The sequence below is a fragment of the Rhipicephalus sanguineus genome, chromosome 8, assembly GCF_013339695.2.
Source record: "Rhipicephalus sanguineus isolate Rsan-2018 chromosome 8, BIME_Rsan_1.4, whole genome shotgun sequence".
Taxonomy (NCBI): Eukaryota; Metazoa; Arthropoda; class Arachnida; order Ixodida; family Ixodidae; genus Rhipicephalus; species Rhipicephalus sanguineus.
In genome coordinates, this window is record NC_051183.1 from 143,241,093 (window position 1) to 143,313,181 (window position 72,089).

Genomic DNA, 72,089 nt, shown 5'->3' on the forward strand with positions numbered 1-72,089 from the left:
GTTAGCTACCAGCCTCACTTCGTGTAACACTACAATTTCTTGCTATCGCATTCATTTCTTCGCCCTTGCGAATCAATGAATGCGATAGCAACAATGCGATATCAACAAACTGACATTTTTCAGTCATAGTATTTATTTTCTCAAAAGGCAAATTCAAATTTTTTTCAGTGGGCTCAATACTTTGTGTCAAGGGAGTGAGCACGATCTCAGCAGCAGCACGTCATTGAGTTTACTCTGTGATGTGCGAGGCCGCTGTTCTGATAAAAAGATCGCCTGGCTTGTACCGAACACGCAGCACAGTCACAGCGAAAGCAGGAAGAGCGGAATTCGTAGTGCCCGTTGTAGAGTCTCTTGGGGCAACTAATACAAGTATGCATGCAAGGTTACATGATGGGGTATATATGATTTCCTTTGCTGAATAAAGCCTTCAGTTGATATTAGCGCTGCTGTCGTTCCCTATCTTTGTCCGCGTGTTACTCTGCGCTAGAAAAGTTATTACGATGTATATGTACCAACTAGATCGCCTTTCAGTATTACTCCAAGGTAGCCACTACGCCATAAATCATCGTAATTTTTCTGAAGTACCGAAGTTCCCACTATGCCATTTTTCGCCATTCTTCGGAGAATCGTGGCACCCGCTACACATCTGTCAGGCATTATGCGCATTTTGTGCTGTGGTTGATGCTGATGAAGAATTATGGCTGAGCACATTGCAGTGAGTGGGGCCGGAAGCAGTGTTGCGCAATGGGCGCCGCCATTTCATTCCAATTCCATTCCGGGGAATCAGAATTTACCGCAATTTCTTTCCTTTCAATTCGTCGGAATGAAAAAATTTAGCCCATTCCCACTCCGGGAATGGCCGGGCAGTTCTATTTCATTCCTGTAGTTCCTCAACGTAGGAAATGCATCTTGGTAGTGTTATCGAGTGAAGAATGAACGCCCCATAAAGATCATGTCATCAGATACATTAAGAACTGCAAAAGGACGCAAAACACGTTACCAGTGTCGAGGGATAGTAGCTTGGTGACATATCTCGTGCAGTACAACCACCCTACGAATTCCCATAGGGGCAGTTCTCCCGCTACCTATGGTAGTGGCATGGTTAGCATGCTTGAACTAATGGTGATGTTTTAATATTGTTTAAGCCTAAATGTGTTAATGCTAAAATGACGACATAACATATTTTTATGCTGACAAAAGTAGTATTCAAGAAGACTAAGCAGTTTTGCCACGCGTCTGGAGCGGTCGTGAATACGGAGCAAACTATGATTTGGTTAATGTGGAGCAAAACACCTTAGGTCTGCTCGTATTAGTTGGAGCAATGCGCCGCTTGGACAGCTTGTGCCTTTGCATGGAATACGGAACACTGGGCCGCACTACTCGTCAGCACTCACGCTTGCCAAGCACGGCTCGCAAGCACGCATGGAGTGAGGAGAACTTTCTGTCTTCGCCTGTGCGCATGTATGCAATGTCTTCCTTGTCGCAAAGGTTATTTACGTGTATCAGGTACTAACCTGCTCGTGAGATAAAGATCAGGCTGTGCATATAGTATTTACCACTTTCTTGGGGGATGGCGGGGTATCAATGACAACCAACGCGCAGGGGTAATTTGTTTCTCCCTTCAATATCTGCTGAGATAATACATTTGTTTGTACACTAACTGATGCCTTGTAGCAGGCGCGTTGCTTATAAATGTACCGTGCTTGTAATCAGCCAAGCCATTTTAAAAATACTGCTTTATTGTTAATTTCGAGGATCTGACTTTCTAATCTTTGAAGCTTGAAAAACTGCAAGTAGACGAAAACGTGCTCTGTTTTCGAAAAAAGAGGTAATTCCATTCCCATTCCATTCCACGCAAAAGGTGCTTAATTTCATTCCCATTCCATTCCTCCAAGCGTTGTCCCCACTCCATTCCGGGGTCGCGAAAATATGGAATGATTCCGGAGTCATTCCTGTTCTGGAGGGGCAACGCCTCAACACTGGTGGGAAGCATTAAGCCACGTACACTTTGCGTTGTTAGCATTGTTTGATGACTCGTTGTTATTTTACTATTTTTCCACACTATATTACATATGTTAACACGATTCCTTGCCCGACATGACGACAGTTTAGAGTATTTTTGCGAAAGAGTTACAAGCACCAGCGCGGCACCGTGGTGGAGGACCCGACTTCCACGCAGATGGCGCGGGTTAAAATCCCGTCCGCTCCTAGAAATTTGTTTCTCATTTAATTTTTGCCTCATTTCGCGCGATAGTGGTCACGGACACCGGCGGCGGCACACAATTATGGCGCCAGAATCAGCTGTTGTGATCTTATAACAGTTTTCGCTGTGACAAAGTTTAGCACCGACAATGCCCTCTCCACTTTGGCCTGCGTGACAGGCGCTCAAAAGTCCACTTGCGTTAATGTAAACATCTCTGGTTGCCACTGTTTTCGTTTTTCGCACAATTTCAACACATCTTTGCTTCGGAATCCTTGCCTGAGGTACGCGCTAATACTGTACCCTCAGATATGCTCAGACTGCATGAGCTCAGCTGTTCCGGATTGCGAAGTTTTCTCGTGAACCGAAAAACGAAAAAAATTCGGTTTCACTGCGGAACGAAATAATAGATAAAGGTTCGGTTACGTTTTTGTTCCGGTCAAAAATACCGTTTTTTTTTTCGTTTTTCGTTTTCGAATTTCGTTCAGTTCCGACACACTGGTTCTGACGAATATATATAATTGTTGAGGATCTGACGTCCCGAAACCACGATACGATTACGAGGGAAGTCGTAGTGGAGAGCTACGGAAATTTTGAACGAGGTTGCTCTGCCATAGCTTCGGTTATAGGAAGAGCGAGTGTGAATACATAGACTGTCCTTTGGCCATCGCTGGCCCTTGCGCCATAAAGCACCACATATCATCATCGTCAATACGGAGATTGCCACTTACCTTCCTGCTTATCGTATCCGCGGTGTCATAAGTGAATGTTCGTTTAATTTGTTCATTGAAAAGTGCCTTGTCGTCGTAAGACCTGCTCCGCATTATTTGCCACTCTGCTCTAGCGACACTTGGACAGACCTGCGACCACGGGAAAAATACAAATAAATGAATGCTCTTCCCTTCTCGACCCCAGCAACTGGCTATAGCAATTTAAGTTGCTTGTTTGCCCACATGTGTGCTCACGTTTCAGAAACCGAGTGTTTTGGCCGAGAACATGGTAAAGAGTGTCGCGTACCTTGCGCTGTCGTAGATGTACAAATATGTTTCACTACACGGGCGCAAGCGTTCAACCTTTCTTGTATCCTACATTTCGGCTGTAAGATGCTGCCACGACACAAGACCTACTATGATACTCTGAGAAAAAAAGGCTGATATTCTCCCCTTGAGTTTCCCAAATACTTCAAATGAAGTAGCAAAATCTTGGCAGTCTCCTCAGTGAAAGGAATTGATGGCAGCATACGTATGATTTGTCTTTGCGTTAGTGCCCAGCAGAATTAACTGCGCGCAAGTAATTAAATTGAGTCGGATATTAAACTGTGGTGACTGGTTGGTGACATTTGGGATGCTCCTTTAGAATGTGCATAGTCAGGTCAAGCACTTTAATACATGCAGATTTTCGAAGGAAGAGTTTGCCAGCAGAGGTCTATTTTTCACCATTCAATCAGTTAACATCGCGCATAGACGAGTACCAAATGTATGAAAGTGTGCTGCGTGTGTACAAACCAGCCATGACCAATTCGGTGGCGTCACAGTTTGACATTGGCGCCGATCAACCAACATTCCCCAGTTGCCTAAACCAAGGTATGCTACGCATATCGTCCATTAGTGTGACCATTTCAGGCTATGTTCATAGACATCAGACTTATTCTATAGCGAAGTAGGCGCATTTGGTTGTTATTGAAGAAGATATATTAAGCTTTGGTGCTATAGCGTTTCACAACAACTGTGGTATTTCTGTTTGGCCAGTCATTAAAATGCTTCAGTTTTACCTTACTTCGACCTTCGCTAAGTGGAATGGCAAGTTCTTTATTGAAATGAGCGGTATAAGTGGGTCATTCCATACCAACTGTCCCACTCTGGGGCCTCGACAAAAATCAATTTCTCTAAAAAAATCTGAGAAAATTACGCACATATAGGCATTAGTTCTACAGTATTTTCCCAAAATATTTCAAGCGGCAAAAATTTTTCGCGGACGTGAGCGCCATTTGAACTTCTCGATATGGTGGAAAACCAGGTACAAAAGAAAAATTCGCTATAAATGGACCGTTTCACGGATTCATTCGAAACTTGCTTTTTTGTGTTTGTAGAGCATCTCGCTTTTATTATAGGACAGTTGCTTCCAGTAGCTTTATATTTTTCACTCCTTAGCGCGCAGGTAAAATTGAGTAAATTGCAGCGTTTTCGGGAATTTTTTTTACGAAAGACGATGGTAGACCAAATACATCAATAATTTTTATAGAACTCTTCATAAAACGTGCTATCTCTTAAAATTTTTGTTTTGCCTGTGTGCGGCGCACACGCTCTGAAATCAAATTCTGAACTTGAAAAAAAAAAAAAAACGCTACATTGGCCTATGTGCTGCTGCTCCACTTTGCAAAAGACTCACTTTTGCCGGATCGTCGTAACGGGCACCCGAGAAGTCTATGCAGTCCTCGAAGGGGCGATAGCGTTCGGGAGTATCCACCAGCTTCGGTGCGTAGTATCGCCCGCTGAGTCCCACCGAGATGGACAGAGGCAACTGTGGGAGCGATTTCCCCACCGACCGAAGTATCGGCAAGGTATCGAACTTTCCACGTGAAAAAGCAAAGAAATGCGTCAACATTTAAACTCACCAGGCGAAGGTTTTGGTTCAATGCCTCTTGAAAATTTCGTTCTTTGAGCAGTATACATATATTCTAACACGAAGCATTGACTTATGGCCAATACCACAGTTCCGCCCTGCTTCACTTTTTATAAATTACAGTCTTCGAAACACAGCCTTCCATTGATTGGCAATCGATCCAAAGTTATAGAGAAGTCCGGTAAACACTGTGGCGTCTGCTAGAGCTGTGCACGGGCTCCGGTTAGCCCGAAAGCCCGAGCGCGGCCCGGCTCGCGGGCCGGACTCGGGTAGGCTGAGGTCCTCTTATCTCGGGCCCCGACAGGCATGAGGCTACATTGCATTTTTATCGGGCGGGCAGGGCCAGCTGCAAAGTCCGAATCAATCTCAAAATATAGACGCTGTGCCGGAATTCGTTTCCAGCACGTAGCGATGAGCACGCAAGATGAGCCTTGTGATTATCTATCCATCGAGTTATCCGCCTGTCCTGCATTAGAGGTACTAAACTTCCGGAAGAACAAGCGGTCTAAATATCCCAAGCTTGCTATGCCCGAGAAAAAGATATTGGCGATTCCGGCCACCAGTGCGAGCAGCGAACGGAACTTCAGAGCGGCGGAATATGTGAAGCAGGAACGCCGCACTTCAGTGAAGCCTGAATCGTTGGACAGCTTCTTATTTTGACACGACATCTTGTAATCTGAGTATAGTGTCTGTCACGTGTCGTTTGCTTATGTTTCACTTTGACATGTTGAACAAAATGCCACATTGTCGGAAAAGGATATCTTGTCTCCGCAGCAAACCTACGTAATGTCGGGCCGCACCGGGCCGGGCCCAGGCTTCTGATATTGTACGTCGGGCCAGGCAGGGCGGGCTCGCAACCCTATAGCGTCGGGCTCGGGTGGGCCTTCGATGCAGTCGGTGGGCCCGGGCCGGGCTCGGGAATGCGGCCCGTGAACAGCTCTAGCGTCTACTATGCATGACAACGTAAATGAATACTGTTTCATTAGGCTACAATTACTAATAAATACTTGTGAAATACATTAATTCTGGCATAAATTCTGTAGCAAACTCACGGTGCGTGTATTCCTTCCGGGGTATATACAGGGTGTCCCAGCTATATATAGCCAAGGGTTAAAAAATACAATATTTGAAGCAGGCGTGTGAAATCAGTTGCAAATCGCTGACAGCAACCTTGCGCACTACAGACAATATTTTTGTTTTCTAATTAACTAATTTGTTAATTACGATTATTTATCTAAATTGCTAAATATTGACTTTAGGCAAGAAATGCGACTTGCAAAGTTCGAGGGCGTCTTCAGAATCCCCAGCTGCATTATCTGCGATAAGGAAAGTCTCACGTATACCATTTTTTCCAAGTTGCAAAGAAAGCCCGCGAAATACAAAAATAACCACGTGATTAGCGCATTCGCGCGCAGCGAAAATGCTGCCCTCCGCCGTAGTTCGAGCGAACGAAATCATCCTCGGCCGCGAGTCGCCGTCTCCGTTGCAGTGGTAGGCCGATAAGTTAACGGTGGTTTCTTGGCCCGCGCTCGCTACAACTTGCACCGTCACGCGCGCCAACTGGCCGGCTCGGGCCAAGAAACCACCGCCCACTTACCGGCCTACCGATGCATAGGAGCCGGCGAGTCCCGGCCGCAGCTGATTTCGTTCGCTCAAACCACGGCTCAGGGCAGCATTTTTGCTGCGAGCGAATGCACTAGGCACGTGGTTCTTTTTGTATTTCGCGGGCTTTCGTTGCAGCTTGAAAAAATAGTATACGTGAGACTTTCTTTATCGCAAATAATGCAGCTGGGGATTCTGAAGACGCCCTCGAACTTTGCAAGTCGCATTTCTTGCCTAAAGTCAATATTTAGCAATTTAGTTAAATAATCGTAATTAACAAATTAGTTCATTACCAAACAAAAATTGTCTGTAGTCCGCAAGGTGACTGTCAGTATGTTGCAACTTATTTCACTCGCCTGCCTCTAATACTGTATTTTTTAACCCTTGGCTAAAGATAGGTGGAACAGCCGGTATATATATATATATATATATATATATATATATATATATATATATATGACAGTCTTTCAACTGTCATTTATTTTAAGTCACCATTGAATACAGACGCATAAACAGACATGCGCAAGCATAGTTCACATTATCACAATGTGACCAAGTTTGTTTGCACATGTCTGTTTGTGCTTATACGGGGAAAATTCGATAATCAGGAAAATGCGATATTTGCTAGATGCCTTCAGATTTCTTTCTTCTGTAGCCGCAGCCGTCTTTAGATGGCTGGATACATCACTTGGGGCAGTAATTAAGAAAGCCAAGGTAAATAACTTTCTAATTAGTTGAGTTAAGCGTTTATGTTAAATGGGACAGTTGAAGTCCTTCATGCGAAGAAGTCATTGCAACTTCGAGATTGGGCAAAAGCGGTTTCTAATATTAATTGCGATGTAATGAATTTCAGTGAAATTCAGCGGCGAAACCGAAAGTGCAAGAGCGCCGCTGCCGTATCTTTCTGAGACGCCCAGAATGAGTAAGCGTTGTTACATTAACCATCAACCGACATCGTTGTGTGGGTGGGCGGGCTGCGCTTGCAATTATAGCACGCATGGCGCACATGCCTTAACGAACGCGGAAGAGATACACCTCTGTATTCGCTGTCTTGAACAGTGGTATCATTTTGGTCCTCTGCTTATTGCGCTCATTGGTGCTTCGCTTTCGTTTTTGCCGTTGAATCTGGTTGAAGTTCATTGCGCCACAATAATTACTAGAGACCGCTTTTTCTATATCTTCAAGCTGCGATGGTTACTTCGCACGAATAACTTCGATTCTCCCATTTGACATAACCGCCTAACTTCATTAACTAAGAAGATAATTATTTTAACTTTCCTAATTACTGTTCCAAATGACGTCTAACATATTAAGGTGACTGCGGCTACAGAAGGAGTAATTCTGAAGGCGTTGAGCAAATATCGCATTTCGCTAATTTTTTAGGGATTTGGACACGTTTCTTGAAACACCCCGTATATTGAATTTCAAAACACGGCAGGAAGGAGAAGATGGAAGTTTGCGATGAAAAAATCCCAAAAGAGGGGGCGGGAGCTGGAGCCGACGTTTCGACAAGTGAGCTTGTCTTCTTGAAGGTTGCAACTTGAAGCTGCAGTCTTGAAGAAGACAAGTCCACTTGTCGAAACGTCGGCTGGAGCACCCACCCCCTGTTTAGGGATTTTCTCCCCGTATGTTGAAGCGAGACGAAAAATAATTGCCCGTTGAAAGCTCGCGCTCATCCGAGTTTGTCTTTATGCGTCCCTCTTTATGATTTCGCACACAGCAGTATTCCCTGAAGTAGGAACCAACTCGCCCAGCAACAAGTTTTATTGCAACTGCTTTTCGCTTTCCATTTGTTTAATTTTGCTTCTCTATGCAAAAACATTTTGTCTCCGTTTTTTACCACCCTCTTTAGTATTGCAACACGTTTCCTGCATTTTCCTGTGAAATCAATTCTCCTTACCTTTTTTCAGTATTTAGCATTTAATATAACCCTTTTACTGTATTATCTGTGACATCGTTCGGACTAAACGTTTTGTGCAAAACATTACATTAATCTTGTTTCTCACGATCTGTTATTTCAGTGTTGTGTTATCTACTGATATGTTTCTCTTCATTATTTGGAATGTCGAGTGCTCACCAAATTAAACGCCACAGCAAAATCTTCAGTACAACGAGCTGTCTTTGCAATTGCTAGAGATAGCCGCGTCATGTCGCTACAAATCTAGACGCTAAAGGTAATGTTGGCTCTTATGGTAGTGTTCGATTCGAAATTACGTAGATGTGACAGGAACCGAAGGCGGTGGTAACGAAAGCACGTCGGCTGCGTGGCTCCGCACAAATTCTGCATATTGACCGGCTGGCCGCAGTCACGCTACGCTATCTTGCCAGGAATCAGCAAGCACCTCATACCATTGTGCTGCGTTGTCTTCCCCATTGTTTGCGTTGAAGCGAAAGGCAACCCGAAGGCCGTTTAGCTCGCTGCAGGAGCCACGTTTCCATACGAGAGCGTTTATTTGAGTAACTCTAGGTGGGATGCTTAAAGAGTTAGCATGCTGCTGCCTCTAGTTTGTATTGCATTGCAATCCTTTGCTATTACTATCAATGCGGCGCCCTTCCAGCTGAGCTGTGAATTTTTCGAAGTACCGGCTGAGTTTCGGCAAGTTTTATTTTACGACGTCTACATGTTCCTTCTCTCCAACTCGTACGCATTTACAGCACTTAGTCCGGAGTACTCCGCTGGTTCTTTGAGTAATGACGTAAACAAACGCCACTTATTTCACGTTTACATGCGACAAATGAAACTTTTATGCGAAGATCTGATCAGAGAACGACGCAAGAAATTGTCGACGGTCGTTTCGCTTTAATATTTCCGGGTGTCTTAATCTTACTGCGTGGGAAAAAACCGGCACTGTTGCGGTTTATTCCGAAGCGCGGATTCGAAGCGAAGCGATATCCGAAGCGCGGATTCGAACTTCCGACCAGTCGTTCCGTAGCGCGCGGCGTCCGACAGCTTCGCCACGGAGTGTTTGTCCTCCAACATGCTAACGGCGGCCTATTTATATACGCCATTTACAGCTGGCGATACGCAGACCTCGGGGGCATTTCAGCGTTTTTTCTGCATTGCCAGTGAGATGGCGCGAAAGGCGCGCTTTAGAGGTCGTCGCCCCGCTCGTTGCGATGCACGCGCTACTTCTGTACTTTGCCCTACAGGGCGTGGTCATCCAGGCGCGCGCGCTTATCTCGTGATGGGGGCCATTCGTACGTCTTGTGCTTTCACCGGTATGTTTGCGTTAATGAGTAAGGTCACTACTTCGCTAGCTGCAGCCGCCCCGTTTGCGAAAGCGACGCGCTGCTCAAACGCAAAAGTAACAACAGTGACAGTTGTTAGTTCACGCTCGTCCTGTGTATACCTGTGTGTACGTTTCGTGCGTCCTTCCTTGTGTTTGAGCAGCCTGCTTTAAGTGTCGAGCTGTCAGCGTTGTTAGTTCGCGCTCGTCCGGTGTCTGTTCTTTTTGTGCGTCCTTTGTGATTGAGCAGCACGCTGCACGTTTCGAGCTGCTTGCCGTTCTTCGCGTGACATTTCAATTTGGTGCTATAGTATTCATTCCTAAGCTCTTGCGGCGAAACTGTGACTTTTATTTCAAAGAACTCCGGGCGGTCAAACAGAGAATGTGAGTGCACATAGATAATATTCCCGCGCTTTATTTGATACTTTCAAGGAGATTTATTCTTATTTATAGTGTCAGGGATTTGTCCTTTCGCTAGTTGATTGAAGCCATCTCAGTGAACACAACGTGAAAACAATGCAGTATAATCAATGCGTGCTATATCGGACCCCGTCACTTCAGCAGTGTATCTGCGTGGTGCATATCTTGTCCACTGTATCGTATCGTCATTTTACGCGGTTCTGGAATGTCCACGATATGTATTCGTCATATAACGCTCTACAGAGTGCGTGGTCGCTGCAAATGCCGTTACGCTAAACCAAGGTTAACAAACAGAGACCATTTTATTTAAGCGACGGTTGTTACCGTTCTGCTTGTCAGTGACCCAAGAAAGCGTGCGGCCACGTTCCTTGAGGTGTATACACTTCCATTGACGCTGAAATCATTTATCATGAGTGGGCTATATTCAGGTGCCCTCTTCGTCCATTGCCTCAGTACAACATCTTCGAAATAATATGCTGTCGTTCTTTTGGCTTTTGCTTAGGTTCCTTGATTCATTTTAGAGATCACTCACTGTGAAAATACTAGACTACATATTTTGATGCGCTGAGCTTCATTAATATTACTGATACGTGGTCATCTTGACTTTAAAGGGCTTCTAACCCACAATCCGGGCTTGGTCATGATACACATTCTACGAACAGCAAACACTGCTGTGAATATTTCCGCGAAATTTTGTTGTCTTGAGTGGCACGTAGTCTTTACAAACGGAGCGTGAAGTTGTACTTTGGTAAGTGACCTCTCTTTATAGAGGCGCCCCGTTCTCGCACATGCCGGTGGGCGGGGCGCCAGCTGCTGTATGCCATCAAACAACATATCGCTGGTATTGGCTGATAGCTGATAGAAATACGGAGTGGCGTTTGATTAAGGTACATTTCTTGGTACGAGGTGTCGCCACATGTCGGCGTAGCAACACTAGCGCGCATTGAAATTGCAACGGGAGGGAGCGAATGCGTTTCATGACGCGCTCTCAAAGTGATGATGCCGGCTGCCGTAGCTCCTTTTTCCCGTGCCATCGCTCCCTGCGTAGCTTCCAGCGAGCTCGTCGGGACGAGAGAAGTGGGAAAACGCTTGAAGCGTGCGACAATTTGCTCCTACTGCGTTCGTGTTTCACGGATTCTATATATTTTTGCGGCAATAGATTCTTTAGGCAAGAAACTCCGACACTGAGGTCATTTGATGATTACTTGGAAGTGTGGTTCACGACCCCTTTCAAAGCACAGAATTCAAGATTACTAATTGAACAGCTTTCTCACCCAGATTTATTTCGAGAACACTCGAATAGCGTGTGTAGCAGTCGGTAAGGGTCCTTACCACAGTGTGCCCATAAGTCCTGTTACGACCGCTGTGTAAATCTGGAAACTCATAGACATTGGGAGGCAGTATAGTACAGTGAGGAAAACTTGCGTCTGAATAAGAGATGTGTCCAATTGCGACGAACATGGACGGCACGAATACAGTTCTGCAACAGCACAAAAGCGACATGAAAAAAGATGGTAAGTTGTTTGCACTACATAATACTGTCAGCAACGCGCTTCCCGTCAAAGAAAACTTCAACTGCACGACCACAGTTGAATTACAGCCTTCTTGTAAGAACATCATAACAAACGTGAAGTATTTGAAAAGGAAGTGGACGAAGGATGCAAGCACTAAGCGGGTGCTAACTATTAACAAATGGCTGGCCCAATTACATTAAATGAAGCGCGCATGTCATAACAAATGGGCATCTTTTAGACAAGCTGGCTATAAACGTGACTGCGTCACTGAAGTCAATATTGCAAGTAGTGCTCAAGATCTGGAAAGAAAAGCTCTTTCGCCGTATTTGCAGAGCCTTCCGTACATCCTGAAACGGATACCAGTATTAGGGTAGCTTTCCAAACGGAATGCACACTAAAGTCAGTCAGGAATATCACCAAGCCAGCACTCTAGCATATGAAAATAACGATATAACCCGCACTGTTACACATCCACAGCAGCAGTTTTGTATCAGATACCTCTATTCTGCGACAACAGGAATGTCCACCGCCACTGCTTCAATGGCTGATTGAGAGAGCACTGTCGCCATGTGACAACACGAGGAGATGCGGTTGCTAGACATCGCAAAATGTGCGGGTTCGAACCGTGATTTGAAAACACCCAGCTTTGACAAAGTATACAGCAATTTAGAAAAATAACAATAACAAAACCCACAAAAATTGCAGAATTTGCACATAGTGAATACCAACTCCGTTCCACTCTCTGTCAGAAAAGAAGTCAATTTCATAGGTCTTAGTGTCCAATTTCGTAGTAAGTCTTGTTTTTTTTTTTCTCAAAATGTGGATAAAGTAAAACGACCATGCTTTAGATCATGGCGTGGCATAGAAACACAGGGCTTTCATGAAATTTACGTATTTACAATTGTTCCTTATAAATGTACGTCACTCAGTTGTTTTAAGTGGAATTCTTGTCCTGACTAGCTTCCTCCAAGCCCTCTCCAATTTTTTGCACCTGTTACTTTACCTACTGGTACAGTCCAACACAACGACGGTTTAGACACGTTCAGGGATGGATAGTTCTTGCGCGTTTAACCTACTTCAGCTATTGGATATGGTTTTCCATTCCCATCCTATTTTTTTATGGGAGTATTGTGTATTTCAACTCATTCGTTTCCGCTTCAAGCCTCTCTTTTTGCAGTTCACCTTATAATCAGTGGTCCAAATTATGACCAGCGCCTAACAAAGGAAAAGCAAGTGAAACCTCACTATTTCCTCACTATTTCTTGTTGTATGAACTTATTCATATCATTCAACCATTTCAATGACTACTGTACACTAGTCTACAGTCTTGACTTTTCGGAAAATGAAATTACAGGAATACGTGAAGTACGGATGGAGACGGCATCATTGTTTAAATCCCTACATTTACAGGCAGGTATTAGTGCGCCTTTGTGGATTGTTATCGGCGTATGTGTAAAAGATTATGATGAAAAAAACTACAACGTTTACTGTCAGCTCTCTGCGTACATTCAAAATCCTCAGTGAGCAATTGAGACCTTCAGCAAGCATTATCAAGGCGTAAAATTTGGCCTTTATAGTGAAAACGTTGAACAGAAACTCCAATATCAGAACTGAGCCTGCGTTCGTTTCTTCTATGGTGAGGCCTTCATTTCGGTTATGAAGGTGGACTGAGGGTCTCAAATTACAGTTTTGACATCGCAATCTTGTAATTGCTTCCCGACACGCAAATGGGAATTTCAACAGACTAACTCCACAAGTATAATTAACCTTCATAACACCGACCAATAATTAAACACCGTGGCAAATAAACGATCAAGCTCCCCATCAACAATTCAGCATCGTGCAGTTATAAATATCCTAGTACAAAAAATAAGCAATATACTCACAATGCAAGCAGACTGTGAGAGCTACGCATGCCGGTGATTCGTAGCTGAGGGTACATGGGAGCTATAAATGCACAAAAGCGAACTGTCCTTGGCATTATTGTCTGTTAGTTCTCATTAATATTGTGTGTAACAAAGAAAAACGAGCCCTTAAAAAGCTATCTTCTTTCCGTCATTCAAAGCGAAATGAAGTATGTCAGCTTAGCTTCGTAGCGTACTCCGCCTAAGCTGCAATAAAATTTGTAGTGCTATGATGATTCGAAGTAGAAGTAGTCAATCACTTTAACCTGATAGCATATTGCCGATAAACAAGGAGCGCATCATCTATTAGACGCATGCTTTGAGAATCAGCGCGAAGATAACGGAGACTCGAGACGAGGCCCCAGTACGAGGCTGTCTAGCAACCGAAGTTCCTCTATTGAAGCGAAAACGAACGCACGAAAAACCAACACCATGCGTGCACGGGAATTTGAGGTCACGTGAAAGAAATTGCTAAGCGTGCGTACCTCGCAGTCTAGCAAACAAATAGAAGTTTCTGTATATCATCACCCATCATTTTTATGACGAAGGTTCCGCGACGTACGCAGGCTTAGCAATTTCTTTCACGTGACCTAAAATTCCTGTACACTCATGGTGTTGGTTTTTAGTGCATTCGTTTTTGTTTCATTAAACTTCAGTTGCTAGACAGCGCTCGAGCTGTGTCCTTCTTGTCTTCTGTTTTTGGGTCGTGTTCACACTGATTTTCCAACTATGCATCGTTTCCAACTCGCCCACCTATCTACACCTTACGGCACCTGTTAGATAATCTTGTCATATAGTCTGAATAGACAAAGATAGAATCAGTCACGTAAGAGTGACGATGAATTCTGCCTAAGCTACAAGAACATGTGACGATTGTAGCCTTGTCTCGAATACAGGATCAAGGATCCTACTCTGAAAGCATATTCTCCCTAAGCTATGAGCAGATATTGTTGTTAATGGCTCAGACGAAATAGACGCAATCAGCCACCTTAGCCTGATAGCGTACTCCATCTAAGCTATATGCAAAATATTCTGAAGTTAGGGTAATTCAAAAGGGATACAATACAATGGCCTCATCCTGATCTTGGGGTGCTAGGCTGATTCGATGTCATGACAATCAGATACCTTAGACTTATAGGGTATACCGCCTGAGCAAAAAGGAAATATCGGCGTGTGAGTCTGGTCAGAAACAGATACAATCAGTAATCTTAGAGAAATAGCGTATTCCGCATAAACTGTAAAAATCTTTACTGTGTAAAAATCTTGACTGCTAAGCTTTTAGAAAATGTTCTGTAGGATAGGCTGATTGGACAGAGACAGGGTCACCTCACATAGCCTGAAAGCATGTTCAGGCTAACGTGAAGAAGGCTTCACGTGAAAGAATCCGTAAATGTCGATAAAATTAAACACCATAACGTGACGGCGTATTTCAGCAAAGTTAAAAAATAATTTTCCTGGTTCCAATGCCTAATATTATGGAACATATTTTTTTTTGTGGCTCCAAAAATATCTCCCTATGACTGTGATATCATTCGATCTAACGCCAATTTTTTTTTAACTTTAGGCTTCACGTCTCAAATCGGGTGTTTGCAACAAGCTAAGCGGTTTTAAAATTCAGCTGTTTTAAAATAGAAAGCGGGGTATCTTCAACGGTCAAATTGGAGTTTCTGTCAGCGATGATGCTCCCAGCCTGGTTCTATGCTAGCTGGGCAGATCAATTTCTTTTGTCTCCTCTACTAGAGAAGCTATTCTAACCCTTTGCGACACACATTATTATCGACTGTATACAAACGCATGAATTTTACATAATTTGAAGCCAAGTTACGGATGGCTGATCTGAATTAAATAGATGCGTTAGAAGTACAATAGTGGATTTTTCAGCAGGTAATTGGTTTTTACAACGTAAGAAGTTATCTGTGATAACACAGTTGGTCATGCTATATTTCTTCATAAACCGAATTCAACGACCCACTCAAATAGACCTTTTTCAAGGACACGAGCGCCACCAACGGGCGCGCAAGCGCTGATGGGAAATGTGTGTACACGCCGCAGCAGCCGCCGCGAAGAGCGCGCGGGCATCGCGCTGTAGCTGTCCGCTTGCGCCGTGCCAGGATTTCTTAGACACAGTGAATTTGGCAAGGTGCAACATGTTACTGCGCAATTCAATCACGAACTTCAGTGTTTAGCTGCTACGGCCTCTCGACGATTTCCATCTGTCCCACTGTTGGACCAGTTGAGCGGCTCAGAAGCGTCGCCTTTTATTTATTTATTTTGGCGCCAGTGCGCCTTACGGCATAAATAAAAAAAATACAACTCGGTTGCCTATGAAGTGCAGGAGCGGTCTATGATTGGCGGATGCATTTGGAATCAACGTCCATCGACACTGTCGACGAGTACAGTGTGAGTTTCTGATATTTAAAGAGTACACTAGAAAGTGTAGTCGGCATTTGGGGAAATGAGATACATTCATTACGTCGCTCGCACCATATATGTAACGAACGATAAGTGCCTACTAACCTTAGTTGGTGCTATAACTACAGGTTGGAATAATACTTAGAGCGAAAAAAGAAAGGAGCAGTGCAAAGAAGGAAATGCACAAACCAGCGCTCACACACAACTGAAAGTTTATAGCACGCGTGAAAAAAAGCATATATACAAAAATGGGAGTGCGTCGCGCATGTCATAAAGAGGCACAAAAAGTCAAATAACCAAGGCGCGTGCTTACAGTCGATTAATAAAGTCGAATTCCTTGTCTTGTAACGACTGAGAAGGTTGATCAACCTTCTCAGTCGCCACACTTTGTGTCAGTCGACTGACACAAAGTGTGGCGTTATTTGTGATACGACATGCCCCCGCAATTTCTCCCGTTGTCTGATTAGGTTGATGGTACAAAATTACTGTGCTTTCGAAGATGGGATTACATCTTCATCACTGACAAAGCGATGCGAGATGAGACGGCTCCATTCAATGAATTTCGATGCTCGCTGAGGCGCATATTAATACATCGACCAGTCTGGCCGATGTATGTACATGTGGACACATGAAAGAGAAATTTGCGGTTAACTCCTACACAATTTACAAAACAATTGGCATGCCTCTGACCGCATTTTTCTTTGCCCACCGCAGACCCCTGCGACCTTAATGCGATTAAGCTTATTTGGGGCGGCAAACACAACCTTCACCCCCACATCGCTTCCCTATGTTCTTCAGGCCATGCGACTTCTTATACATATGTGTAATAACTGCAATATTTCTAGTTCCTTCATTATTTGCGGATGGAGGGCGTCCGCGTTAATCTTTCGTTGCCATGTGAACAGATTTTCGCAAACCAATACAACGATACGCAGGATATCCCGCCTCTTTGCAGCTGGAAACTACTGCTCATCTTATGTGCGCAAGTTTTTTTTCCAATGCCACGTGTAATCATGACATTACAATTCCTCGTTTAACTATATTCGAATGCGCCGACGCAAAATTAAACACCTATTTCGCTGAACGCGGGATATATACTGCCCGCAAACATGCTCCGCAGTGAAACTTAAAAGCATGTATCAAGAAACTGGAAATTATCAGAGCAAGGCATCTCGCAAGTGAATTCTAGTTCCATCCTTTTTTCTTAGGCACGTTTAGAATGCGCTCACTTCTTTGTACAGCGCGTGACTTTTCAATTAAAAGCAAATAATCAGCTGTTTACCTGAACACTGTAACACCTCTCTAGAGTTTGGTTAAACCCGATCACCAGCTGCTATGGCATTAAATGGCATAGTGGCTTGTGAACAAGTAATCATTGAATAAATACGAATTCGGTGTTCCAGCTCACATTGCTCACGATAGCACGTTTTGGCTGCATGTATCGGCACCTGATAACTCGCATGTCGCTTAAATACTACATCCGGTATACATCCGCTCGGTAATACCTACACTGTCTGCATCATTCCTTTCACATTTCATGCGTGGAGATACATGCAGGTGCGTTCAGACCATGTGTAGTATTTAGGATTTAATAATAGTCAACCAGCGGCGATCCGTTTTTTTTCGTTTGGTGCTCCCACGCCGCCAACGAGCAGCGAGCGACGGAACAGCCGGCGGGCTCGCTGTACACACTTTTTCCATAGTGCTTCGCGCGCCCGCGGAGGGTTCTGGGATTGCTTGAGAGAGAACAAAACCTTTTTAATGAAAACCAGTGGTTTCCTCGATTGTGGGAGGCGACGACGGCTAGTCGGCCAGGAGCCCCTGCTCCTTGGCGGCTTGAAAAAGGTCTATTGAAAGCGATAGTTATCTGCTGGCAGCGATCATTCCTAAAAAATTATAGAAATATGGTGAAAGTTCTGCCGAAACGCCCCACCTCCAACGTCTTGTTAAACACGGTACTTCATTCACCAAATAAATCGTGTGCACTGTGATATTTTAACCAGAAGCGATATGAAGGAATATTAGGCAAATATAATGCTTCATTTACCATTACCTCAGTGTTCCCGCTCTCTTCCTTGCCAAATAGCGCACCGAAATGGCAAAACTAAGTCCCCTCTACAAATAAGGATGCCATGTCGCAAAGGGCTGAAACGTTTGCCATGCGAATAGTTTGCCATGCGAGTAGGAATGGGGATAGACAGTCTATTGTGCGTTCACAATAAGTCGAGGTGGCCTTAAATAACTTCATTGTAATACTTGCGAGGAAAACAAAAGGGGACGAAGAAAGGAGACACGCGGACAAGCGCTATCTAACAACTGATTTATTTTTGAAAAAAACGTTTGCTTAAAAGCCCAACGTGATCTGCGTGCTTCCGCCAGAGAGCGCACACCATCCGCGCATATAACAATCACTCTAGACCACTATTCCCCAGATCATCGCGTCCACACAAACAAACACACACACGAAAAAAAAACATCAAAGGCACCTACATCGACAAAATGAAAAGAGAACATCATTAAAGATACGCGGACAGCAGCGAAATCTCCTTATCTAATAAAGCAACAGATGGATGGCTGATGCACTTGTGTGTTAGTCTATCAATCCAAAGCGCCTCAACTATTTCCCTCGCAGTCTTGTTCCGGTGTTTGAACAGAATGCCAGTGCCTCCAGGCTGAGGTATGCACCCACATTCTTTACAGTGCATTGTCATATGCGTACTAGAGCGACCTTTCAGGCTGGACAAATGCTCCTTTAGTCTAGTGTTGCAGAAGCGTCCAGTCTGCCCTACGTACGCAGGACCACACGTCACAGGAATGTTGTACACAGCAATAGTCGCACACTCCATAAACTGGTTCTTGCTCGGATGATTTATATTGCATTCTTTTTTGTTCGTTCCTTGCATTCGAACATCTTTTTCACCTTGGCACACACCTTTCCTATTTTGTTATGGACTGAAAACACCACTTTCACTACGTAGTTTTCGGCTACCTTTTTAAAGGCTCTGATATACTCCAGCGTAACGTCGACGCGCGCGTGCGCGCGTCACGGCGACGTTACGTCAGCAAAAAACAGCCCTCTATAGTCCGGCGTCGGCTGACCGCCAACGCAGCCGACGGCTGCTGGCGCGCTCGGGCGTCGCTCGGCTCCGAATAGATCCTGCTGCATTTCGCGCCAGACAACGCCAGACGCGCCGGACTCGCATGTACAGGAACCTGCTTCGCGGGCTGTTTCGTCGGTTCCCGAAAGGTGGCGCGGCGCGTTCTTCGCTTTACTGCGCATGCGCTCCTCTAGATGCCATCGCACCGGCGCGTTGGAACCGGCTCGACTGTAGCGGAGACCGATTTGCGCCTGGCGTAGCGTCGCCGGCTCGGCGTGACGAAACGCAACGTCCTCGCGCGCGCTCGCGTCGAACGTCGGAGTATAACAGAGCCTTAAGTCTGTGTGACACGCCGTGCATGAAGCCTGCAAAATGGTGTTTGGATACCCGGCTTCCCGCAAGCGATCCACTTGCTGTAAAAACACGGTGTTCGCAGTATGAAAACATGAATTTCTTAACGCTGATATGAAACAAGACATGACAATACCATTCTTAACAATTCTGGAATGATTAGATTTATAATTCAAAAGCGGCTTCCCCGCTCTAGGCGAGAACTGCCAACACACATGCCCCGGTTGAAATTCCAGCTTGATATCAAGAAACTGCAATTTGCTGCCTACAGGTGCTTCAGACGTAAATGTCAAGCCTTTTCCCCGAGAATTGAAGGCATAAACCACCCTATCCTTGAACCCCTCCTTGTCCTCTTGTCTTCCCAATATCAAATAGTCATCAACATACCTGTATATCTTGTATGTTATACCTTCTAAATCATTTCCGAGCTCTCTGCCAATACTTCCTGGAAAAATGCTGCTGAGGATAGGAGCCACCTTAGAACCAATGCACAACCCCTTGGCCTGTATGTAGGATTCTGTGATGGATTTGTTAAAACTAGGCCGGCTAGCAGTTTTGCTTAAATAACCACATGCATTTTTGTGCACCACTTAGAGCGTAACGCATTAGTTCTCGCGCAATATTAGAGCATTTTAGTTTGACGTTATTACGGTCCGCTCCGCTCCGAGTTGGCCCGCTTAGCTGTAGCAGAGCGGCAGTCGACGTTTTGGTTTTAGTTATCCGTTCTCCGCTGCCGAGCGGATCTTTCCCAGTTGCAACGCCCTCTGGCCAAATTCAGCCTCGTTAAAAATGAAAAACAGTTTTGTCACTTTTACAAAGTAACACAAATATGTATTACTCACTTGTTCACGCAGTTCACACGTGCGCATGCGTTACCGGCCCATTTCAGAGAAAAAAAATAAAGCGTCGATTTCAAGATAGTCACGTACAGTCAGCGTTGTAGCATTCCAGATCCACTGCAATCCGTTTGGGCGCCATCACGGCAGCGATGTTTTCGTCATCTGTGCCGTCTTGTCTAGTTCGCGTCACTTTCCTTAATTCGGCGACTCGAAGTAAGCACAAATGTTCGTCTAATCTCAAGCGCTTTCGCGGCTTCCGCTGCGCATACGAACGTGAAGCGGCCGTGCACGTGGGAAGAACGTTGAGCACTGGAGGCAGCCATCTTAGAATATGCGGGAAGTCGACGCACGCGTCTGGGAGGGCGCGCACCTCGACGCCCCTCGCTAGCGGGAACGGCAGCGACGGTCCGCGCTCCGCTTAGGCTCCCTATAAGCGGAGCGTGGATCTCGCTCCGCTAGCCCGATTACGGCTGAGCGGAGGACGCATGCGCACTCGCGCCCCCGCTCCGCTTAGCTGCAGAGCGGAGCGTAAAAACGTCAAACTAAAATGCTCTATTTTGCAATTGTTATTCAAAAGAAAGACGTGAAGCACTTCAGCGCGAAGTTGCCCTATCTTATCACTCGCCTTATCAAATCAACCGTCGTGTAGTTCTCGGCGAAGTCGATGGACAAGCCAAGTACTAGGTAGGCGGGCTGATGCAGGCCGAAGAGCTGAACGCGAAAGTGTATTTCCTGTAACAGTAAATGAGCACTGCGAAAACTGGGCACATTTCTATGTTTTTCGAAGCATTCTAAGAGAAGCCAGCGGTGCGACGTTGTCTGACGTTGAGCCAAGCTTTACAAGGTAGGCCAACGTCTTTGCACAAATCGAGTACAGCAGTCGAACCTCTTTGAAACAAAGCAGTATCAGGATCAGAAGCTAGCTCCTTATATCCGATATTGGCTGTAACAGTAGAAATAAAATATTTAGCGTAGCTTGTACTAGTGCGCAAGGTTAAAGAAGCAGCGGAGCTGATCGGCACCTAACTGGTCCTGGCCTTTACGAGTTATTGCTTGGTTTTGTTAAATTTTGCGAGGTGATGTTTGTTGTTGCTAAGCTTTGCGAGGTGATGCTTGTTTGCAAAGTTTTTTGTGAGGCATTATCAAGTCATTCCTAGATTTACCATTTTGGGCTTGGCTGAGCTGAAAGAAACATTTTGCCGAACTTATCGGCTATTGATAGATTATCGATTAGCCATTGATTCGCCATCGATTGGCCATTAACCGGTATTGACCATGCATTTGAGCTAGGGCGAGCTCAATCAAGTAGTTTCTAGTGTATTTATCGGCTGTTGATTGATTATCGATAAGCACTTTATTGGCTATCGATAGGCTATCACATGGTATCAAATGCTAGACTAAGCTTAACTAAACCTCAATCATGTCCAGCTAAAATTACCCAGGCTTAACTAATCTTGACTTAGAATATCTGGGCTCTGCAAAGCCAAAACAAGTTTTTGCGAACGCCGCAGGGACCAACAGTGAGCTTGAACAGCTATGCTCTTAAAATTGGCTCTAACAATCGATAATCTAACAAGCGCAAAAATATCAGATACAGAAACGCATACACCGCGTAGAACAACGTTCTGCACTGCGTCCGTGCCTGAGATGTCCTTTTCTACTTCAACAGTTTCAGTCATCTGCAGTTTCTCCAACTAGCTTCTCAACCTCCTGGCAGCGTCCGCGGCATTCGCACTGATTAATTCCGCCATTTATTTTGCAAATTCTAGACCATATTTTAAACCAAATTTTTTGTCACAACCACAATTGACAATTTTTTTTGTGAATGTCTTTCAGTATTTATTCTGATTTTTGTGCTACGTTTAAGTCTCTGAGCCTTGCGCGCAGACTGAATATTTCTTTGTTACATCCGATATCGAGGCGGTTCTGGCGTTCTCAGTTTCTTTATAAAAAATGTTACTGAAATCAAGCGTAACCAAACAAAGTTCGTATTTAGTTTGCCATAACCAATAATTCGCTATATCAGTGTTGGTTATAACGAGTTACTTAGTTTAGGCGTGATCGGAGCGTATGGGGCACACAAACTACGCCGTGACTACACTTGATACGTACTTAATAAGGGTACCTACAGCCGTAAGGTGGTTAGGAGCCGAAATGAGTGCGTATCGAAGGTGAAACGCAAAATAGTTGGAGTAATCAAAATTACTGAAGTTATTTACGCGAAGTTAACTGCAGCCGGATATTGCATGTCTAGAACAATGTGCAGTCGGTAATAGGGGCATCCCGTTGAGGAGCGGCGGTCGTAAAGCATAGCAAGAACACACGAAACATATTCGTGATAAGAAATGTCGGCTAACGCCGTACGAAATTAACAGGTGGCTCAATCCGCTCTGGCCAGAAACCAGTTCGCGCATGAGTGGATGCCACAACGTATTTCGGAGTTGACGAAGACAGCAGGTGCCGTAGTTACGCAGAGTATTCTGCTCCAACTCGAAGCATTAACAATGTAGCGCAATACTGGGGACTGCAGTAGATCGTAATCCAGGTAGTGGTGGTCTACCTTGTTCACCAAGGAAGAGACGTCAAGGGCAGAGGCCACGCAAAGTAGTGCATTTCGACCACAGCCTCTCGGCCCGTAGGACAACACTGGGGCCTTCGCCCGACGGTGTTGCTAGTGGTCGCGGTATAGCTGCACGCTTGCCGAATGGATTTGCCGTAGTCTTGATGCCAAGCGAAGCAGGCCGGCTCACAACACCTTTCTTCCGAAAGCTGGCCCATACGTTGCTCACCTCCATATCGACCAAACAATTAACTTGATTCTCTCCCAAATTCGAGTTCCCCCATCCCAATCTTGATTATTTTATTTTCCAGAGAGTTGTATGTACTCTTCTCGGAAAGGTGCCATGCTTTTTGTGTTATAGACACGATTTCGCCACCAAAATTGCTGGCGAACATAGAATGTTGCGCATCAAAACTTTTCATTGCCGTCTCTACAGCTTGTTTTACCCCGCTTTGCAGCTACTTGCTGCAATAACCTCCTTCTTTTGACTGTGACTTCCAGCTCACACAGGTCCTTGTCTACTGTTATCGTTTAGAGAACTAGCAGTGCAGCGAACGTTGTTGCGATATTCGTTCGCCTTCGCGTTGCACGTTGTCACATGTTTTGCCTCGTAGACACGGCAGCCTTCTCACAGCAGTCACGAAGCCTATATTGTCTTTTGCTTTTTTCACGTTTTGATTATATCGATAATGATAAGCTCAGTCGAATGGCAAAGAGAACGTTGAGAATCGTGTTAGCAAAGAAGGCAAGGCGTATGCAAGTAGAGCTGCTCTGGGGGCTAAGTTGGTGCGAATACATGGCTTGTTCGCGCGACCAGGAACTGGACAACTTTGAAACGGAAAAAGACACACACAGGGTGAAGCGCGTAACCTGTGAACGCGCATCACCCTGTGTGTGTCGTTTTCCGTTTCAAAGTCCTCCAGTTCCTGGCAGCGCGGGCAAGCCATGCAAGGCATATGCCCATCTTTATCTCAACCCCAACCAATAAATTTACTGGACCTAACAAAAGAAGAAGCAGGGGACAATAGGTTCCTGAAGGGACTGACAAACGTGGTGTGCGACACCACTTGAATAATAATGATAACAAAACATCTATAAAAATATAAGAAAAAAAATATTCTTGCTGATGGCATGAACAAGTCACCATAGGCACCAATTTCGTGAATTTTTTTAAATAAATTATTTTCGGAAACGCAAGGACGTTTACTTGTGTAGTATATAGATAATATAGCCCATATATGCTGGGGTCAAGCTAGTGCTTAGTTGAAGTTTCACTCGGGTTGGCCTTATTTTTGCAGAGAGACCACTGTAAAAGTGTATGTCGCCTGGATTTCTATCAAGAATCTTCTTTGTGGATATTCCATCACGGCGACCGCGCGCAATGTGTGCCTACTGCACATATTCTGTGAACAGGTAGCGCCTGTAAGGACTCCAGCACTTTCTTTTAGGTAAAAGTTAATATTTTGACTGTAAAACTTCCCTCGTTTCGACAGTATTCACAAAAATGTCTAGTAGGCCTTTCGCGTGTTGTTTATGCAGGTCACCGGCAGCCAAACCTATAAGGAACGCGCTGACATTATCCTACCTAGCACGCAAAAGAGGCGCGTCCGATAGAGGGCGAGTCCGCAACTCCTCTCTCCTATAGGTAGCGGCCGTCCACGGAAAGCTGCTTTCGATAGGAGTCGGCGTTTAGCCTTTCATGTAGTTTCCAGCCTTCGATAGCCTTCAGAACGGCTCAACGTAAGTACCATCACACGATAATGGAAACGCCATAACGAATTTCCTCGAAGTCGGAATTTCCCTGAAATGTGCAATTCCTGATATCGACCTTACGCGTTGTCCAGAAGAAGGCCTTCGGTTCGCCAACAAGACACATTTGAATTAAGCACCCATAGCAAGTGTACTGCTGCCCAATTGCTATCTGCATCGTCCGTAGAACACATTTGTATGCTTCAGTTCAGTTCAAATTGGGCAACCATGACCATGTAGCCTACCAAGGAGGTTAGAAAAATTGCTGGAGTGGAGATTATTGCGCAAGAGTGAAGCCGTGTCCACCAAACGATGGCGGCTGCGCTCGCCATCTTAGTAGAGGCACGATAAACCATCGGCGTTTGGCGAAGGAAAGTGACCAGTTTTCCTCACGCGCCAGACGAGATTAATATGGCAGCTTTTGAGGGTAAGATACTGCTCCAAGTGTGTCTTTGTGTCACTAGTTTTCGTAAATAAGCCTCAAAGTCATATCGAGAATATTGGTAGTGCATGCGAGAGCCAACCGTCGATTAACTTGCATAAACATGAAAATAAAATGCTTTAACAGTGATCTTCCACGTAGACCGCAACGCGTGCCGGATTGGTAGGTTCGCCTGTTGCATGGGCATGCGCTGATAAGTTTTCGTGCCGGCTTTCTTTTCCACGATTGTGCGTCTCTTCAGTTGTTAGTCGGCGTTTGTGGTGTCCTGACTTCCATCTTTTGTTTGCACGCCCTGTCTTTTTAGAATGAATGCTTACCAACTAGCTCAGCTCTCTGTTATTCTAAACTATAGGGCCCCTGGCCCTTTACAGTGGGACCAATTTATTACAACACCAGTTTGTGGATGTGCTGTAGTTGTTCAAGTAGCGAAGATAAGGTTTTAGCTAGCGCTATTCGTTCGTGGCTTTCCTTTTTGCGTCCCCGTTCCTAGCGCTTAAATTTAAGCACATAAGGAACCAGCCGATAGTAAGACCAATGAACCCATAGGGAAGGTGGTTCGTAGTTGTTACCATATTTGCAGCTCGAGACGACACCACAGATACGAAGGCACATCATACACGCGCAGCGCTCCGTCTTTATTGTGTGCCTTTTCTGTGGTGTTCTCTCGCGCTCTAAATATTGCCACGTGCGCTTCTTTTGTTATTTTTATGTAACTAGTGCGTTGCGCGCATATCCGCTGCCTTGCGCAGGCCGCGCCCTAATGTCTGGGAACTCTCCATATTATTTTAGAATCTTCTTACAGACTTGAGTGCGCAAACGCGAAAAGTTGACATTATTCCGGAACTAACGCGGCCACCAGCGATAAGGCTCGAATGTTCGATGCCGCATGTATAAATGCCGGCGCGCCTCAGTACAGATTAGTTTTATCAACCACCGACGCTCTGTTCTCCGCTAACAGTGTACAGCGTGCATTGCTTTCTGTAGTTTAAGTTTCCGTTTCCCGGCCACAAGTTCGGCCAAATAAAGAGTTTGATCTTGGACACGCCGACTGCTGCCTTCGTCAACGTCACGACCCCGAGACAACATGGAAGCTAGAACCCAACTCGCCCAACATATTGCTTCGTAGCTGTTAATTCGATGGCGGTAATTGTTGTATAAATCAATATGACTTGAAGTGCTACAATAATAAGTTGATGTTTTGGGCATCAGCGCGATATCTCCTTCTAGGAACCTCTCTTGTAGCGTCTCTTTCAGCGAGTAAAACTACCAACTCTTCAGATTTCTCAACATGACGACTATCCTATTACCTGGCTCAGAGGAGCCAGAGCGTTGAATGCAATGAAGGCGAAAGAATCGTGGGTGTTACCTGTAGTACAAGAAGGGCTTCCCTAACGAATGTTGGTGCAGAGAATTCTCGATACAGGTTGAGGAAACCGAAGTGGTAGACTCTGTAATGCGAGACTTAGAGACTATTTCGTAGAACTCGTCGGTCATGAAATCATCCATTGAGATCTGGTTCCTGCGAAGAAAAGCAGAGTACGAAGTATATATATATATATATATATATATATATATATATATATATATATATATATATATATATATATATATATATTCCAGCGCTGCGCGACCCATCACTGAAACCAATTATTGATGCGACCAACAGATCTCGACAAGCAACGCAATTTGTGATTCGTGACGGTGTTTTGTACCGCAAGAATTACTCAAGCAATGGTGCCCCACTGCTTGTAGTCGTCCCAGAACGCTTGCGCCTTGCGGTGTTCCGAGCAATGCACGACGACATTACGTCTGGGCACCTTGGATTTGCTCGGACGCTTCATCGCATCCGACAGCGGTTCTACTGGCCTCGACTGTGGAAGACGACGAAGCACTACGTCGCCAGTTGTGATGTATGCCAACGCCACAAGCAACCAACTGCTCTTCCTGCAGGTACACTGCAACAAGTTACGCCACCGACTTCGCCTTTCGAAAAAGTCGGCATAGATTTGCTCGGCCCTTTCCCGAAGTCTTCCACCGGACGCCGCTGGATTATCGTCTGCGTGGATTATCTAACACGTTACACTGAGACGATGGCACTTGCTTCAGCCACCTCATCTGATGTGTCCTGGTTCCTACTGCATTCGATTATCCTCCGTCACGGAGCACCCCGTGTGGTAATAAGTGATCGTGGCCGGCAGTTCACCGCTGACGTTGTCGAAGAACTACTACGGCTCTGTGGGTCCCACTATCGGCATTCCACGCCTTACCACCCGCAAACCAACGGTCTAACTGAGTGCACCAATCGTACCATCATAAACATGCTTTCAACGTATGTCTCAGCGGATCATAAGAACTGGGATGCCGTACTACCTTTCATAACGTATGCCTTTAACACCGCCAAACACGAAATAACAGGTTATACACCTTTCTTTCTGCTCTACGCTCGCCATCCTCAAAGTTTCCTCGACACCGTGCTTCCTTTCTCTACCAACGAAAACGCAAGTGCCGCCCAGACCTTGTGTCGCGCTGAAGAAGCACGTCGACTGGCCCGGCTCAGAACTCTCTCGTCCCATTCCCGTGCTAAGGCCCGTTACGACGCAAGACATTTGCCAGTCACCTTTGCAACAGGTGATCTCGTATGGTTGTGGACACCACTAAGAAAGCAGGGACTTTGCCAAAAGCTTCTCTCTAAGTACACCGGTCCATTTGTCGTCCTTAAAGGTTTGAGCGACGTCACCTACGTCATCGCAAAAGCGACAGCTGGCAACTGTCGTTCACGAAAGACGCAACTTGTCCATGTTGCACGACTGAAGCCCTGCACTCAGCGATCCCTCTGACTTGCTCGGTGAGCTTCGTCTGGCCCCGAGGAAAATGTATCGCTGCGCTGGAAGAGCGCGAAAGACGAACGATGAAGAAGAACGGGCGCGAAGGATTTTGGTGCTCGGCATCATCGGACCGTCCCTTGTCTTTTGCCTGCCGCTTCATTGACCTCATTGTAAATAAATCCATATCATCCGTAACAGTTATATATATATATATATATATATATATCGATGTGAAACCGAAACGTTGAGAAACAGACTTTTAGAAGCGTATGTCGTATGCATGTAAGTATATATATATATATATATATATATATATATATATATATATATATATTATATATATATATATATATATATATATTTGCATACTTACATGCATACGACATACGCTTCTAAAAGTCTGTTTCTCAACGTTTCGATTTGACATCGATCTGTAACAAGACCGCTAAAGGCGCCTCGACACCTCGTAAATTTTGTCTCGATAAAGATCTGCCTCCAATCGAAACGTTTTTTAGGCCTTGTAAAACGAGAAATTTAACCGTCGGCGTCACACGTCTACGGCATCGGGGACGAGTGATGCGCAATACGACGCATCATCATGTGATGACGTCTCGATATGACGTCACAGATCGCCAAAATTAGTGACGACATCATGAGATCATCATTTTGACGTGACGTGACATGATGCCGTGATCACATGAAATCGTAGCTTGGTCAAAAGTGGGCAGATCATGGAGGCAGTGCAGAACGAGGTGATGTGCCTCCGATCCTGGAGGCAATGCAAAACCACGCTAGGTGCACAAAGGTTTCGGTGGGTGGTGGAACTGGATCAACACATCGACTGAGTAGGAGATGACGTTCCCCTTCGAGTCGTCTTAAGTGAATGCATATGGGACACTGAGTTTTTTAGAAGCGTATATCCTTTTGTAGTTTGTCTAACGGCAATCGAATACCGGCTTTTGATTATATATATATATATATATATATATATATATATATATATATATATATATATGTATATATATATATATATATATATATATATATATATATATATATATATATATATGTATATATATATATATATATATATATATATATATATATATATATATATAATCATGTACGCAAAATCACGTTACTTGAATCCAGTGAATACAAAGTAATATAAAGTGCAGGCACACATACAAAAAAAATAACCTTTATTCTGGACGTTCCGACCGAAGACCGGCCTTTTTCAAGAGCGTTGACAGGTACATTTGCTGGGTTTATGTATGTTCGCCCGGGGCAGAAAGAAAAACAAGATATGCAAAACAGCAAAAAAAGATAACAGTAAAAACAGCAAAAAAATATATGAATATTATGCACTAACAGCCATAGGGATGGTGTATAGAAGGGGGGTCAGTACTTGTGCCGTATGAACAACAAACACACACACACACAAAGAAAAAAAGGAAGTCGCGGTCGTTTGAAAACTACCCGTCATTAAGTAGATGTATCACAAAGCACATGTCAGTTTGCAAACGCAGGTGTGGAATTCCAGAGGGTGGAACAGTATGGAATCAGCAGATCAACTGAACTGCTGCTTCCATACTTTCATGAGTTCAACCATGAGCTAAATTCACAATGCAGAGAGAAGTCGAAAGCAAGCTCTCAGTCCTTGATATGCTCATTGAAAGGAAAGGGCCCACTTTGTGGTTTGGCGTGTTGAGGAAGACGACCCACACAGGGCGTTACTTGCATTTTGATAGCATGCAACCTGCTTCTCACAAAAGGCCAGTGGTTCCTACGCTTCTACGACGCACGCAGAAAATCTGCACAAGACCAGAGAAATACGCAGCCGACGTATGCTTGGTGCGGCGGGAATTGTCAGCTTGTGCGTATCCTAATTCCTTATTGAACGCTGTCGAACGACAAATGGCACGTCCGTAATTACCCTGTGCTGCCTCTGGCCAAAAGTGCACGGTGATGCTGTATTGGCCTCGAGGCCCACCACTGGAAACGCCGGCGCCACCGTCGGCGTGACGTGCTTGGCAGGATCACGTGGTCTCAGCTGCCGCGTCGGCTGCTTGTGGCACACTGCCGCGTGCTTTGAAAACGAGTTTCAAGTCCCACATGCGCTGCGGTCTGTTCAAATTCGGAAGTTTTCTCTCATTTTCTACTCAATTAAAACCATTGTAATAGAGTGGCTGCCTCCGAAGGCGACGAACATGGGGCTCTACCGCTCGGTGCCGCAGTGCCGCGCTTACGCAAAGGAGCCCAGTGTCATCCTGCACTGGTAACCGCGAGACAAGAAACAGCGTGAAGCATGGGTTGTATAGCAAAGAACCGGCAAGTAGCCATCCGCTACGAGTCTTGTGTGCAACAAGCACTTCCGCGACGAAGACGTTTGTTACTGCGTCGGGCCTGCGATGTTCGGTGAGTAGCAGACAGCGCGCACTGAGACGATGGCTCGCGCTTGCTTCCCGCCGGCAAATGATGCTTATCTGCCACAGGATGGTAAAAGCGCTACCTTTTACCACGTGCGATGCCATCTCAGAACACTCCAATGCGACCTCTTGATCTTCGGCCCCGTGCTCAGCGTCCACAAAATCGGCTGCAGATGCGCAAGTCATTGTTTAGATATGTTGAACTAAAAAACGCACAGGGTCTCTTATGCATTCGTTAAAGATGACTAGAAGGCGAAAGCCATCTTCTTGTCAGTCAATGCACTAATTCTCCCGCGCCCCCCTCCAAAAGCGTTCTGCACCTAACGCGGTTTTGCACGGCCTCCGTGACCGATCACGGAGGCAATGCAATGCGACCATGACGTGTGAATACGTCATCATGTGACGTCACATTATGTGACGTCATGATGACGTCATATGGTGACACCATCACGTGACGAATATTTTTTGCATCACTCGTGTTGACGCCGCCGACGCGGGACGCCGACGGGCAACCTTCCCATTTGATGAGGCATGCATTGCTTCTTAAGCTACACAAATTTGATGATCGGCCCACCGGCCAACCCCATGTATTTTCTTGGAACCTCATTTATTTACGTGGGAAAGATGCCACCCTGTTGGCGTTAGACACGACACTGCTGCCAAAATTGTTAGGGTACTCGCCAAGTAATTACTATCCTGTTCTGCGGTTGCTGGTTGCTGCAATACCTTCTATTTTATTCACCGCTATTTCAAGTTCATGTGGGTCCTAGTTCACAGCCGACGTTTGCAGAACAAGTCCGGCAAACGTTACTGTATTTTCTTTCTTTTCCTAGGCGTCGCATGCTACTACATGCTCGGTCTCGTAGACTGGTTCTCCTTCCACCAGCAATCTCGAAGTGGTGAAGCTTTGGTCTATGAATACGTTGATGAGAGAGAGCGGCAAGTTCCCTGGAATGCAAACGAAACGATAATTAAGGAGCATTAAAAAAAGGCGTTGCATTTGCTCACGTTTTTTGTGAGCACCAAACGAAACGAATGCGCTGAATAAAAAAACAGAAGCAGCGGCATTTGCCCGCTGAGAAGACCGATCAATACGTGCGAGACAACTTGTCAAATGACATACCCGAAACGTACCCGAATTTAGACCGAAAAAGAAAAACAAAACACTGAATCGTCGGGACGGCAGATCACAAAGTTGACATGCGCACCGAGGCCGCAGTTGTAAGGAAATTGTTTTTGAACTGCTCTGATAGCGTCCGCGCAACAGTAGTTGTTTGTTTACTCACAAATTCTCATATTTTGCGGCCTAAAGTTCACAGCGTGGTGCCAAAACGTGCTCGTAGCAAAAGCGAAACCATCAGTGCGAACATACATGCAGACGCTCATACATGCAGAGACACCGTCAGTCGTCGCGAACCCGTGCGATCACTGGCTTGAGGCTTCTTTCTGTTATGCTCCGTGTGGTTATACAGGCAGTGTACTCTAACGAGATATTTCACATAGTTTGCACTCAGCGAGTGACTACCTTTCACGCAAGAAGCCGGTTCAGGGGTCTCCAACGCGGTAACTGCAGAAAACCGAGCACCCGCTTCACGCTAAGAGACATCGACTGTAGACTATCTCGTGCTTTCAGTTCGTCAAAAATGATTATCTTGTCAGTAAAGAACACAGTTCATTTCGAAAGTACTTACAGAAATGCCCTGAAGGGCTTCCGCGAGGTGTTTTTGTAGAGCGCCGACAGCAAAACCTATGGGGAGCGCGACGGCGGTATCCTGCCGAGCACGCAATCGAGGCGCGTCCGATAGAGGGCGACTCCGTAACTCCTCGCGGCCAATATGCCTTCCATAGTGGCCTATTTACCGCAGTCCGTGAACTGATTAAAGACAATAGAGAGCAGCGCTTTCAGGACCAGACGGGCATTACCAACGACAGGTTTTTATCCCTATTGGAATTTTACTTGACTTCGACATCTGTCGCTTATGATAACAAGTTTTACGTACAACAAGCAAGGATTTGCATCGGCTCTTCGATAGCTCCGGTACTAAGTGATGTGTTCCTGTCCCGAATTGACAAACGAGTTTCCAGCCGGCTCTGTGACGGTCCCGTGAACAAGGTATACTGGTACGTGGACGATTTTATAGTTTTTACGAGTTCGACCATTCAAGAGCTTAGCACAGTAGCGGGTGATGTTTTATGTGTTTTAAAGACGATAGTCTTTCTTGGGATACTTAAACGGAAAAATTTTGGTCTGTCTTTCTGTCTGTCTTTCTGTATGTCGGCACGTCCCTCGATTCAGCCACTCGGCCAAAGTTGAACCACTTGCCCAAGGGCCAGCCTTCTTCAACTGGTACGGCTGTTCATACTTGTGAACGTTGTCGATCAAAAAGTAAATATCATGCATATCTGAGGTGCAACATCATTAGGTAAGTATCAGATGGCGTGTTCCTTTAATAGAAAATGCATACATACGTAATTTTAAGGACCCAAGTTTCTTAAGCTTAGCTGAAATTTGCCTTCCTCCGTGCCCTCCACACGAGCTCATTGTTGTGTTTCGGTATCGGTTGTGTATTACAATGTACGAATGCCATGGGTTGGTGTTGAAAAACTTTAGATTTGAGAAGGCCAAGAAGGTGAAAAAAATATTTAAAAAATGAAAAAGCAGCGTTGTGGGCGGCCTTCAGGCTGCCGGTTGTGGGCGCCGCTCTGGCATTCCTGTTTTACCCAGGCGACGTGTAAATAAAAGAGTGTGTGGAGAGTACTCGTTGAGTGCGGACGTTTCTTCTGCTTCAGTGCTTCGCACCAAACCGCGTGTTCGGGCTGGCTGGCGTCCCCACCGGTCGCGTTGGTCACCGCCGGTCTTCGCCTGCTGCTGCGCCGGGACTACCAGCACGCAACACAGCACTCATGTTTCCCGACGTATTGCCAGATGGCGTCCATATCTCACACAGCGCCTCTTCTATCGTCTTTACACGACATTTGCAGCGAAGCACGCAGATACGCGGCCAATTTTTTCTTCAAGAAGCCGATGGCCTCAAATTCACATCTGAACTTCCGCACGAAGGCGCATTACAATTTTTCGACATCGAAGTTTCGTTCACTCCTGAAGCGCACATATAATGGGCGTACAACCCCCTCAACAAGAAAGGCCTATTACCTTATGAAAGTGCTCATTCAAAGGTTATAAAACGAAGCATTGTAACCACGTGCCTAAAAGCAGCTCTTCAGAAATCGTGCATTCATCAAGCGACAGACAGCGTCGGAGCACAGCTCAACCGGATAAGAAAAGCTGGATACCCTTCAGATTTCATATCCAGTGTTTGTGGGACCACCTTGAAGCATATGTCACGCCCAAAGACGATGCCCTCATCTGATATGCTCATCATCGATGTGCCCATCTTAAAGTATGCGTCACTCTCCCATGAACTGTATTATTTTGTTACCTTGGCCGGCTGCGCTGGTTTCTTGTAATACTTCTAGATATGCCGCTAGGTTTGCTTTGTTTCCCTTTTATGAGAGCTTGTGTGCCGTACGGCTCCATTTGTGCTTGTAAATCTGCAACTGTATAGTTTCCCACCTGCATGGTCTTTAGTGACTGCAGTATACACTAAATAAATAGATAAAATAAATAAAAAAGAAATGAAGAGAAGACAATGGTGCAAGTGATCACATATATTCATGCTATATCTCACAATCTAAAAAAGATAGGATCCCGCCATGGTGTCCTTGTCGCAATGTCGGCGCTGTGTAAACTTTCTGCTATGTACGCTATGATTAGCCGAAAGAGAAAGAAGACGTGTTCTACAAAGCATGCGACCATTTTCACTGAGTGCGCGTCTGGAGTTGTGTACATCATTCGACTGAGGGGCGGGAAAGAATTTTTAGGCCAAACCGGGCAGTGTTTCAACGACAGGGCCAGACAGCATCGTCTTAACGTAAAAAATGATTTTGGAAGCCTGATAGCAGTACATTGCAAGGTGTGTGGATGCTACCCCAAGTTCACGGAAGCGAAGTTCCTAGGCAGAGCAAGGGAAAAAAACTGAGAGAGAAGTAATAGAGGTGTATTACATCAGGCAAAGGGGTGACGCCTGCGTCCGCATGCCTTCGCTATCACTTCAAGATAAAGATATTAGTTTTCTGTGAAACACTTTACGGTTCCCTCGTTGTTAAGAAACAATGTGATGCGCGCACTCATCATGTGGTTTGGCTTGTGCTATAATATCATATTTCCGCTGTGGAATAAAATTAGTTGGAAATTCGGCGCCCGTCCTGTTCTTTTGTGTTATGTGTCCTCGTTCGATTTGCGCCAAAAGTGTCCTCAGTTATGAAACAGTACCAACTAGCCTAAACCAGAATTCTGCTAAAAGAAGCCAACAATGAAAGAAAGAGAAACAGAGGGAAATACGCAGAAAGACGGAAAAAGGAATAGAGGGGCAAAGAAAGAGAGAGACAAAAATAAAGAAAAAGCATAGTCATGTGCAGTATAGTATAGCAAGTGGCGAGAAAGAAAAGTAAGGGTGAGGAGGGTGGAAAGGAGGAGAGGCCACCAGCTGCGCCGTTTCCACAGTCTTCGCCTCACAAGTTCGTAGCTGCCCCTATTTTCATTCTTTTTCTCCGTATGCAACGGTACCTCTTACAAGATACGTTGAGAATTCGTGAAGGAACATTGCGCCACCTATACTGAAGGCCAGAGTCCGCGACCTCCTCGCCACGTTCGCCAGGCTAGCCACAGAAGGAGTGCGGACCACATGTGTGATTGTCGACTGTATCTGTTTTCCTTGTCCACTCGGAGAAGTTGTAGTATTGAGCAGCAGGGGCGTAGACAAGGGGGGGGGGGTTGGGGGGGTCCAAACCCCCCCCCCGAAATTTTTCAGTTTTGCTTGCGTATATATGCACGCAGACATACAAACGCACGCACGAACATACATAAAGTATGGTTGAACCCCCCCCCCCCCAAAAAAAAAAAAAAAATTTCTGGCTACGCCCCTGTTGAGCAGTTTGTGTGCCGAACTGGCGCTCTTGATGGCGGTAATACGGTGTCACCTGCTGCAGTTGACGACCGCAACGACAGAACCATGACTTCTATGTCCCTCGGTGCACTGCCTATTAAGCTTTTCGGCGCTACTGCGTAGTTGCAGTCATAACATTCAGAAATACCACGCTGTTCATGGGGGCACGGCACCGCAGCGAAAACGGTGCACTTACCTATGCTGCTCTTCCAGGCGATGCTCTCCTGTGTCCTGCCCTGCTTCAACTTGGCTTCGACTTCAAATGCTTGGATTAATAGCCGAATGGATCTACTGACGCCTGCAGCATCGGATCTACCCGTGCAGCCAAGTTCATTCGACATCACGAGCCTCGCCAAGCAACCCTGGTCGTACAGTGACGCGTCCATTGGGATGTGCACCGCAGCGAACACATATATACGCCCACCGAGACCAACCTTCCTCGGGCACGGCACCAAGGTTGATCCAAATAGGTCGCGAAGCTTCGGGGTAAAGCGGTTCAGAATATATTGCCAACGACACCAGCAAGGAGAATTATGGGTGCTGAGATTGAAGCGCGACTATGTTTGGAGGGAACAAACACTAATACCGAAAAACCAAGTTTTATTCAAGGGCGAATCAATCTTGATGTTTTAAAAAACATTTATTTTTTGAACAATATTATGTAGGTGCAATGTGCCAAGGATGTAGGATAGTGTTTAATTATTACGAAAAACCTTTTTCTTAGCGCCCCCTGAAGAGAGGCGCACGTCATTGTTATTCAGTGCAGCCCTTGCGGTGCATCGAAAGGCGCGCTCGTAAACTCGTCTACAACGACACGCCCCCTCACGTGTTCTGGTGTTTCGCACTTGCATGCGTTATGTGATTTATTATGGTGAGAATTTGATTTTGGTGTTCGTGAAGTTGCACGGTGCGTTTCATCGTTGGTGAACGTGTTGGCTGCGATGTTCAACGGGCAACGGCACGACGCGGCTAACATTTTACGCCGAACGCTTTCCTCGGTACTCGCGGAAACGATGTGGTGTTGTGTTCCAAGGATGCAATGGCAACACGCGTATGCCTTGCGAGCCTTCTCTTCTAGATAAGACACCGGGGCAACGGTTCAGAGTAGTGTGCTTGCTGGATTTTCATGGATCAGTATTCTTGCTGCCCGGTTTCCTTCGTGAACACGCAGTTCCTACTTTATTTCCTGCTATCGGTGAGCAGATCGCTAAGTTATCTGTCGCGCTACAATTCGCATGTCTTGATACGTTACACGTAAGGTTAATTTATCGGAACCTAAGGCAAAACATAGCGCATGTAGTGTACGCACTTTTTGTACTTATTACGACATTTGTTGCGCATTGTGTAGGGTGTGATAAAATTGCGTTATTGTGACCATTGAATAAAACTGAAATATCATTATTTTGGCGTGACCAGGAGTCATTTGTTCTCATTAGAACTGAAGCACACATGCAATGCGCTCTTTAAGTCCCCTGCGCATGTGCGAAGAACATCAGCAACGTTACAAACATGAGAGGTACGCTGCTGCCTACTTTATTCACCCTATGGAAGATTACACCAACGCAGAATAAAAGCTCCAAGACTAAGGTTTCCTAGTAATGCCAAGGCGAATTTAACGGCGGTACACTTAAACACCGCTGTTTAGTCACGGGTCGATATTAGTTTAGCTAGCGTTGGCTTCAAGCGCACACACCAAGGGGACAGACTTTTGGGCTAGTTGGTTTGTTACGTTCATTGAAGCCATAGCGCTGATAAGACAGGGACCACAGAAAGAGGACAGGACGTGCACGTCCTGTCCTCTTTCTGTGGTCCTTGTCTTATCAGCGCTATGGCTTCAATGAACTCGCCAAGGGGTTGCCGGCTCGCCGTAGCGCGAGTCTTCAGCGACAAGGGGCCTAAGAAAAATATTTTGAGGTCAAATTTCGCGCTAGTGACAACAAAATGACGTCACTTTTTACCGGATATTGCATCACATCCGCTTTATTTTTTGTTCCGCCGGAAGTGTTCCCTCCTCACACAGATGGCGCTAAGCCCCATGAGCAGCTGATGAGCCGCCATTTTCTGAACGTATGGGCTTCTATGGAAGCTTCGCTACCATTTAAATTTACCTTGACGGCACCGCAGCGAAAACGGCGCACTTACCTATGCTGCTCTTCCAGGTTAGATATTTCGCAAATGCTTCATATTGTAAAAGCAATGACTACTGTCTTGTTGCGTTGTCGTGCCCACCTGAACTTTGCAGTGCTATGAAACGAGTGTTATCTTGGCTGTCAAATGTGCACTCAGCGTACTTAGGGTTGTTGCTTGTGTTGTCGGGTGATGTCGAGTTAAATCCCGGGCCTGGAGCCAAAATGGAAAATATGTTGAGTAGTGTTTTGTCGACTGTGCAGCGCATACAAGCTGATTTGAGAAGCATATCGGATAGAGTGTCAGTACTCGAAGGTAATATCGGTTCTCCTACATTTGAGCCCAAGTCGGATAGTGCGGTACTCGATACAGTGCGTCGAATTGAAGCTACTCAAAGTGTAAAAAGATTTCAATGCTCCTCACAGGCTCTGGGGTTACCCCTAGACACTCAAACCAGGCCGCCTTCTGCACTGTCTTGCCCAGGAACGTCACCTCACCCTTCTTAACACTCCTGACACCCCTACTCGAGCGGGCACTGCCTCACAGCGCTTCACTACACCCGACCTCACTTTCTCTCGGGGTTCCCTTCCTTTTCATTGGCAGGTGTCAGCCGAAAACTTTTTCAGTGACCACTTTCTCATACACATCACCACTTCCCTTTCCCACATGACTCGGACACGCCAAGTAGTTCACACTGACTGGGAGGCATTCCGCACTAATCCCCTTTCTGACTCATATGAAAGTTACGACGACTGGACATCGCGGATCTCCGCAGCACTAGCATCTAGCAGCCGTCGCGCTCGCTTTCGACACCCCATTCCTGACCCTGATCCTCACTTTCTCCGTTTATGGCGTCGTCATAAACGTTTGCAACGCTCTTTTCGCTCCCAGCCGCATAACGTCCAACTCTCCTCCCGCATTGATGCTCTGCGTGCTGAAATCCTGGCTTACGGCGCATCCCTCGAGCACTCTCGTTGGAACGCGCTGTGTGACGGCCTCGACTCCACATTGCACTCGCGATCCACATGGTCTCTCTTTAGATCTCTATTAGGTACTAAGCCTGCCCTTGCTCCCACCCTAGCTAAAGCGCTTACTCACGGGACTCCGTCTGATGTCTTTGACAATTTAACCTCTCTGTATCTCCCGCCTCCCTTAACACCTTCCTACCCCGATTACTGTGGCGATACTAACCCAGACCTAGACCGCCCATTCACCCTCAGGGAGCTTGAAGCTGCCCTGGCAACTCATTCTAATCGCTCGGCTCCCGGCGAGGATGAGATAACATATACTACACTCCGCAATCTTCCTGACAACGCTAAAGAATTCCTCTTAAAAACATTCAACGAAGCATGGGACAGCGGCTGTCTTCCGAGCTCTTGGACATCCTCTCTCATTTGCATGATTCCGAAGCCGGGCAAGCCTCCATCCCTCTCTAACCTTCGCCCTATCTCTTTGACGTCGTGCGTAGGCAAGACCTTTGAGCGAATGGCCCTGACTCGCCTGTCTGATTTTATTGAGGCGCGAGAGTTCTTCCCCCATTCTCTTATCGGCTTCCGACGTCGCGTCTGTGCGCAGGACATGTTCCTCGTCCTCCAGCACACATTTCTCTCACCTTCTCGCAATCAGATTCATGCTCTTGTAACCGTTGATGTCCGTAAGGCATTCGATGGTGTTTGCCATGACCACATATTGGCTCAGCTCTCCTCCCTTTCATGTGGTTCCCGCATGTATTCTTACATTCGGTCCTTCCTTTCAAATCGAGTAGCTCGCCTTAGAGTCGATACTCATCTGTCCAACCCGCACTCCCTCACCCGCGGCACTCCTCAAGGTGCCGTACTATCTCCTACCCTATTCAATATGGCTATGGCCCCTCTTGCCTCCCAACTATCCGAAATTCCTGACCTCCATCATATTTTTTATGCCGACGACATCACTCTCTGGTGTACGTCTGGATCTCCCGGACAAGTGCAGGATACTTTGCAGCGTGGCCTAGATCTTATCGCTTCCTTTCTTTCCACTGCTGGCCTGTCTCCTGCTCCAGAGAAATCTGAGCTGCTTTTGCTCAATCGCTCCGCTTACCAGCGCTCCCACAATGATCTCATCTCCCTGCATCTTTCTGGCTCTCCCATTCCTACCGTTCAACAATGCAAAGCTCTTGGCTTCCCTTTGCATGCGGCCAAGAACGCGCAGGCCCTCCATCACGCTGTCAGGACCTGCCACTCGGTAACTCACCTCGTGCGGCGCGTTGTCACTCGACAGTCGGGTCTCCACGAGGCTCATGCGTGCCGTGTTGCCCATGCGCTCGCCCTCAACAAGTTCCTGTATTTTATACCTTACGTTCAATTTTCAAACCCAACTTAACACTCTCGAAAGAGCTCTGTTAGGCCTCTACAAGGCAGCTCTCAACCTCCCTATCACTACCTCTACCACTGAGCTCTTTACCACTGGCCTCTTCCATCCACTACGTGCTCTTCTTTCTCTCCACCACGATTCTCAGATTGCGCGTCTTTCTCTTACCCGTCAGGGTCAATGGCTATTGGCCCAAGCGGGTATCCCTCACATTCCAGTTCCCGTTGCCACCTTGCCTCCTCCCGCGGGCGCCCCTGCTCCCAACCTTCGTATCCTTCCTCTCCCGTCCAACATGTCCCCCGTTCTGCACGCCGGCCGTCGTCACGCGGCAGCGCAGCATCATTCCCCTCCTTTTTCTACACAGGGAGTCGCCTATACAGATGCCTCGTTCGTGGCTCCACGGGGTTCATGCGGCTACGCTATCTACCATCCACACCTTTCGACACCTGAAACCCACACCAGCGGGCCATACCTCCACCCACCCGATGTACTTTCGCTCGAGGTCCTTTGCATTGTCCATGCCTTACAATCATTTTCTTCCCTCCCTTCACTTCCTGAGTACACGATATACTCCGACTCTTACGCCGCCATCCGTAACATACAGAACCGCACATTACCCCCATACCTCCAACAGGAGGTTGAGCGAGCTGTCTATGCACTGCAACCTTCCCCTGTTTTCGTACGCTGGGTTCCTGGGCACTCGGGGATTGACGGCAATGAGCTGGCTCACCGGCTCGCCCGTGATATATTGCAGCGGGCACCGTTCATCCCCTGGCCCACACCTTCGGAAGACAGTGGGAGCTCCGTCAAGAACGATGGGAAGATCTCGCTGCGCCATACTATCAAGGAGGTATACCTACAGCTCCGACTCGACAAGCGTCTTTACCCTCCTCCTCATCCATCGCTCACTCTACTAGAGGCTCGAATTCTACGGCACATCCAAATGAATTGCCTGATCACCCCCTCTCGCCTTTTTCTTTATAAATATAGATCGGACCCATGCTGTCCCAATTGCCCATCTACATATGCAGACCTGCCACACTGCCTTTTCTACTGTCCAACTGCTCAGCAATCCAGCTCTTACCCTCCCCCTTCCCTTTCCATCACCACCTGGCTCGACTGGATCGGCGCCGAAGGGGAAGAAGAACAGCGTCGACTGATCGCGCAGGCGGTCGAAATGCTCGGCCTATGAATTTGGCTGAATAAAAGTCTATTACTACTACTACTACTACTCAAACTGCTTTACTTGAGGAGGTCAGGGGCATAAAACAAGGCCATATAAACACGAACGCTGAGGTAAAGCTTCTTTCAGAGAGGGTGTCGAAGCTGGAAGGCAGTCTACACTCCTCATGTACCACAGATGCCACTTCGAGTTCCGCTATGTCCTCCGTCTCTGAGAAACTCGTGGATATCACATCCAGATGTGATGACACGGAAAACAGACTCAGGCGCTGTAACTTGCTATTTTTTGGAATAGAAGATGATGAAAACGAGGACTGGAATGCATCTGAGCAGAAGGTGATTAAATTTTGCTCGGAGAAACTACAGAAGAATACAAGTGCCGCGCAATTTGAACGAGTTCACAGACTTGGTCGCTTTGCTGTTGGCAAACACCGGCCTATAATAGCAAAATTTGCTTTTTTTAAAGATAAGCAGAGCGTTCTTGCTTCAGCTTATAAACTAAGGGGATCGACATTTTCAGTACGTGAAGATTTCTCTTTACCCACGCTACAAGCCAGAAGAAAGCTACTCGAATTTGCCAAAAATGAAAACAAGCCCTACAAGTTAGTCGTTGATCGTCTGCGCATGGGCGATAAAACGTACATATATGATAGTGCTACTCACGCAGTCAAGCTGTCTGCTAGATAGCTGAGGCATAGGCGTGCGCATGTCTCTAGAGAAATTCGGAGTAAATCTGCACCGGCTGTATGTGTTTCCTTTACAAACATTCGCAGTTTACTGCGCAAGCGTGATCTCATTTGTTCATTCTTAGAAGATAGCCTAACTGATGTCCTCCTGCTCACTGAAACATGGCTTACTCAGGATGTTGATGACAGTGAAATTCTTCACGGGAATGCCGATTATAACGTCTTCCGGCGTGATCGTCAAAGCAAACGTGGGGGAGGTGTCCTTATTGCTATAAAAAAATCGATACCTACTTTTGTCATCGATACAAACTCAAACTTAGAAATTGTCTGGGTCGCGTGCACGATTTGTGCCACTAAAATACTAATAGGCGTATGTTACCGTCCTCCCGATGCTGAACCATCATTTATAGATCACCTTCGCAGCAGCACCACATTAGCTGTTGAGAAATGCCGCACTAATAATGTCTATCTGTTTGGTGACTTCAGTTACCACAAATTGACTGGACCAATTGTTCATCCACCTCAAAAATGTCCCTTGACTTTGTGAATTTTCCCTTGATTTTAATTTCGCTCAAATAATCAACCAGCCAACACGGGGCAATAATATTTTGGATTTATTACTTACCTCAGATCCCGATAATGTAGGTGAAATCTCTTGCCTTGAAGAGTTTAGTGACCATAAGCTCGTTCAATTATCAATAAACATTCCTCTCAAAGTCGCGGGTGAAACTAAAAAAAGTGATTAGAGACTACAGTAAGGCCAATTATAGTTGTATGAATTCTGACTTGGAAGAATTCTATCCCAGCACATTCTTGCCCTCATTGCCAAGTCGTACCGTCGATGAAAATTGGTCATTGTTTAGAGATGAGATTACTTTATTAGTCGACAAATACGTCCCTGAAATTGCCATATCTAATGATAAGATAAACCCATGGTTTAACAAATATTTGCGAACTTTGAGGAATCGAAAAAAAAGGCTGTATAGGACCGCGATGCACGCTTGTAGTGCCTCTGCTTGGAATTCATATCAGGAATGTCTTAAAAGTTATACTTCTGCGTTATTCACTGCTAAAGACAAGTATTTTAAACATGACCTACCTTCATTATTAAAATGCAATCCCAGAAAATTTTGGCAACGATTATCACCAGCTTCTGCTGTGACAGATATTACTTTGAAAGGCAAAAATCAATTACCTCTCCCAAGAGACCAGTGTGCAAGTGCATTTAACAGATTTTTTTCTTCTGTTTTCACACGGGAAGATCATTCTAGCATTCCTGAGTTTCCGGAACTTGATTACCCTTTCATGGCACCCGTAGATATTAACATTGAGGGCATCACTAAACTAATCAACAACCTCAAAGTTTCTACTTCTAGTGGTCTAGATAATATCAATTCAAAGATACTAAAAAATACAATTCCCACGTCCTCTCAAATATTATTTCACATTTTCAGACAGTCATTGTGTACCGGTCAGCTTCCTAGGGACTGGAAAGTCGCAAAAGTTATTCCCATATTTAAATCAGGATGTAAAGATCAGGTTGAAAATTATCGTCCCATCTCGTTAACCTCTATCAGCTGTAAATTACTAGAACATATCATTGCTTCTCACATTTACAGTCATCTTGAATCAAACGATTTTTTTAGTTCCACCCAACATGGCTTTAGGAAAGGTTTCTCTTGCGATACACAACTACTTGAATTCACGACAGATCTACAGACCAACTTGGACGTCAACACACAGACAGATTGCGCTTTCCTCGATTTTTCGAAGGCCTTTGACCGTGTCGCCCATTGTCGTCTGATTTCCAAACTGTCTTCTCTTAAATTGGACTCCTCAACGCTATCATGGCTCCGAAATTTTCTTTCATTTCGTGAACAGCTCACATTTGCAAATGATTCTCATTCAGATATCGCAGAAGTCACTTCAGGAGTGCCGCAGGGTAGCGTCCTTGGCCCTCTACTCTTCTTAATCTTCATCAACGATCTGCCGACTAACATTTCATCCCGTATACGCCTGTTCGCAGACGGCTGTGTCATTTATCGAACCATAACATCTTCCTCTGACCATGAGGCCCTTCAAGGTGACCTAGACCTCGTTTGCAGTTGGTGTAATAAGTGGTTAATGAGCTTGAACACTTCAAAATGTAAAATAATGTCGGTTTCCCGAAAAACCTCGATTTCCACTTTTTAATACAAAATTAAAAATAGCGAAGTATCTCGAACCACATCATACAAATATCTAGGGGTTATTATTGACTCTAAACTTTAATGGTCTTCCCACATAACTTCCATTTGTTCCAAGGCATCCAAAACACTAGGTTATTTACGTCGAAATCTCCATTACTCCACATCGAGCGTCCGCAAAATAGCCTATTTAACATTCGTACGTCCACAGTTAGAATATGCCTCACCAGTTTGGTCACCTTATCAGCACTATTTAATACAGATGATCGAAGCCATTCAAAACAGAGCAGCCCGCTTCATCACTCAGAACTACCAATGTCACAGCAGTGTATCACAAATTAAACGCGAGATCGGTTTACAACCATTGGATATCCGCCGCAAGATAGCCCTCCTTGTGTTGTTTCACAAGTACATTAATAGCAGAAATCCATGCGCTTTCCCTCTACACACACCGGATCGCATGTCTGCACGCATGCGAAATCAGCGCAGCTTTAGGCGTATTTTTGGCAGAACACGCGCGTTCAACTTATCTGCTTTGCCACAGGCAATCTCACTGTGGAATGATCTTCCCGACGTGATAGTTTCAGCCACTAACAACAACGCGTTCCGCGAGAAACTACTCTCTCACTACACCTAGCATCATTTCATAGACATTTGTATGGATGTGCATATACTTGGTGACTGTATTTTCCTTGTAATCAATGTTCTATTACTGTTATTAGTGTCGCTGTTATGTTGCATTTATTTGTATATTTGAACTGTATACCTTCTCATTTTTCTTTCTTTTTTTCTGTAAGCCCCCCTTACCCTATGCTCTAACGAGAGCCTGTAAGGTATGTTAAATAAATAAATAAATAAATAAATAATAAATACATAAATAAATAAATAAATAACATTCAAGTGAAAACATATTGCGTAGATCAAGTGATTACATTTAGTCGTACTGAGAGCGCGCGGCGCTCCATTTTCAAAAGTCCTGGCGAAAGACTATTTGAAGAAGTGCGGAAACAAGTACCCTGTCCTACGAAATATTCTGCTTATGCACGATGGATAAAACTTTTTCTTCATCCGCGGATTAATTTCGAGCACTTTTTTAATATTTTCATCTGTCATAGCCTCCTAGTTGAGGCTGTACGTTGCGTTCAATCGCGGATACCGGACCTCAGTTATCCGTGCTCGTGGGTTACCAAGCGTAGAGAATAAGACCGGATAAAGTGCCACTTTTTCATGATAGATAAAATTGTAGTGCACACGATACGCCCATGCTCACAGCGCAATGTTCGTCAATGAAGAATGCGCTTGTCAGTAACCCCGACCGCAAACCGCTTGTGTCCATATAGCGTCTCCTCAAGGCTGTTATGTACGATTTACATGTCACATGACACATTCTTGTGATTTACATTTTTCTACTGACACCGACTGGTCGAGGTTGGCATGTCAACAACAGCTGCGTACTATGGTGCCACTGCAACACAAGAAGGTTGCTTGCATTCTCGAATGATTTAGCTTATGGATGGCTTTGTTCTTCCTTTTTCTCACAGTTAAATATAAAGATATCAGTTCAGAAGGCGTCTTCCATCTATTTTCCGTAATTCCGCAGTGCACTGGGGGTAGCTGCAAAAATGGTTGTTGAATAATGCTTGCAATCTTGTGTATTCGTGGTAAAACAAAAAATCAATTCTCACCTTAGCGATTAAGAAAGAATACCCAGAGACCGGTTGTCGCAAAAATAAATAAATAAAAGAACGCAGCCCGGCGTAGCACGCGCCAGATTTCAAACTGCCTGGGCCTAAAACCGAAACAAAAAAATCACAGCATATCCACGGAGTGAATGATGATGAGTGGGCGAAGCTGCGGAGGTTCATCGGTAAACCGTGAATCTTCCGTGAATTCTGCTCAGTACATCATCACCGACGTGAGATCGGGCGCGTTTATACTAAAGGTTCGATGAGAGTTATGACGACTTGCAGCTCACTTTAATTTTACATGTACGCTGTGAATTTTCATTGTTTAGAAAACCATTGCTTTAGAAAACATCTGGCGTCTTTCGTTAAGCAGCTGGCGTTCTTTTGTTTTGCTTTTAGAAAACATCTGGCGTTCTTTTGTTTTGCTTTTAGAAAACATCTGGCGTCTTTCGTTGGTTTATTTCATCAATCAACGGCGTTTTGAACAAAATTTTTATTGTTTAATCACGCACAGGAGAAATCTCACCAGGCACTACCTTGGAAGTAAACAATGGCTGCTAATGGGAATGAGAGACAGAAGAAGTCGGCTTTTAGCTAACACTTACACTTCTACTTCTACTAACGTTTCCTACTGGAACATGCCAATGGCTGCTAATGGGGAATGAGATACAGAAGAATTCGGCTTTTAGTTAACGCGCACGCTGCGAATTTTTATTGTTCAACAACGCACAGGAAAAATCTCCCACCGGCACCACCTTGGACGTCAAGATCTGGTACTAGCGTTACGACTGGTTACGCACTACGACTAGGAGGGACGAACGGGTGCCGCTTTAAAGAGCTTCGCCCCTAAAACTGTGTACTAGCCGCCAGCTTGTGGCGTCTAATGCGTTTATGGGAAAGGGAAGCAGGCTCTCGATTTTCTTTCTCGCTTGAATCGGCTGCGTGTCTCTATTAGTTCACTGTAGCTCTATGACAGCGGCCGCTCTTCACATTGCTTCACGTTCTCTATGGTTCTGCCGGTTCCAACCAATACGACCCTGCGTGGAGAGACACCGGGAGGAGAGAGAAAGAAAGCGTCCTAGACGCCGAGCGCCAGCTGCGAGACGACGGCGACGACGCTGCCGGTCGTTTCGCCGAACGTTTCTAGAATTGATTCTAAAAGCGTTCGTTTTGCCGGTGCCAACACGAGCTTACGAGGACAGACGCTAATGAAGAGCCAGCTAGGAAGCATACAAATACTTGGTGAAAGCGATAGATCGCTGATGGGTCGACTCACTCAAGCTCACTCAGACTCAGATCGAGCCTTGAGTTTCAGCCTGAGTGAGTCTGGGTGAGTAATAATTCGTGAGTTTGAGTCCGAGTGAGTCCGGTCGAGAATAATTTTAGGGACTCTGAGCCCTAGTGAATCCGGCTGAGGAAAAAGTTTGGTGAGTGTCAGTGCGAGTGACCCCTAAATGCAGAATGTATTTCCTGAGTGAAACCGAATGAGCTCCACATTTTTTGCCGACTTATGGTGAATGCTTCGCCGCAACTTAGGAGGAAAATATTGTATGCATATACTCCCCATAACATTATTGGCGGAGAGGTGCGCGAGAGTTCGCGAGTTGGACTCCATCTTGTCAGTCACTGAAGTTATGAAGTGTATATTCAAAATATATTCACCCCGTAGCTGTATAATGCCTGACGAAAGGGGCGACAGCTTTGCTGCTCGGTGGTTTTCACGGCATGAAACTGGCTGGATTTTTTAGGCTAAGACGCTGTCACAGACGCGCAGACTGATGCCCAGAAAGGGAAACACTTTTCCCTCAAGACAATGTCAAAGTTTGCTAGCGCAACATTAAGCTGCATAGGCGTGCACCTACGTGAACGCGAGAGAGATGCCGTACTCCGTCCTATTGGCTGTTTGGGCCCGGTGCACGAAGTAGCGCGCGTTCGGGTTAAAAGACGAGAAGTCGTCAGCCAGGATATTCTCGTTGTTCCTGTAGAAGGAGTCGAAGAACAGCAGGTGACAGAGGCCGTCAGGTGGAAATGAAGACCCTCGTGGGAGGATCTTATCGGAGACTGTGCATACCAGGGTGCCTGGAGGGACCTTAACGGCCTCTGTCAAAGGTCGAAAAAGAGGGCTGAACATGGCGTAAGGTAAAGCTTGATGGCGAATATATTCTCAATTAACCTCTAGCGCAAAGTCCTCCAAAGTTAAGGAATGTTAGCGTGAGAAAGGAACATTCATAGAGAACTAATTTAGACTGGATGCTTCTACGATAGCAAAAAAAAGAACATAGTGTATTGATATTTCATAGTTGTACAGTTGACGAAAAAAAAAATGAGCACCGCATACTCAAAGACCAGCCTGAATTTGTGCGCTCGAAAACTGGCATACAAACACAAGGCAATTCATAAATTAACTCCTCTTTTTCAGCAACCGCTCAACCGGTACTGGTTACATTTGTTGCATAGTAAAATTTTAAGCGAAGCTTTTTGAGCCCATACATTTCGGTGGCGGCGTCGTGCGCGAAAACTCCGGCACAAGCGAGGCTGCAGAACTGCAGCCTTCGAAGGTGCTCCGGACCTATGCGTAATTGTATGCACCGTTTGCCGATAATCTCGATCGTTCGTGGGCTCTTTCACTCACTAACAGATGTAAAAAATGCGGCCAACCCACGCGGAAGGCTTTTTTTTTTTTACGCGAAGGCCTCTACTGTTTTTTCACCATTCAGAAAGGCATTTCAGAAAAACGAAAGTTTTTTACACGCGTATCAGCTTCCATTCAAGCAATCTAATTATGAGTCAACTTTTCTACATCGACAAGTTTTTTATAGCCAGAAAAGCATTTTATAAAGTTCCCAATTTGCTCTGCATTTATTCTACAGCTACTTGTCCATCTAGAGGCTCTTAACACACCTGCAACTGTGGTACTTGCAGTCGTCCGGGTCGCTATGGTCCTCAGGGTTGTGGTCGTCGGGGGTTCTGTGGTCACCGGAGTACTCGGGGTTGTCGGGGTTGCGGTGGTCCTCAGGGTACACGTGGTCGCCGGTGTCGTTGTGGTGGCCCTCGTGGTACTCGTGGTCGCCGGTGTCGTTGTGGTGGCCCTCGTGGTACTCGTGGTCGCCGGTGTCGTTGTGGTGGCCCTCGTGGTACTCGTGGTCGCCGGTGTCGTTGTGGTAGTAAGAATATTTGTGGTCGCTGTGGTCACTGTGGGTGATGCCGGTGGTTTCGCCGATGTCTGAATCGGCACGGGGTGCTCTCTCGTGGGTACTTTCCTCGGGTCGAGCACGATGGGCTTCTCGGTTGTGGTCGTGGTTTGTTTCGCTTCGTTCCCACCGCGCACTTCAAGGTCCGCGTCAAACATCGTCGTTTCATTCTCATCTGAATACAAATGGAAAAGTTCGTGAGAAATTTTAGTGAGTGACGTGCAGAAAGAAAAAAAAAACAGACGCGAGAAGCGTGTTAAAACACGCTATCTTGGCCTTTTCTTCGTCATGATGTCAGCAGTCCTAGAATTATCACCCTCAAATGCATCGTAGCAAGCTCCGTTATTTTCATTTATGTGAAATTCGTAGAATGACTTGCTTTCTACAGCACTCTAGTGTTTAACTTGACAATGATTGCATCTCTAAATATTTTCAGTGATTGCGTGTATATTTCCTCATGAATGCAGCAATAATGAGATACGAACTGACAAGGTGAAATCAGCTTAGCCTGGTTCGTTACACTGTCCTTTTTCTTTTCTTCTGCCATTAAAGTCTTTATTCACCGATAACTCTATCCGCTTACTCGCACACTGCCGCTGTAGCCACTACCATATCCAACGTACACAGGGCCATACATTCAAGCATGGGTTATTACTTTCAGCAAAAAAAGGAAAGCAATATTCTGCTATGCTGCATTCCTAGAGTACTGCAAAGAAATTTAAGTAAACGATGCCTTCAAGATCGGACGTTAAACGTAATCTATGCTACGGCGAAATATTCTGAAGAATAGTTCACCCCAGAAACTCGGGGTAACAACTGAAGTCTTCCTATAAACAAGAAAATGTTCATCTTGAAAAACCTTTCGTACACTGTCGACTATGCTCGGAAAAGCTTCTACCTAATCTGAAAACTAGAAACGCTGCTGCCGGTATATAGTCAAGATTGGTAGTAGTATCTCGAATTCGTCAAGCGTAACTGGTAAAAAATTTATGCCTCCCTATGGGAATTATTGTGACATAACAACATAAAAGAAAAAGCGTGATGGGGCGACTGAAACTGTTGTTGAACAGGCATATATATATATATATATATATATATATATATATATATATATATATATATATATATAATATATAATATATATATATATATATATGTATATATATATATATATATATATATAATATATATATATAATATATATATATATACATACATATATATATATATATATATATATATATATATATATATATATATATATATATATATATATATATATATATATATATATATATATATATAAGTAGGAAAACACGTTCCTAAAACAACATATTCAGCTTCCCTGTTTTGCACTAGAACCTTCTTGTTAATCGTATTTCTAAACTTTGATTACTTCGTCCCCAATTTCATTTTCATTTTGTTTAGGAGTGGCTGGCAGCATTAGTCCTTCCTACGCAGAAAGGACCAAGTACATTCACTTTATTTTTTTCCTACGTTATTATGTTTCTATTATTTCCTAAGAGAAAGCGTAACAAACCGCCGCAGGAAGACTGCTCCAGACTTCTCGAATCTTTCTAAAATCAACTTGCACGACAGACTCTTACCTGACATTGCCACAGTGAAGACTAAGATCACAAAACAAAAAGAGGTGATAACACAGCAGAGCGTGATCGTGACCGCGGCCATCCAACGGGAAGACTCTTCAGCCCTGAAAATAAATTTATGTTAACGTTGGCCGAACGCTGAGCTTCTCGGTAATCATTTGAACCACAACTGATATGGAAATGAAACTTCGTGGGGTGATTTATAATTTTCTTGTTACATCTTAGATGTCGTCGCTAATGCGGAACAGTTGAGGTCATTATATCGAACAAGGGAGTTAGTACGTCCGCCACTACAAATTTCAACTGGCCACTTAAAAGCATTAAATACGCAATAAATATCTTGAATAGATAAATTATGAGTATTATATACGGCAAGTACAACATGTTTCTTTTTATTGCAATAGCAATTATATGGACAGTCTCGGCTGATTTTTGCCGTCGCCGTCGCCGCCGTCATGCTGCGTATATGTATAAGTATGTATATATGCATCAATATCCCAAAGAAAAATGCTTCTGAAGCGCGGAATCGAACCAGCGACCTCTGAATGCGCAGCGCGGTGCGCTAAGCACTACTCCACAAAGCGTAAATCCCTCAGGTAGCTAACGGCGACCGTTATATACACACCCTTTACCGTTTGCAGTGCTCCGAGACGGAGGCGCTTATAAGCGTTTCTTCATTACCAGCGAGATGGCGCTAGGAGCGCGTCGGGCGCACTTAAAGGCGTCGGCCAACTCTCTCGCTTCTTATATTTGCGTAGGGAGAACCTTGCCCTTCCGCTGTCTGCTCGCGCGGGCGCTCGAACAAGCTACCGCAGTGTTCATGATTCTCAGCAGATGGAGCTACGTGGTAGCTCTCACCGCGCGTCGCGTACGTGTAGCTAAAAGCGTTACAGATGTCGTGCACGTAACGTACGTGTACTTTTCACGTTTGCGTATGAGCAGTCCCTACGTACGTGAAATTAAAACTGTCAAGTAGCTGCCGGGTAGTGATGGACGCACGGTAGTTGCAGCGCGTCCATCACGGGCCGCTCTTCTTGCTATCGCATTCATTGCTTCGCCCTTGCGGCGAAACTGTGACTTTTTTTTATGGAAAAACCCGTCACTTATCACGAAGATTCGTTTTGTTTCCGATGTCACCAGCCTACGGCACTTAGTTTTCCTTCCGTTTCTTCATATACAATACGTGAAAAATTGCATATACTTCCAAAATGTAATATTAGAAGTCAATCTTGTTTTGTTTGTTTCAGTATTTGTGTCGAGAAAACACATTCAAAAACAGCTTTCTTAACACAGTCTGGAAAGGAGAGCCTTTATCAGGGTTTAGCCTTCGCCATAATTAAAGAACTCAGAAAAATCAATTCAGAGGTTGCAGAGCGTGCTGCTTTACGCACTGGCTAATTGCGATTATTTAAAAGACCCCAGTGCATTATACTGGGCATGTTCTTCAACAACCACAATGGATGGCAGCATTCGCTTCGTATCGCCCTTTTTTTCAGCTTTGGAATTGCCAAGTGTGCTTGTTAGTTAAATTCGAAATTATATGTTTTCTCAGTATGAGTTTAGTGTAATATTTAGCAGATCAGTGAATGAGAAAATTCAACGTCCGGTATTGCAAAGCCCGCTTCCGAAAATCGGCTATTTGGGGATATAATGACCAGTACTTACTTTGACTCAGCTGCAAGGAAGAAATCTCTGTAATGTTTTTAAGCTGGATAGAAACATACGAGCTGCTCCCAAACGTTAATTAAATTGCTTACCCGTTGTTGAGATATCCGATCTCACTGAAAAAAAGGTGTATCCCACTTCAAGATATTGTATATAAGACTAGAGTCTAGAGCCTTGGTTGAATGAGCGCAGCATTAACTACAGCGTTTCTCATTGTGGGCACCGATTTTGAAGTGCGAACCGTTGTTTTTTTAGTCAAGCTGCTTGTTCTTTTTCTTTTCTTGTCGTTTTCTCATTTTACTTGGTAGACATGTAGATGACTGCCACCATCTGCATTCAAGGATGCTAGGTGGGTGAGGCATACAGTGGCCTCCGTGATTTGCGGCCGGCTCGGGCCGATAGGTTGTCACAGAGGCCATGAGGCTCGGCTCGTGACCGCGAGAGAAAGATAAAAAAAAAATGGGGGACGCTTAAGCTTCGCCTTTAAGAGTTGAACGCGATAGCGATATCCTGCCCCTAGTGCGCACTTCGAACATTACGACTGTTTAACAGAATGCGCGCACTAAGGTGTGTGCCTTATGTAATGGGAAGCATGCTTTAATCTAGGAGCAATTATGCGCGAGAAACTTTTTCAAAGTTCCGATGCACCCACTACGTGGTCTTAAGGGAATACGCCCAGTAATGTGTGTGCCTTTTGTAATGAGTGGCTGTCTTTAAACCACCAAGTCGTTATGATATTGACATGGTGTGACGCCCGATGACAATGCACGCTTGTACAACGCAATATTACTGCGATATTAGATCTTGTACTGTCACACCCGAATACAGGACGCGTACTTTTGGAAAGCAGGAAAGTTACTTTCAGTGCAGCTCCAAGCAGAGGCGTGGCTGTGTGGTAGAACACCTGCTTGCCACGCAGACGGCCTGGGTTCGATTCTCACTCGGACCAAACATTTTTATTATTTATTTTATTTGCAGCTTTTTCGATTTTTCGATCACGGACAAGATGGTGATTTTTCGCTCACAACCAACGGCTCCGACGCCGGCGGCGGAATTTCTGCGATACGAGCTCTTTAACGCTATCGCGTTAAAAATTGGACCATCTCCCCGAAGGGAACCCTGATGGGATGCGAAGCAGCAGCGTTGCGCACGGGTGGCGTCAAGGGTTGAACGGCGCTAACGCGGGTGCTGCGGTGAGCGCTAGAAGATTCGTTTGAAGCGAAACTCGGTGTAGCGTTTACTGGTGTAAACGTTTGTTTGAAACGCAGACACTGGAGGCGAGCGGGCGTTGGAGCCGGCAGCTGCGGGCGCTCCGACGGGTGAGGTAGAGAGTGACGTACGCGCGCACCTGCAAGGGAAGCGTACGAGGGGAGCGTGACGTGAACGCCCAGCTGCGGCGTGACCTACTTGGCACCGCTCCAACACCTGCGCCGAGGGAAGCGCGTTGCCTCGCGTTTGTGCGGACGGAGAGACAGCGTTACACACGCTATTCGAAGAGCTGTTTCGCATCTAAAAGCCGGCTTGTTAAGTGTATGTTCATTGAAGCGTACTTTCGGGTCCCGACAAGTGCAATAGCGGGACGAACTGCTGTCACATGTGGGCATTTTCAGGCATCCTATGCCGCTCTATACATCCCCGCAAGGCATAGTTTTCAGTTCGAGGTGTAAAGAACATGTGAATATTTAGCGTACTAGGCGGTGCCATCAGGACACCACAGAGAAAGTGCGGAAGAACACCAAAGCGGGAACCCGGATCGCACTTCTTTTTTTTTTCATATTATGAAAGGTGTGCGTGAAGATTTTGTAGAGATGCTCCACCGTTGCAGCAGCTCAATGTTCTTGAGCAGTTTTAATTCGAAGGCAAGTTTGCCGCAAATCGATGCCGCTCAATGAGAAAAGGAAAGAAAAAGAAAAAGACAGTAAAGAGAAATGCTAGATTTCCATGTTTTTGGAGCCCATTCCAGGACAGAAAAGCGGCACTTCGCACTGGTTGGTATTACATAACGGCGATTATTGAAGCCCGAACTGCACATTGACAGCTAGTCGCACACGAACCCGTAAGAGTGTTTTTGTAACCGTCCATGGGGCTCTGTCTCTTCGTGCAGCTTTCGCTTCTTTATCAATCTTTATTGTAGAGATCAAAACAGCGCATAAGGCCATGCGGATGAAGACTTCTTTCAAATAATTCCTTCGTTAATTAGCCCATTACAGATCAGCTATTGGCCTAAATGAAGTTCAGGTTTACATTTACAGCAGAGCGGTCGGTTATGCGCTAGCTTCTGATCTGAACTAAGTGCGTCATCAGCAGTGGCGTACCCAGAGATATTTTCGAGCGGTGCGCGCCCTATTGAAACGTTCCGTATGCCCATTCCAATAATTCCGTATGCTTCCGCAACAATCTTACGGAAACATATCGAAAATATAAGGAAAATATACGGAAAACATATAGATTCCATATGGAACATATGGAATTATTCGAATGGCATACGGAACGTTTGAATAGGGGGGGCGGGGTGCAACTGTATTTTATGTGCGCCCGTGTGTATAAACATATGCAAACTTGCAAGACTTCGGGGGCTGGGGGGGGGGAGTCCCGAACCCCCCCCCCCTTAACGCCTCCCCCTGGCTACGCCAGTGGTCGACAGGTTGTGTAGAGCACAGCCAAGTCACCCCTCGCCCCACGAGTGCGAGGCGAGTACCGGGCGAGATGGGAGTAAAAAGTAAAAATTGCTCCATCTCCCGCTAAAGGGGACCATGAGGCGATGCGAAGCAGCGTTTTGGCATGTCGAGCCCGCGTTTCATCCATAGCAGTTTCTCGCCGACGTTGCCGTTTGCGCTGGGCTTCCCTAGCCCGGAGCCCGGAGTCCGCTTGCCGACGTTTACGTTGCGCTTCGGCGCGTCGAGCCTTCCGCTGCTCCGCGATCTCAGCAGGCGTTAAGGTATTATTGCAACTGGCGCCGACGTTGACGTTGGAACTCACGACACCAGCGCAGCTGGCGCAGCGACTGAGCGTGTGTACGACCTAACGCGAGACTTTTATCTATACGAGGAGGGGCAGTGGTAAGGGGGAGTGGTAGTGGAGAGGGGGAGAGGAGGTTGTGGAGAGGAGGTGTGCCGAGAGGGTTTGCGCATGCGCAGTAAGGGTGGTCTCGCCGCACACCGGATTGAACTCCGCCATAAGCTGCTTCGCACCTAGAACAGCGCGAAATAGACGAGACGAACGAAAAGCCACACTAGACAGCGTTCGTCTTGTTGGGTTCTTCGTTCGTCTTCTTTATTTTGTGCTGTTTTTATCTTTTACAATGTGTGACCAACTAGCGAAACGAAAAATACTTCTGAGGGGCGATTGCTGGGCGAGCACAAAACTGTTCACTTGTTTGAGGCGTTGCTCTGCTCTCGTAGCAAATTGCGCGCGCGTCTGCAGGGGTGATATTCACTCCAACGTTGTCATGTTCATTGAGGGGCCGTGTAACGCCCAACTAACAACGAGTTTATGTGTAGAGACGCCGAGAGCAGCGAGAAAGAACGCGACCGAGATGCCGAGACACCGAGCGCAAGCGACGACATGACGACACCGACGCCGCCGGTCGGTTCGCCGATGTCAACGCAAGGTGTTGGAGATGCTTTCTACGGCATAAAGGGGTGAGGCGTACATAAAACGACGGTGACAGATATATTGAATGTGACTATGCGGTACCAGCGCTACCGCCATGCCGCACCACCCACCTTCGCAGAGCAGAATGGCTTTGAATTTTTGTCATGAGTAAAGGGGCCCGGGGCGCGTGCCGGAAGGCGGAATGCGTCAGTGGTGTGCGGGGAATGGAAAAGTACCGGATGGTGTGCACCCCCGCTACGTCCACGCACGCCATTGACCGGGGAAAAGTGCGTGCCACGCGACCCGAACTGAGGTGCGGAACCCCAGAGGAAGAAGCAGTCATTGTTCGGTGGAGTTGGCCAAGAGGAAGGTGGTGCAAGCCAGCGTCGCGCCCACGACGAGAACAGCAGGGCCAAGTTCTGGAGGCAGCGTTGCGTGAGAGTGGCCGTCGACCTCTGTGTCTACCGAGCGAGGCTTCCCGGGCTTGCGGCCTCATCACGCAGTTTTTCATGGCCTCTGCGGCACTACCCCAGGTTGACGAGACGGCAACCCACCGACAATGACGGAGCCACGTCGGTAGTTGGATCCCGTGGCACTGAGGAGAGGCCGACAGTTAGGCCTAGCTGGGAGGGACCGGTGTTCTCGACGGAATACGAGGCATCGGCGATGAAGATGATCAGCGAGGCGTCTGATCACCGACGACGGCTCTGAGACGTCGACTGGGCGTCGACTTGGGCAACGAACAGAGTCAGCGGACTCCACGAACGAAGTAAGAACGTTCGATTCGTAGCGCAACTGACCCAGAGGTCACAGTGGCCAGACTTTCGAGTCAGGAAGAGCTAAGCGTAGCTTGTATGTTAGTTAGTGAGTGCGCATTAACTTTGCATTTCTGCACTTGTTGATTTTGACTGTAAATTTCGAGTGTGTTAACGTTGTTTGCCGTGATGTGTGAGATAAAGTTTGGTTTGCGTGCCGCCACGGTGTCTCCCGAGTCTCTCGTCCCTCTCTCTCCCAACTCCATTCCGCATTGCAAGCGCTCCCGAGATACGTTACAATTTTAGAGCGAAAACTCTACTATGCCATGTCATCCAAGGTTCGGCTGTTCAAGGTCATTGCAATGCGATGACCTTGAACAGTCGAAGCGCGAACCGACAGAGCGGAAGTGTGGCAGGCGTGACGTCACACCACGTCATTCAATGAGGAAAGGCGTCGCAGCTGCACTCGTTCGGAGCCTTGCCGCTGCGGTACCACTTGACGAGGCGAAGGTTTATTAAAACACTGCGTGCGCAGCCTTTGTAAAAACCAAGCCAAACATAACTTTCGCTTGCGCTAACTAGGCTTACGCGTGTTCAACCTGGACCATATTTAGGGGCGAAACGCCATAGGGTCTCGGCATGTCGGCGTGCATCGTGCATCAGTGTCTGCTGTCGGGACGGTCCATTTGCTTGAGCGCAAGAGAGGGCGCCACCGCCTCAGCGCTCGCCGTGTAGCAAGGGAGAGCCAACGGCGAGCGTTCACAATGGAAACGCTCTTTGTGCGGTGAACGCTGAACTACAGCCCGCCAGGAACGCGAACGCGCCCTGTCCCGCGAGAGACAGCGCCGACGCAGGCAGCGCCTGCTAGCCAGTTTCTTGATTGAAAAAAAATCACAGCATATCCACGGAGTGAATGATGATGAGTGGGCGAAGCTGCGGAGGTTCATCGGTAAACCGTGAATCTTCCGTGAATTCTGCCCAGTACATCATCACCGACGTGAGATCGGGCGCGTTTATACTAAAGGTTCGATGAGTTATGACGACTTGCAGCTCACTTTAATTTTACATGTACGCTGTGAATTTTCATTGTTTAGAAAACCACTGCTTTAAAAAACATCTGGCGTCTTTCGTTAAGCAGCTGGCGTCCTTTCGTTTTGCTTTAGAAACATCTGGCGTTCTTTCGTTTTGCTTTTAGAAAAACATCTAGCGTCTTTCGTTGGTTTATTTCATCAATCAACGGCGTTTTGAACAAAATTTTTATTGTTTAGTCACGCACAGGAGAAATCTCACCAGGCACTACCTTGGAGGTAAACAATGGCTCCTAATGGGAATGAGAGACAGAAGAAGTCGGCTTTTAGCTAACACTTACACTTCAACTTCTACTAACGTTTCCTACTGGAACATGCCAATGGCTGCTAATGAGGAATGAGAGACAGAAGAATTCGGCTTTTAGTTAACGCGCACGCTGCGAATTTTTTATTGTTCAACAACGCACAGAAAAAATCTCCCACCGGCACCACGTTGGAGGTCAAGATCTGGTACTAGCGTTACGACTGGTTACGCACTACTACGAAGGACGAACGGGTGCCGCCTTAAGGAGCTTCGCCCCTAAAACAGACTGCTTGCGCTGGTCGCAGGTCACCAGGGCCTTTGTGCCTTGGCGACCTTCCAGTTTTGTCTGGTAAATAAAAAAATTGAATTGAATTTAACTGACTACCGTTCAACGGCGACCCCGTACATATAGGCACTGTACCTTGACCTGCAATGTAGTGCCGGCGGGAGATTTCTCTAGTTCGCAGTTGAAGAATAAATACTCGCAGCGTGCACGTTAACTGAAAGCTGCCTGCAGGTCTCCGTGTCTAATGTTCCTTCTGTCTCTCATTGCCCATTAGCAGTGATTTGGCTGTGGGAAAGACCGCGCACACTGCATGCTCCACCCCTACACAGGTTTCACGTTAGTGCAGCTGAAACACACTTCCCTACATGCTTCGCCGAAAGTAGAGGTTCGTGAGCGAACAGCCTGCAGGTTTCTAGACAGAGAACACGTCGAAGTGCCATGTTTTTTTGCTCGTGTTTTCTGTCTCCTATTTTACGTTTATTATTTTTGTTTTCTCTAATCCTGGCATTTGTGTACTCTCTATACGCTCTTTTTTTGTTTATGCACCATTGTCGCTCAGTGAATATTCCTGGAACTTGATATAGTTAGTTTCTTCAATTTCTTAGAATGCAATGTAGTTGATGCTTGAGCACGATAACAAAATACCTTGTTCAAGTTGGTGACGTCATGGCAATCAGCTGCGTAAAGTCTGACCCAGCTTTAACGCCTCCCATTCCTTTGGCCGAATATTCTGGCTAAGTTTTCAATTCTATAAAGGTTACTACAACTTTTTTTTTACTTTTATTGCCACGGTAACGGACGCCGGGTATGCCAAAGCGTCCCTTACAAAAATGGACATTGACGGTCTTTAAACGTTTAACCAACGATCTACCAACTTTAATGACGGGCTATGGACTTTCACGTTCTATTAACATACCGTTAAAAGAAAGTTGATTTATTTTAGTCTAAAGACAATTTCTCTAAAGAAAGTTGCTTTACTTTAGTCTAAAGACAATTTCTCTAAAGAATGTGAAAATAATGTTTGTTAAAAAGATCTCAGTGGCGTAGCCATGGGAGGTGTGCTGGGGGTTTCAACCCCCCCCCCCCCCGCGCCCCCAAGCATTGCAACATTTACATTTTCCATGTGTGTACGCGCCTCCCCCACCGGGCCCCCACGCCAGTGGCGTAGCCAGGGGGTGGCACATCGGGCCCGTGCCCCCCCCCCCTCGAAATTTTTTTCTCCGGTGGGATAGAGCTCACAAAATAACACTGGACCACACCTACCTGCCCGGACCCAATGTCGGATCAAGGGCGTACACCCCCCCTCCCCACCCCCACCCCCAAAACAAATTTCTGCCTACGCCGCTGCCCCACGCACCGCAACTTTTACATTTTGCATTTTGTACGCACTCATATACAAACAGACGTAAAGGTCGTCGACCCCTCCCCCCCCGTCCCTGAAAAAAAAAGAAGCTGTGGTATACGCCCTTGGTGACGGTCATGTTCTTACTTCATTGTCATCAGTTGTACATTCTGTCTGTGATTGTGTATTTATCTATATTAACCTTTATATATATGCATGCATATATGCCCGGGGATCTATATAATAATGTATAATCTACGTACATTCAGTGCATGATAATATTACAATGTACCTTCCACTCCTGTACGCAATAGCCCTGCAACAGGGCTGACAGTATTAATAAATGAAAATGAATGAGATGATCCATGCGGCAGGCGCGACCGGGATTCGATTCCGTCAACAGTCGAGCACCATAACCACTGGACCGTGGCGGATATATATATCACCTCATAATACATGCGCGCGTGCGCGCACACACACACACACACACACAACACACACACACACACACACACACACACACACACACACACACACACACACACACACACACACACACACACACACACACACACACACGCACACGCACACGCACACACACAAATTACGTGCAAAGTTTTCATGCACCGTGCTCAGACCCCCGAGTACTTTTTTCTCGTACCACTGTCTGAATAAAAGTTGTATTCGGTATCTATTTAGTTTGACATAAGGACTATGAATCATTACATTAAAATCTCGCGTGTATACGTGTGCAGCAATTGAATAATTTAATTCTTTAATTTAAACTTTTATTCACAAGATATATACGTTTTGTAGCAATTATTGGCGTTCTTGCTCACTTGTTCAAAATAACGTTCCCTGTAGCTGCACCAGACACTTCAAATTTCGCGCGCTTACATTCGAATTTTTTTTTCTTTTTGCAAAAGTTGAGGCATTGTACACATCAAATATATTTTTATTTATATAAATGTTTTTTTTAAGTATTTATAAGCAGGAATGAATATTTTTAGTTAGAATTAAAAAATAATGGTGCACGAATGCGGACCCGTCAACGTCTGCGGGACCGCAGTCCCATTTGCTTGTTTGTTGCTCGTCGCGTCCATGCCGCTTCCCAAAGGGCCGAGCTTGAAGTTGAATTTTCTGTTGTGTGAATGGTGCTTGCGCTCTGTGCTCGTGTTGTGTGTTCTGCCAGTGCTGCTTACGACGAAGACTCAAGCGAAGACCTCCTGCTTCATATCGTTGAGCCGTCGCCGAACGAAAACAGGTACGTGAACGTTGCTGCTGTCAGCGCTTTGTTAACACCGTGAGCAGGATAATAACGCTGTTAACTATGTTTTTCTTGACTAGTAGACGATAGGTGAGCTTTTGTTAACGTAGCGAGCCTGTTGGTGTGTATCATTTCATCAGGATCAAGGGTGTGATGTTAAGTGCAGGCGAACTTTTTTGTTTGTTTGGAGTGTGAAGCAAGTGTACGCATGCGCAGCTGTGTTTCGGCGGGGGATTTGAACAGAGTTGTGGTGGCGCTCTCCTCTGTCGGCAGTGGTGTTGGAAGTGGGGGCCCTGCTCGCGATAAATCACTATTTTGGTTTAATAATTGTAGGGCGGGGACGGCGCCTGCGTGTAAGCGTCGACCGTGTCTAAAGCGTGTACGCTTGAGTATGCTGCTAATTCATGGTGAATTTTCTAGCGCACAAAACGAACAAGGTCGGAAAAGAATGACGTGGTGTCCGCGTTGTTTTTTCCCCCGTCCTTGTTCGTTTTGAGCGCTAAAAAAGTGAACGTGTCTAAGAAAGTTCCATATGCTGCGCGTCCTCTTTTCAACAGCTACAAGATCGTTATGTGACTGCTATCAGATACGTGTTTTCCTTGCGTGTGACCAAACGTGTGTATGTGTATGCATCCGCAAAGGCACGTATTTACCGTGATATTCGTGTTAATGCGTGTGCTTGCACTTACGCTTAGGTGTTAATACAGCCAGTTTAGCTAAATTCAGACCGACGTTTTAATTCACCCGCAACATAGGTACCGATAGGTTGCCTTATGCGGCCGGCACCCGTGCCTGTTGAGCCGTTAGTTAAACTTGTGTAGTCGAACGGATCCTTGTCTATGTGTGGCCGAATAGCCGTATCTTAACTGTGCAAGCGCTAGGTTGAGCATTAGGGCATGCGTTCGAGCACAATTTATTTGATTCTGCTTGTTTCCACCATATTTAGCTTTAATGATTTTGTTCAGGTTATTAAGAATTGTATGCGCGTCGCCCCGCTTTGGCGTCAAAACTTCGCTAAATACTTTTACGTTACGAACATTATAAAACACAGTTTGTAGCGCCACCTCCAATGACATTTTCTGATGATGACAAGGCTAACGGTCTATCAGATATAGCATATTCTCTAGGCATACTCTACAGATGTTAAAGGGGTCTGTGGTATGTGCAGCATATGAATATTTTATTTATTGGTGAAAACTCAATAAAGTTATGCATACTTCACGGTACCCATGCGTAAGTCATGCATGTGTTGCTGCTCAAATGTAAAATTAGACAATGTATTTATGTGAGCACACAACAGATCTAGACTGCCTTTTTTCAAGCTGTTGGCATTGGAACAATTATAGAACTTCAAGCATCAGTTTCACCGAATGCTTATTGTGTATTGCTAAATTGCAGTCAGTAGCTTCCAGGATTCTGGGTGCCGGGGGTTGCTAAAGCTTGCGTGCTTTATTGTGATGGCATGTGGTTCAAGATTGATGCCTTGTAAGTCTTAGCATTTCCACCTTTTTCCCCATACGGTCTGTGCTGCTTTGGTGAGGAGTATTGCCTTTTTTAGCCAACCAGAATCATTGAAACTAATGACCACAATTTGGCTGTACACAATAGTCATTTAGCAAACTGAATTTCTGACATTATATAATCGTCCCATTGTGAGCAGCCTGAAGAAAGCTACATTAGTTGTATTCACAAGTTAACACGTAATTTAATTTTAGATGTTACCTGCAATGGATGCATGATGAATGTGCATACCGTCATGTATGTGTAGTGGTATTGTGCTTTTGTGCAATAAATAAAATTTCATATGATGCATATTGCATTGCATTCCCTTTAAGAAACACATCGTATGAGTATCATAGTATATCTACAGAAATACAAATGTCCCTGTGTGGATGCACTCATGCACACGTTTCGCCGCAAGAGCAATATTTACTGATAGCAGCCAATGTCATTACTCACACACATAATTGAACTTTCAATTACACGTGGTTAACACATACAGCTCACAGGGGGCATCTTTGCCTAAGAGCTGTAGCTTTGCATTGGTGCATGAGTGAGCTAGAAAGGGTAAAGTTCAGATCTTTTATATCAAATGTATAAAAAGTTCTGCCACAATACGCTTTTTGTTGCATTTATTCTTCAGCATGCCCTTCTTGCATTTATCATTGTGTGGAGTCAGATTTTACTGAATATGTTGGCTGTGCACTGCATTTATACCCACACAGAACTAAAAAATGTTCCAGCATGACGGGAGTATACTGTATGTGACACTCTTTCTTGGGAAACTTTTGGTCATTACTCCTGTTTTTGTTTTAGGCTTCTGGGTATGAATCTACTGTAGAGAAGGAACACCGTGGCCCCACTTCTGTCGAAGGAACCAGAGTCGCCTGGGCAGCTGAAGATGGATTGTGCAACCAGCCGGGAAGAGCTGTGATCTTGTAATGTGCAAGTGTATGAACAGTCACGTTAAGTTAATCTAACACCAATTACATTACCTTGTCAAATTTTGTGATTTTGTAATGCGCAAGTTTATACGCAGTTACATAGAGTGAGCTGTAAATAACCCTTGGGCAAGTTTGTGATCATGCAGCCTGGCGGTTTTTACAGCACATAGGTTTTACAAATACTTGACACACTCTCTTACTTTTCTTTCCTTTTTTTCAGTTGTGTATCTGCGCTGTCAACAGCGTCAATATGCTTTTTTAATACTGATGCCTCTAATGTAAATTTTTATGGTTCCAGATAGTTTACTTGTTAACTACTATGTATGAGGGGAAGTCAAGAAGTAAGGGCACATTTGAGAAACAGTACACTTACTCTAATTATAGAAAACTGAAGCATACATTATTTTTGCTACATTACCTGCCTGCACTTCAACGCACTTTGTGCAACGTTTCACAAGTTTCTTGATTCCGTCAGAAAAAAAAGTTTTTTGGTTGCACCTGTAACCAATTTTGCACAGCATCATGACTTCTGCGTCAATAGCGAATTCTTTCAATGGTCCAAACGTATAAAAATCGCTTGGAGCCAGGTTTGGACTGTGTAGTGGGTGTTCCAGCAATTCAAAACCCAACTCCTTTATTGTTTTGGCAGTCCGCTTGGCAGAATGTGGCCGAGCATTATCTTGCTGCAGGATGACACCTTTTCGCAGTTTTCCATGACATTTGGATCTGATTGGAGGTTTCAGTTTGGTTCGTGACACATCACATTAGTTCACACTTCACAGTTTCGCCTCTTGGGGTGAAATGAACGGCTACGACACCGTCCTTGTTCCAGAATAGTGTTAGCATAATCTTATGAGCTCATCGTTGACGTTCAGATTCCTTAAATTCTGGTGATGAGTGTTTCTAAATTATGCTCGCAGCTTTACCTTCCGGTTTGTGATGATGTACCCAAGTTTCATATACAGCAACAATTTGCTCTAAAAAAATCCAATCTCCCTCATGACGATAACGGGTGAAATGTTTATAGGAGATATGTCAAAACTTTGTGCCTTATGATGTGCTGATAATTAATTTGGGACCCACCTTGCACACACTTCAGAAAAATTTAGCCTGTTTTGTAAGATGGAAGTACGGTGAACCAAAACTGATATCTAAAGTATTTGCGATTTCGTCTGCTGTGATTCGTCTGTTTTCCATCACGATACCCAAACGTTGATGGCCTGCTCGATCTTTCCACGTCACATAAAAGTTATTCCATGTTCGACATGCACTATCGATTCAGAGATCTTGCTTTGTGATAAACAAATGTCACCATAATGTACTTGCATTTGACGAATAATTTCTGCAGGTTTAACACCTTGCGCAGAGAAAAGCGAATCACTGCCCTCATTTCCTCCCTGGTGAAGATCGACAATGGGACTGCCATGTTTAACGGTCTGCTACACTCTGACTAAAGCAGGAATAAGAGTGACACATTCCAGAGAAGTGTTGCAGACGACACTAATCCAGTGCTGAATACTATACTCGGCGACAACTTACCTTGACAGTGGAGCCAAGGCTACGGAGCCGGGGCTTCCGCACATTCGTGTGGCTCCGCAAGTAGTACAGCAGCTTGCGGCTGATTTCGGTTTTGCTTGCTCGCATCGTTCACGCGTTAAAAAAAACATATACACGAGAAATGTGAATGGAAGAGACATTTCGACTGTTCAGTGTACGTTTTAGTGTCATATTACGAGTATATTTTTCTTGGAGAACTGAACAATACGTTTGCAGCCGCACACTGACTGACTAGTCATGGACACCTTGTTTACTTCGGAAAACGGGCATGCTGAAAAGGTGGTGCTGTCTATGAAATGGAGAGAACTGGACGACATTCTTGCAAAGTGAGCAATAACTGTATTTTACCTGTGACTTTCCACCACTGTTTCAGTCTCATAATAAATAAAGCAGCATTTATTTCAGCAAGGCAAATGAGAAAATTATGAGCAAACTTAAGTACTATTTTTTAGCGCGGTAGCAGGCATGCGTTTCGGTTCCGCAGCTTCCACAGTGCTGTCAAGAAAAGCTGTCGCCAAGTGTAGCAGTATTAACAAACCCTAGTGGGAGAGATAGCAAAAGTCGCTTTACTTTTTGACTTCCCCTCGTATATATACATCTGATCGTCTTACAATTAATTTTTATTTATGTTAGTGATCTTTTCCATAGTGTTGTCGTTTTTGCCACGCTGTAGGCAGTTTACACCTTAAGTACCTTTTTCGAAGATCTGTGCTCTACCAAGACACTAATATTCACAGATGTAAACACATGTTGTGCTAAAAAATAAACATCTTTGTTTGAAGGTTGTGTTCACTTATTTTGGTGAGTTGGACAGGAACTTTGCTAACATGCGTCAGAACTTCAGTCACTAACTTCAGGCATCACTATAGTTAAATGTTTACCTCAGATGTGCTGGCACACTGTCAAAATATTTCCTGTGTGAACATTTGTGGACTTTACCTCTAATTTAATGTTTACAGTAAACTTGATGTACCTAACACAATTTTAAGCATGTGGTGCATTGAAGAACTACATTATGAAACGCTTTATTGCACATTACAGCAGCATTTATTATAGCTATATTTCCTGCTTGAGATCATCCCACTTTGGGACGATGGCCAAGTGTAAGTGTAGGCCCTTCCATAACGCAAGCCAGGGTGACTAGTGCATGCAGCACAGCAGCGCCTGCATTTACATTTGGCCGTTCTCCTAAAGTAAGAGCAATTTCCATTAGGCAAGATGCATCAACCAAGCTTCAATGACCAATAGTCAGAAACATTGGTAACAGGTATTTAGGATGCTTTAAAAAGAGTGCAATTTTCAATTTAACGTTCCGTTAGCATCTATTGAAAGTTATAAGGAAATTTCAATTGGTTATCGGAGGCCAATAGTCGACTAAATGTTGGTTGCTGGTATATAAGACGTTTAAAAACGGTCTAACAACTTCCAATTGAACATTCCTTTAGCGTCTATTGAAAGTTATTAAGGAAATTTCTATTGGTTATCGGTGGCCAATAGCCGACGGAATGTTGGTTGCTGGTATATAAGACGGTCTAACGACTTTCAATATACCGTCAGTAGGTTCTATCGACTTTTCGCCAATAAACTGTCTATTGACGGTTGGTACAAATTTTTGTAAGGGGTTACGCGAGCGACAGCTATGCTGTTTCTCAAAGCCTCTTATTATTTATCTTGGAACTTTAAATCACAAGAAAGCGATAATGCGACTTTGCGGAAGAGATACCCAAACAAATATCTTACCCATGGACGTTTCGATGGCAGATACGGTGGTTGGATCTGCGTTTTGAAATGAAGAAATACCATGATTTTTTGATGAAGTCACACGATTGAATTACAAAGGACGAGCTGTTTTGCATATGCTTATTCCATACAACTGATTCTTTTTAAATGCGTACGAATCAAGTCTTTATTTTCTAGTTATGCAATTACACACAGAGGGTTCTGCTAAAAAAAGCTGCCTAGACATCCTGACAGGTTCAAAGCCTGATTCCCACGGGCTTCCACGGAATAATGTTTTCTGACTTCGCTAAGTAATACTGACATTGTATTCTCGCCTACTCGAATTAAAGCGATTTGATCGGGTAAGCTACACAGACGGGACTAGTCTGAGGCATTTTTTTTTCGTGATGCATCGGTCACTGTAAGTCGAAACTTCACCGTGGAAGGAAAACTGGATATTTCAGAATCGGCGTCCAGATTTTAGCTATCGTGGCAATCAGTATCCATATCTTTTTCCAAATCTGACGTCAAATGCCGTTCAGAAATAACCCATTTATGCATGGGTTATGGGAAAGTCATGAATTCAAATGGCAACGCGTGGTGACACTTTGCCCAAGCGCTCTCCGTCCTCCGTCCTCTTTTCGCTCTCATCATCTTCGCTATCCCGGCCCTAGTGGTGTTGAATTTCGTGATTGCGGCCCGATAGCTGAGGTGAGTTTGATACCCGTGCTGTATACTATGCCGCAATCCCGGACGCATCGAAAAACACATACGTACAGGGTCGACCACATCTAAGCTGAACACCTCATTAGTATTCAAACCGGTAAAACTAGTACGTTTCTTATACTTCGCGAGTGCAATGCCCGTTATAGAACGTCTAATCATGGTGTCGACAAACACAGTAATGATTTTCCGAATTATGAATTAAACAACAGCTTCAATGAGGTCTTGAATACTAATGAGGTGTTCAGCTTAGATGTGGACGACTCTGTACATATGAACGAACAGATATGCATGAAAATCAATCACTAAAAAGTGTTACTAGTCTGCTAGAAAACAACAAAAAATGCGCTAATTATGCAAATACCTCCTACAACAAAAAACACTGATTCGCAACTATAAACGTGTACTTTATTCATATACATGTGACATGTGCAGTTCCCTGGGAGCAGAGGCAAATGAGTGACAATTTCGAGGCTTGCAGTAATTTAAACGATAGGGTAGAATGTAATGAGGAGAGGACCCCTCATGTATACATATGCATGTCACTTTGCTACTGCAATAAATTGTGTTGTGAACAGCGCTGTGCTTGGAGGCTCTTTAGTCCCTCGCGCTGTCTCTGGATTAATTACCAATATCAAACCGAACTGTATGTAGAACCTGCTTTCTCCTCGTTTTGTATTCCGACTTGTAACTCTGCTTTGTAGATACGTTAATACATGGAAGTTCTTGACGTTACGTTTACTCTCGTTTATGATGAATCTGTACTTGTGCAGGTTACACATGTCAAAGCGAATCTATGAAATAAAGGTAACACGCAACTTTGACATTGCAAGTGAACGCTTCTTCTTGTCAAGTGAATGTAACATCTCTTTTTGCGGGGATAAAATGTTAATATAAAGTTGCTCACGCTCATGCACAAACCGTTGTTCAATGATGATATACTACGTGTATTGCTGACTTCTGTTTTCTTTATTGGTCCAGCCACTAGCCGCCGAGGCTAACTGTCTAAATATTTTGTACGCATTTTTTGTACTTATATGAGTAAAACCCGTTATGATTTGGTTTGATTTGAATAACGCTACAGGAGAAGCACAAAAACAAGGCGAACGCATTTTGTTTGCAATTTGGATTATGTTATAGACTTGAATGAGGTACTGTGCCCCGAGCATGACGACAGCAGTTGAAGTGTTAATATAAGGAGACTCCCTACAGGAGACGTATGACCATTTCAGAAAACAAGTGCTGGAGGCGACTTAGTATACCAGTTTACTGGGCAAGACTTTTTTTTTTGAAATATATGCAGTGATTGTTCCAGGACATATTACTGGATAATAAGCAATGCCAAGGCATTTAAAAAATTGAACAATACTGATAATGCAAGATTTTATTGAAATCTTTCCTGCGGTCTAAAACATTGATTGAAGTTTAAATATTGCTGTTTTTGTTTTGTGCTCACTATTTCTTACTCCTTTAGAAACACACCGCAGGCCTATATTCGTCATGGCATTTTTAAAATGAATGGTGGCTTGTCTTAGGTAACTACCTGAAAAAAATGGCATAATGCTGTCATCAGCAGTAAATGTATTCAGAAGAGTACTGTTCTGACAAGCCGGAGTTAATAACAAAGTAAATAATATTTTAGGAGAGAGCAACCAGTAATAAGTTTATTTGTTTCAATCAATTTTCTAAATACCTTCAGTTGTCCAAATTTGAACGGATGATTTGCGAACCGTGCGCTTTCCGCCCGTATTAGTCGCAGCAATTCTGGGAGCGGTCATGTGAGGGCAACAGCTTGGTTACGGTAATAATGCTCGTAAAAAACTGTAGTTACTCTAACGGGTGTAGAGCAACTACGTAAACCATAGAGAATATCAGGGTCTCATGGCAAGCTTAAATATATTTATGTTGTCTCGATGGCGCCCAATAGTATGCCATGCATCAAATTATTTACCGTGTTTATTCCAACGCGTTACCAATGCAAATGGCAGTAGAGTGCACATCGATAATGATATATCTGGTATTTAAATGTATGTTACATATAACGATTGTCCTATTTTAAGGTGCAAGTTAGTGTCTACCACCCATGCTAATTATATTCGTGTGTGTAAAAAAAAAGAGGATGACCTTATTTTTATGTCCGGCGGTCCCATGCCGCCATTTTCCCACAGGGCGGGTGCCCTACCAAGCGACTATGAACTTCGTTCTGCCGAGCACTAGGCCGGAAGTGCGCGTGTCCCCATTTTAACGGTAGGTACCCGTCGGCAGCAATTATCTGCCTCCCACAGCAGCGGCGGATGCTCAACTATTTCACCAAGGCTGTGGTAGGTTGAGGTGCATCCAGGTGCCTTCACAGAACCTTATGGGGCCACCTTTCGAGATGAGTACCCATTACCAACAGAGCGCCAGGTCGGCGTACTCATCTACCCATTAGGAAAAGCCGGTGGGTTCCCGGTCGGCACTGGGAAACGAACCCGGTACCTCCCGCATTGGAAGCGGACGCTCAATCATGTAGCCACCGCTGGAGTATATATATAGTACTAGCTTATAAGAATGCGTCTAAATAGTAGTCGATCACGCCTGTTAGACCAAATAAAGCTAACTGCAGTAATGTGTTACTAGTACCCCTGCGATCACAAAGGGTCATCGCAAACAATAGCCCAGCGCTGCAGACCTATGAAAGTATACTTGGTATAAACATCACATTTCGCATTTTTATATATACTCTGTGCAGCTGCTGAAGTGAGAACAGCGGAGTCCGTGACACGGCAAATTAGCATGGTACCGAGCGCCAACACCTATGCCATTGATTTAAACGTGAGTAGGCTCGCAATCCTGAGATATAAGATTGATGCGAATCAAACAAACGGACTAGTTATGCACCAAATGCATTAACCTGTAACACCTTTCGTGCTGTACTAACCGTCATCGTGAGCCATTAGCCAAGCGAGATGCGACAACAATAGCCAGAAGCTGCTGTCCCGTCGCTTGCTGCGTTACACGCCAGGTTAGGCTTAACTAAGTCGCCCAACCGTCCGTTCTCTGCGAAGTAACACGCGTCTACAACAGTGACTCGGTTAACGATGGTGGTTGTTGCCTCGATATTTCACGAAGGAGAAAGGCCTAGCTGGCATTGAAAGCGATACCAGATGGTTTCCCATTCAGAGGCAGAAAACAGAAATGCGCTTACCCATGATTGTAAGGAAGCTGCTTGGGCGAGCTGTCACTTCGTCTGGGACGCGTACACTGAAAATCCAGGCAAGGATGAAGGTCGTTGTCCTCAAAGCGGAGATCGGTTAATGTGTTGGAACCTAGCGAGATGATTCAACCCACTACGGGGGATCGGCAATCAGTCGCGTGGCAGTAAAAGTCGCGTGGCAGGAAAATTTGGAGGCGACACTAATGATTCATTCATGTGTCTGGTAGTCGCACTGACCCCTCGGCGTCCGTGTGCTCTGGTGTCTTCCTCAGGTCAACTTTATGTTTTATTGCAGTGCCGAATCTGATCTCAGAGGCCGTGTAGAACGAAGCGCGCGGCTGAGACCTGCTCCGCCAGGTGTCGCAACGATCTTGCTGCTTGCAAGAAAACCGTGTACTCTTTCAAGTAACTCATTCAAATAATTTTGATAATTATCCCAACAGTCGATTGGCCAGTTATCTTAAGTAAAGTTATGCTCGGATATAATATGCCAAAGAACTATCGAACTAAACTCATCAATTGTTAGCGGTTTTATTTTTTCAAACGCATGTTCTGAATATTCGGAAAACCCGGAGTAAGTGCTCGACCTGAAGTGCTTGAAAAGAAAGAAAACGGTGTCTGTCGCTTGCTGCGTTACACGCCAGGTTAGGCTTAACTAAGTCGCCCAACGCGAGGTTGTCCGCAGGAAGAAGCCATCACGAAACCGCCACGTCTGCCGGTGTCTGCCCGTGCTTGTTGGTTTGGTGGATTGGCTAAGATTCGACGTGCTGTAGCGGTTTTCTTTGCATTCTTGCGGATTCACTGATAATTTGAAAATCGTCAGCTGAGGCCGATGTCTAAAAACTCCCTGGCAGGGGTCCAAGGGGAGACCTTGGCGCATCTCTCCCACCTAACGACCTCCCTGTGGATTTGTTCTCTCGCAGTGGAGTCACAAGCTCCGGTGGCATTGGTACCATCTAGCGAGGCTCCATTCGTCTGAACAACCTCTCTATCCAGGAATCGCTTCATGCTGCCACTCCTCTGTACCAGACGATAACGGTTGTGAGACATTCGGTCGAGGAGGTATCGTGGTAGATCGCCAGACCAGACCTGTGTTGCTGATTTGCTCAGGTGTTCCACATTTGCGAGAACTCCGGTGAGTGCATTCATTCCTGCTCACCTAGCTTGCACCAAGGGAATGTAAGAGGTGTCGATTCCAGTCTAACTCCTCAGCAAACACTGGAAAAACTAGCGGCAGCTGGTGTTATTGCAGTTTACCGATGTAATAGACTAGTTGACAATACCAGGTGCCTACTGAGTCAGTTTTGCCACTTTTGCCGGAACTACATGCCCTTCCGAAATTAAGATATGGCCCTCGTATTCAGAGTAGATCAGCTAGCTCCGCGCCCTCTTCATGTCATTGCTGAGATTTGGTCACAGGTCGACGGGTGTAAATCGGACCAGCGCTGCTGCACATGTGGAGAAGACCATGCCAAAAAAACTGCACTTCAAAAGTGAACGTTGTTGCCTATGTGGTGGAGACCATACCGCTGATTTTCCCACTGTTCAGCTCGCGCCCAGGAAGTACAGATTCTGGAAATAATAGATAAACGGCGATGTTCTAGGAGAGAAGCCATCACTGTGAAAGAAAGGGCATTTGGTGTGCAGGAGTTGCTTCTAAGCATAATTCTGTCTCAGAACAATCCCTCACTTCAATTATTGAAGCAGCTGTTCAGAAGGCAGTAGCGAAGGCTATGGACCAGCTATTGGCGAACCTGGGAGACAGCATTGCACAGGCTATTTCAGAAAAAATGAATACCCGCCATGCAAACTGCTGGTCAGTGCTCTGTAACATCTTTGAATACTAAACCTACACAGCGTACCAATGAGGCAAAGTAATCAGATACCCAACTCTGAATGTGGTATCGCGTCAAACGAGCTTCATCTTTTACTCCGTCTCTGAAACCAGTCAATCAACGATATGGAAATGACAGATGCAGACCATATTGCTAGGGCC

General features: G+C 45.4%; 2 protein-coding genes across 2 annotated transcripts; one reads left to right on the forward strand and one right to left on the reverse strand.

The window, feature by feature from the left end:
• The first annotated feature begins 38,130 nt into the window (after positions 1-38,130).
• On the forward strand, positions 38,131-40,908 carry LOC125759610 (uncharacterized). The gene is given in 2 exon segments (XM_049418620.1): positions 38,131-39,678; positions 39,680-40,908. Coding segments are annotated over 2 exon segments (2,142 nt in total). The 5' UTR covers positions 38,131-38,725; the 3' UTR covers positions 40,869-40,908.
• A 6,365-nt stretch (positions 40,909-47,273) lies between these two features.
• On the reverse strand, positions 47,274-50,220 carry LOC125759502 (uncharacterized histidine-rich protein DDB_G0274557-like). The gene is made up of 3 exons (XM_049418360.1): positions 50,214-50,220; positions 48,317-48,638; positions 47,274-47,394 (listed from the first exon to the last, which is right to left on the reverse strand). The coding sequence occupies exons 1-3, from the start codon at positions 50,218-50,220 to the stop codon at positions 47,274-47,276; spliced, it is 450 nt and encodes a 149-aa protein (XP_049274317.1).
• Between the last annotated feature and the right edge of the window lie 21,869 nt (positions 50,221-72,089).

Excerpts from the sequence above, each read along its gene's own strand:
- LOC125759502 (XM_049418360.1), bottom strand. Across the intron at positions 47,395-48,316 it reads TGCAAGTACCACAGTTGCAG|GAACAACGAGAATATCCTGG; the intron begins GTGTGTTAAGAG and ends CTCCTTCTACAG.